Raw genomic sequence first — 72089 nt, forward strand, 5'->3', positions numbered from 1 at the left:
TCCTTTTTGAGATCAAGAGAAAGAAACCGATGCACACATCTTTGTCTACCCATTTGCAAGAGATGTATGGCATACCTCTTCAACTGAGTTTACGCCTGCTCCTACTTCCTCCTCCACCTCCCTCTCGGCCTGGTGGGATGCAATTTGGAACCTGAACAGATTCAAGGAGCTGCGTTGCAAGGCTTTGGCTGGCATATATTTTGTGTAATTCTTAAAAAAATGTTTGTGTAGTGGTGAGGATGCTCCTCGGCAATACCCACCTTTTGGGGCTTACGATTGACGGAATCTTGCAGGCTGACACGAGACATCGGATACCAAATAGACAGGGAGAGAGATTTACCCAGGTTCGGGGCCCTCGATGAGGTAAAAAACCCTTACTTTCTGCTTGTCTGATCTTGATTATCGAATATATCGGGTTACAATGGGGTAGCCGAAGGCTATGACTAAGATCTCGTCGAGAGGCTAAGATTCTAATGACCTAGCTCTAGACTTGCGATGAATCTATCTGTTGTGATTGTGTGTCCCACGGCAGACCCTCTCCTGGCCCTTATATTGTAGGCCAGGTCCCGAGAGTTTTGTCCGGGTTCGACTAAGTTACAAAAAGTTCTATTTCTAATCTTTTTTTGTTTAAAGTCTTCTTGCTTTGTTCATCAAGAACCCTTCTCCAGAACCGACGTATTGATCCACCTTGGTCGGTAGATGATCTTCATGGACCCCCGGTTGAGCCATAGGAAGTAACATAATACTAGTTACCCGAAGAGTAATGCCCATATCATGTAGAATCTGTGAAACACAATAGGCGTACCTTTGAGTCTAAAAGTGCAAGTGCAAGTATCGTCTCTGGTTTTGCTCTAGAGGTGTACATACTTTTCTTTTTGTCGAGCAAGGTTTAGGCATGATGTCTTGCTTTGTGTTCTCCTGCAGCTGTACTGTAAAGTTTCCCCTGCTTTAATGAATCGGCAGAGCTCCTGCCTTTAGCCCATCAAAAAATAAATATACTTCATGCATCTAAAAGTAGGTGTCTCAACTTTATCTAGATTCGAATGTATCTATAACTAAAACATATCGTATCTAGAAAAAAGTGAAATAATTTCTAAACGGAGAAAGTAGAAGTACTGTAATTTGTTGTAGGTTGCTGAAATACTGCATAAGTGCTTGCAGAAAGGGAGACAGATGCCAACGGAGGGCGTGCGTGTGCGGCACCTCGATCAGTTGCGCACCTATCTGGCTATCTTGAAGCTTAGATTGCTATCGGCACGTCCCGCCGTGATAACCGGGACAGCCGAGTCCACACCGAGCCCGATCCAAGTGCATTGTGGAACCTCTGATAAATAGTTCCGTCCTCCCTCTGCGTCCGTCCGTCTCTTCTCCCCGATCCCCCACGTCGCCGCCAACAGCACGTACAAGAGTTACATCCATGTCTAGCTCGGCGCCGCTTGCCCTGTTACGCAGCGTGTGCACGGACGAGCTGGACTACTACGCCGTCCGCCCACACGACGTACCACATCCCTCGCAGCCACCGCCCTGGTGCCCCCTTCCCTGCGTAAGCAGGCGGGCCGTCGGGTTCGACTCCGACTCCTCCACGACCGCGATCGGCGCCGCCGCTGACAACGTGCTCAACGCCCTGCACCTCGAGGCACATCTCACCGGCGTTGCCCCGGCTCTGTCCTACCTCAAGATCCGTCTCGAAGGAGGAGCCCCCTTAGGGCCGCGTCCCAGAATCCTTGCCGCGGACGACAACCTCATCATTCTCGAATCGAGCCTCGCCGATCCGTCCCGTCTCACCATCTACCTCGTCTACGACGCCGCCGCCAAGTCCATCACCATGATCCCGTCCCACCCTTGGTCCCAGCATTGCCACCCCCTGTCCCCAGCCTGGCAGGAGCTCCCCTCGGCCCTCGCCAGCAGCGTCCTTGTCGCGCGCGACCCACTCGACGGCGACGACACCAGCTACGCTCTCGTAAGCATGGGGGAGAGGACAATCTGCTCCGGCCGGGACTACGACGAGTGCGAGGTTCAGGACCTTCTCTACCTCTGGCGATCCACCTCCCCGCGGTGGGATCTGGTGAACGTAACGGCCGGGTTCCCGGCCGAGTTCAAGGGTGGCAACGCCGGCCACGCCTACGTAGCCGTCGTCGCCTTCTGCTGCGCCGGCCGCGCCTTCTGGGCCAACCTCGTGCGCGGCGTCATGCACTGCAGCTGCGACGACCTGCTGCTCTCCGCCTCGAACGGCGGCGCCGACCTCGAGTTCGGCTTCATCGGGCTGCCGGTCGACCTCCCGCGAAACCTCCCCTGCCACGTCCTAGTCGGGATGGAGCTGCGTGCCAACATGTACCGGGCCATGGGCCGCGTCGGATACTCGGCCATCAAGTTCGCCGCCATCCATGGCTTCTTCGAGATGCTCGACTTCCTTGACTGCACGCTCACAGCCTGGACCCTCTCACCAGACGGCGACATGACGACCAACTGGACCGATCGCTTCCAGCTCTCCATGAGCAGCCTCGCCGAGCAAGACGAGTTCAAGAACGCAGGCCTGCCGACCAACATGGTGCCCATGTACCCGAGCCTCAGCGCGGAGGAAGACGACGTCATCTACTTCATTCTCGGTGAGTACTCCCCGTGCTGCTACAGGCACGACAAGGGCTCCAAGGTCAAGTACTGCGACGAGTACATCCCCGCCGCCGAGGACACCATGTACCTCCTCCGTGTTGACATGCGCCGGGGCCTTCTCCTCGGCTCTGCCCCGCTCCCTCACCGCTTCGTCGATATATCGCTGATGCCTCCGTCAGTGATTCAGTGAGTGATGATCAACAGCGCGCGAGGTGCTCTGCATTCTGCAACGGTTCACGCGCACGCGCGTGCAGGGAAATGCTGCAGTATTTTTCGTCTTTTTTTTCACAGTAATTTGTCGAGATGAATTGTGGGTAATGTTTTCAGTCGATACTAATCTTCATCTTCCATAATCGTTTCTTGCCAATGGCTCACGATCAACTCTTACGTGCCCACAAATAAACATTCACTGCAGCATCATTTCTAGCAAGTACTACTTTTTTTCCCCATGAATTACTGAAAAACATACTCAAACATTTATCGTCCATCCTGTCAAATTACTACCGAATTCTTTTATGACATCCTCGGAAAATTATACTTACTTGACCGGAAATAACATTGCCTACTTTCACTGCCAGGAAAGTACACATACTCCGCCCCTCGCCGACAAAACTAATCGTTGTCTTTCTTTTGTAGCAATACCGGAAAAAAAATACTCTAACGTTCGTGCAGAGAAAAATACTACTACCTTCTTCTGCAGTAATTTTGGACACAAAAATACTCCACCGCTGCCACTTTAGACGGGAAAAAACAACGGCCCTTTCTACCGTATCTATTGAAAAACTGTAGGAGTTCGTAGAAGAATTTTTTTTCTAGCTAGCGTACTCCAGATTTATTTAAGAATAATCGTGTAACAAAGATGATTTCGCTGACGTACCCTCGTAGAACGAAAGCGGTTAACGTTTTACTAGAATGTGGATAATGTAGTCGTACTCGTCGCCGACCTCAGGGTCGTGTTCAATCCTCCTCGTACGACGTCGAGTGCCGCAAGTGTTGCACCTCATAGGTTTCGCACACGTACGGTTTTGGCGACGCCTCCCGAACCTCTTGATCCAGCTGAGATTACGGAAGTAAATATTCTAGATTGGAATCCTAGCAGCGCTCTCGCGTACTGGGTGGGGTTGACGCCCCACGAAAGAAGAAATAACCCCACCGTCCATATGAAGGAGCTTTAGGGAGGCCGGGGAGGCACGACACACGTAGCCACGAGCTTGGGGCATCCACATGGCAACCGATGATTGGGTCAACCGTGAACGCGAGGCGTAGGGAACAAATAAAAGAAAATATAAATAGAAAATTGTGGCCATCTTATCCACCTATTTTTCTTCACATAGACCGGCCATGTGGGCCCATCTTATCCACCTATTTTTCGTCACATAGACCGGCCACGTGGGTTCATGAAATGGTTTAAGACGGGAATCAGTGCGATGTGCCGCACATATGCCCTAAAATGAATATTTTCTGAGGCCTAACCCTGAGATGGCGGTTATGTGACACCACCTTCCCAAATGTAATGGTTGTTTTTGTCGTTTTCGAACAAAACACGCAAGCACACTACCGATGCATTACGTGTGGGACCGAGTGGCAAGCCAATATTGGTGAAAACGTCAGTATTATCAGTTTTGCTCAAAAAATAAAAAATTGGCTGGCTGGCTTCCATGTCAAGTCATTTCGGGTGTGGGACGGCTCCGATCTCGAGTTTGCTTCGAAAAAAAAGAACGAAACGGGTCCATTTTATGTTCGTGTTCGGTTCTGAAATCGCACATAGGAATGAAATAGCCTAAACATGATTTTGTTGTCTAAATCAAAATTAACACTGGGCAAAAAAAACCCTTCCCTGCTTGATCTCCATCCCTGACCTCCATCCCACTGGCGACGATGCCCTTGGCCTGTCGTGCCAAAATCAGAGGCAAAATCGGTGGAGCATGGCCTGGCCGCGGCCGCACGTGCTTGACCGCCGCGCTTGCCTAGCCACCTACGGGTGTGCTTGGCTGGACGTCACCACGCTTGCCTGGCCGCTTGCGAGCGTGCTTGCCTTGACGCCGCTGCGCGTGCTGGCCGCTGTTATGTTCCTGGACGCCGCTGCTCGTGCCTAGACGCCACCGCAGCCAGGTCCTTGGCATGCGTGGAGCAAGATTAGCGAGAACGTCAGACTTTTTTTCGCATGCGTGGAGCAATGCTTAGCGAGCCGTTCCTCCAGATTCCACCAATTTGGCCGGATGAGTCCATTCTGCATCTTAAGGGTATATTATGTTCCTAGGAACTACTCGGTTCCACTTCTTCTTTGCGGAACGAGCGCTAGGTGCGGAACCGTCCCATCTCATTGCTCATAATTCCAGAACCGAACACACCCTTATTCTCCTTCTTTCTTGTCGGACATGTAGACGGTGCACCTGATCTAGGGCGAAGGTGATATCACAACTACTCTTTCTATTTAGGTTTTCTCGAGGTTCGGGTCTATAGTCCTCATGTGAAAAAGGAATAATACAGCTGTCATGTGTGTAAAAATAGAAATACTTTTGACAGTAGTGCATGCACTATTCAAACAAATTTGAAAGGACTTTATAAAACCAGTACGACACATCGCGGGATTATATGGACATAGTGTCCGGACTACATGTCCAAATAATAAAGAATTATGTAGAAGCATTTTACGAAATAACTTTTAAAATATTGAATACCAGACTCATTTTGAAGAGCTCGTCACGAGGAAGTTAAATATGAAAACAAAAGGTTATTTGCATTTGTAAGTTATGCTAGTTTTTAAATTATTAGTTCATTTGGGGAAGGAATCTTCTTAAAGAAGTACCAATATGCCATGTATCAGATGCATTTCCACTTCTTGTCTCGCAAATAATCCCAATCGCCAATCGGACGCTGCCGCTGTTTAGCTCCGCCAAGGCCAAGAGCAGCAGCGATGTCGCCGCCCCCGCTCCCTCCTCTGCCGCCGCGGCCGAGCCGCCTGGCCCTCGATCCCAGGTGACCTATTCCTCCCGGTGACCACTCCCGCGCCGTCCAGCAACCGCCACCCTGGCGGCGCCGGCCGCGTCACCATGGAGCACATCATGGAGGTCATCGGCAGCATCCGGAGCGTCGTCCGCGGCGAGGCCGACGCGACGGAGACGGACGCTCGGGCGCGCGCTCCCTTCAAGCGCCGCCTCGACATCCCGACCCCGTGCACCACCGCTCCAAATACCAAGCGCCGCCTCGACGTCACCCCGTACACCTCCTCCACCCCGAAGAGCAGGCGCCGCCTCGCCGACTCCCCGTACACCTCCTCCACCCCGAAGACCAGCCGCCGACTCGCCGAATCCCCGCACACATTCAACCCCAAGAGCAGGCGCCGACTCGCCGACTCGTCCCCGTACAGCTTCACCCCGCGCCGCCGCGCCGCGGAGGAGCACCCGGTCGAGGTGATCGGCCGCATCCGGAACCTCACCGCCGACGCATCTGCCCTGGAGATCGGCGCGACGTCCGTGCGCGTGCGCGTGCCCTCCCACGACGCGGGGGGCGGCCGCGACTTCACCCTCGACGGCGTGTCGGCGTCGGAGGAGGAGGGCCTCGAGGGGTTCTACGGACGGTTCGTGCGGTCCAGGGTGGAGGGCGTGCGTGCGGGCGCCAAGTGCACGGTCATGGTCTACGGCGCCACGGGGTCCGGGAAGAGCCACACCATGTTCGGCTGCGCCGACCAGCCCGGCATCGTCTTCCGGGCGCTCTGGGACGTACTGGGAGGAGGCGGCGGCAACGGCTGCGAGCCCGTCCAGGTGTCCTTCCTGGAGATTTACAACGAGGAGGTCTACGATCTGCTCGCCGGAACCGGAGGAGCGAACGCCAAAGGACTCAAGCCCAAGGTGATACACTTACTACGCTTGTTCGTATGTTTTCACATTCCATGCTAGCATCTATTTGCAGTTGCAGCTATGAGTGTTCACAAGCTTCAGTGTGCTTGCCATACTGATTATCAAATGATGGAACAATCCTTTTACCCCTTCCAGCCCCTGGAACAAAATAGGTATAGTACTTACAAAATACAGTGAGGTGGATGGAATTAGGAATTTAGTATGCGTTGGGTATTTTCTCCTCTCAAGAATAGTGTCACTGAAGGCTAATAGCTGTCAGGCCCAAGGGCTGACATACATTTGAATTGGTTAGAGTATATGAATTTTCAGAAGCAAAAGTGCAAAACTTAAGCTGGAAACACATGTTGTCCAAGAAGTTGAAAAAATCGTGCTGACAGCTATCTGGCAGCAATTCCGGCCTGAATTTTGTGAGTAATGGGAGTGTAAATTTCTGTTGGGAATGTGTGAGTTTATTTAATCCAGCCAGTCATTTTGTTGCCCCCATGCGGCGATGCCCAAGGTGATAAACTCTTGTTTCTACCTTTTGATTTACATGCCATGCTAAACCTATTTGCAGCCTTGCCAGATGTCCAGATGTAAGCTCTTATGTTCAGGAAGTTTGTCGTTTGATCTATTGTGACTGTTTTTAGTAGTTATTGTGATAATTTCAGATCATAGGATCACAATGAGTCTTTTTTAGATGATAAACAATCCATTGATCCCTTCTGGCCTCTCCACCAACATACATTGAGGTTGGTGGTAATTAGGAGTTTAGGATGCATTGGGGATCCCCTTCTCACAGATGATCTATCCATTGTGACTGTTTGGATGATTGGATCATCAATGGCAAAGATGCTTATGGGCATGCTAAAAATGGTGGGTACTTTCTTAGGAATTCGCTGTGTAGGTACGAGGCCTTGCTTTCTATGAACACCTCACCACTGAATGAGAAACTTAGCCTCTGAATCGACCATTGTTGGACTGTAATCAACCCAGTGGAAAAAATCGCTATTTGGTACTAGTTAAGTTGTCATTAGATTATTTAGCGATTGATTGATAATACCATTCTAGGCTGTTAGCTGTTAGTCCCCAGGGATTGACATATATTTGAATTAGTTAGTCCTTAATTGCAACATGAATTTTAAGAAGCACAACTTAATCTGAAAAAACATCTTGACACTTTGTCGCTATGTGTCAATGTTTGAGTTCCGTTAGCCATTGAGTGTGAATCTGGAATCAGAATTTGTGAATTTGTGTCATCTGGAATCAGAATTTGCTGAAGCTTCCAATACGCAATGTACAGGTGAGGCTAGAAGTAATGGGAACCAAAGCCAGGAATGCCACATACATTTCTGAAAATGAAGCTGGGAAGATAGCAAGAGAAGTTGCCAAAGTGGAGAAGCGACGTGCTGTGAAGAGCACAAATTGCAATGCAAGGAGTTCCCGGAGCCACTGCATGGTTGGTTGCAATCAGTTCTTCTTCTTCTTCTTACTTGTAGGTTGTAACCATTAACCATGATGTTTCTATAAGATCATACTCCTCATTGCGTTTGCTTTTGTCTTACTTGTCTAGATAATCGTGGATGTGCCGTCAGTGGGAGGAAGGCTCATGCTTGTTGACATGGCTGGCTGTGAGAACATAGAAGCTGTAGGCCAAACTGGCCATGAAGCCAAATCTGAGGTGCGCAATGTTACAGCTTATTATTAATTAAGTAGTACCCAATGATTTTCAGTTTCTCTTTGAAATACTGATTGACAATCTGCAGTCAAGTCATTATTATGTACTCCCATATACACTAGAACAATTAACTACTGTGTAAACATGTCATAATATATTTTTAGCAGCTAACTAATGAACTACAACTTGCAGTGCAATTTATAATATTGTTTGCATATCGAGTTTGTAACACTTGTTTATGATCTTCCACAGACCGGAACTATCAACCAAGGAAACACCACATTGAAACGGGTGGTTGAGTCGATTGCCAACGGCGACTCTCATATACCATTTCGGGACAGCAAGCTCACAATGCTGTTACGGGTACCGGAGAACCACATGCCATTCATATTTATCTTCCCCATATGGATAATTTATAGCTTACATGTTTCTTCATGGAATTACAGGATTCATTTGAGAACGAGAGATCAAAAATCCTTATGATCCTGTGTGCAAGTCCTGACCCAAAGGAACTTCACAAGACGATATCCACCCTGGAGTATGGGTCTAGAGCGAAATGCATCACCCGGGCTGCTCATGCATCAATACCAAGGGACAAGGTGAGCTCCAAAGAGGCCCACAATGTGATAAGAGCATCTCCACTCGTCCACCCGACGAGGCCCCCGGCGAGCGTTTTTTCCATCCGGACGGCGTAATTCGGCCCAGTCGCGCCCCCGGTTCCTCGTTTTCGTCCGGATTTGGGCCTAAATCCATCCGGCGATCCCACGCCATCCCCGGCCCCCCGGGGAGCGCTCGGGGACTCCGGACGAGTGAAAAGCGGGCGTGGCCCCAACTTGTCGGCGACAATGGCCTCCGATCTACGGCAAAACCCTCGTCTTCCCGATCTACGGCAAAACCCTCGTCTTCCCGATCTACGGCAATACCCTCGTCGAACGAAAGCTTTGAACTCTCAAGTGGTGCAACATAGATAGATTATATATATATTTCGAATATAATTCGAATAAACATAAAAATTACATATAAAAACTTTAAAACTAAACTACTTCTTCTTCTTCTTAGAAGGCCCCGCCTCATCGTCGTCGCGGCGACGCTTCCGGCTCGTCACCTCCTCGTCGGAGGAAGTTGAGTCCTCCTCGTCGTCGTCCTCATCAGCCTCTTCGTCCTCCTCCTCCTGCTCCTCCTCCTGCTCCTGCTCCTCCTCCTCTTCCTCGGCCTCTTCCTCGGCCTGCTCCACGGCCTCTTCGTCCTCCTCCTCGTCGTCCCACTCGTCCTCGCTGGCCGGCGGGGGGGAATCGTCGCTGCTGGACGATGCAGCTGGATCCCACCAATGGCGCCATCCAGGCGGCTTCCCCTCGCTGTCGGTGTCCGATGGCCAAGAGATATCGCTCATGGTTGACGGAGGATGGTGACGAGAGAACAGATGAATGGCTCAGCCCGTCGAAAACCGTTTATGTAGGTCTCTCGACGAAAGAGAGCGCCGGTTGCTCTTCCGCGGAGTTCGTGCTCCATTACGGCGGTTCTCGCATCGAGGCCACTTCGACCGTTCCCGACGAGTCGTTTCGGCTCTCCAGTCCACTTCGCGACGGTTCAATGCGGCGAGGGAACTCCGACGATTGCCCTTCCCGGTGACTGCGCCGTCGCTATGCACGCGGTGGGTGCGCGTCCATGGGCTCGCGGCTGGAAAAATGGGCCTCCCCAGGCCAAAAACTACATCCATCCGGCGCTAAATTTCGCCGGATTTGGGCGTGGGGAGCCCAAACGAGTGGGGATGCTCTAAGGTTGAAAGATGAGGAGCTGGCGCGGCTGAGGACGAAGCTCAGTCTGGTGGAAGCACGGGAGGCAACTGCGCAGGAGGAAGTGATCAGAGTTGCCGAGGAGACTCAGTTCCTGTGGGGTGAGCTAAGGACAACAGAAGACAAGCTCCTTATGCAGCAGCAAGAACTCATTGCCATGAAGCAGCGGCTGCAAGAGGTCGAGCGTGAGAAGCTATGCATGGATGAATAGTCTCCCTTTCCTGGAGGTTCCTGATTAGACTTACCATCTCTTTGCAAAACTTGGGCTGGAGGTGGACTACCCATGAGTAGAGGTATATTTCTTTTGGGTGGTGCTTCACCAAAAATGGGAAGAAATATGCAAGTAGTTGACTGGCTACATCTAGATTGCATATCCTTGTGCTATCTGTTTTGAATATATTTTGACACTGCTTAAGTTGACGATCTCTGCTCTAAGTTCATGATTTAGTTAAAACATGTTCTGTTCAACGTCCTCTCTGTTGCTATGTTTGTAGGAGTTCATGTTAAATTGTTCCTAAATTTCCATATATTTTTACATTGTCTCATCCTGCCTGCTCACATTTCAATCATTTACATTTTGGGGAATCAAAATATTATAAGAGTATTTGTTTAACTCTCATCCTAATAAAACGCTGTATGCATGCAGAGACTGGGGGTTATCCTCATCCTTTTCGGAAAAAAAATCTGGCGCTCTAGTTATGAAAACACTGAGTGCAATTTTTCCATAAAGAAAATACTAAATGCATGCCCTACTGCACCCTGTAATCTATATCTTGCTCTAACAAGGACACAGTCCTAAGATGTGGTCTTTCACCATCTGCCTGCTCTGCTAGAGCATATGGTCGTAGCTGAGCTGTATTGTTTTTCACAATGTCAAGGAAGAACTTAAGCAAACAATTTCTTCGAAGTCAGTGTTTGTTTGCCATATCTTCTCTGTTTTGTTAAAATCAACTTTTAATCCTTGGACAATGCATAGTGAGTTGCTAAGACAGTTCAGTCATGTCGCAAGTTTCGGAAACTTCTAAAAGTATCTGTTTTTTGGTTGAATAATTAAAACAAGCTTATATTGCACTACCACTAACTGACTTAGTGTATTGAAACAATATCTGTCACAATTGCTATAGTCTCCTCAACTATTCTCCTTGTTCCTAACACTTCTAGACATGCACCCCATCAGTTAATTTTGTTGAATATTGTTTCTCGCTAGAGCACTAGTGGGAATTAATATTTGTGTCAATGCAAGAGGTTTACATTGCGATCTCATCACTCTTCGTATAAGCCTGATCATATTTTATTAAAATAAGACTTGAACTGATTGCAACAGCTAACTAGCATCTGAACAAGTATCTGAACAAAGCAGGACTGGATGCCAAAAGGTGTAGTGCTATTGGGCCATTGGATTATTTCCACACACATTATGTATTTATCCTGGCCTTCTGACCCAGATTGAGTAACATTCCCCTAACTACATGAATTTTGAGTATTTGATCCCATTTGTTTTTGTCTGAAGCTGGATTTGGTAGTCTGGAAAGGCTAGTAAATTTTACTAATACATATGAAAGGATACACATGCTTGATTCATGATTGATTAAGCAAAGGATTAGTGGACATAATTGTTTGTTTATCTTCAAATTTTTCATCAAAGGATGATTGGTTTGTAGTTTTCATCAAAGGATGATTGCTTTGTAGTTTTCATCAAAGGCCCCTGCTCTTGTTTAAGAGATGTGTTTCATTGGTTGAGGGCCCTGTAGTGTCGCATCCCTACTACTGTATGGACACTTGGAATATGCAGTCATTTCTCATGCTTGTTTCTACAGGAGCAAGTTAAGTGAGAAGTAACACCACTTGGAACAAATTTATCAGCAAGCACCATTATAACACCAGCATAGAAACTACGGATTCACCAGTTCCAGCATAACAATGTAAATACAATGGGGAGGATTCACCAGTTCCAGCATAACAATGTAAATACAATGGGGAATACGCTGCTTCCAGCAAACCGAAGAAAATCGCTCAAACTGAGTTCAAATGGGCTCAGGCACTGGTTGCTTCCCTTCTAGAGATAGACATACCGCAGGCAAGCAGCAGTCAATGGCGACAGAAAAGGGACCAGGCAACAGTTGCCTCCATACGACATGAGCCAATCTTAAGCTCAACACCTGAAACACCGGCTTTCTCAGGTACGAAAGACGCTTCACAGTGCTCTTCATCACCAGCAGCAGAACACGCGGAGACGAATACTTTCAGCATCCCGTCCAGCTCAACAGAAACGACGCAGCGTGAAAGCCTGACCGTGCCATCGGCACCATCAACTGGCAACCCATCGTCTCCAACATCAAGTAGCTTGACTTTCAAGCTCTCTGATCTAGCGGTAGCAGCACTAAACACGCCCTTGAAACCATCTGGCCATGACCCTCCAATGACCTTTACATGGACCGTGGCTTCCACAGAACTATATTCTTGGGTAAATATCAACTCCAACGTGCTAAGCTCACTAGGGTAAAGACCATTTACCAAGGAGGAGAGACGGTATGTCAAAGCAAGACGGCTTAACTCTTTATCCTCTGATTCAGTAGCCCCCTTCACCTTCAGCACGATCTCAATGTAAGAAGGATCAATGCACACCACAACTGCACGGCTAGGACCAGTCAATGTTAAGTATGGATCCTGCGTGCATGTAACAATTAATAAATTAGTTAAACAATAATGGTTTGTCCAAAATTGGTCAAGTGGAGAATAACTAATCTATTTTATTCAATGATATAATGGAAAAAAGCCAGAAGCATAACTCAACTTAAATATCTGAGCAAATATAGCAAAGTATAAGTGATGCACAGAGTTTGGCCGATAGCGAAAACGATTATAGATATGAGTTCGGTCAGCAGGCATGTCTAAAAATACAAAACTGTCTATATGAAGGAGCCTAGTAAGAAAAATGTAAGAAGCAAACTAAAATACAGATAACAAAAAGATGTGTTGAATCAATGTGCTTGAGATAAATGATGTGAGGTGCATAACACAAATGATGGAAGGGAAACCTAATCCTTTACTGACAACCAAAGATAAGGTGCACATATACTTGAAGGCATTAAATCGTCATGTCTTAAAACTGCCTTAAAGAACTCTGATATATTTTCCACAGACCGCAATTACAACCAACCTAGCAAACTTATTAAAAATACAGTTTTGATTCTTTGTTAGACATGTTATCCGTGAAAATTGGGCAAAAGCTACTAGCTAGAAGCTAAAGTTTCATGTTTATTGCAGTTTCTTCACAAGCACCTATTAATATCCATGAACTTGCAGCAGAAAGACTTGTTATAACTTTAGTTGCCTAGTTGGACAAACTACAAGTCAGACTCTAATACGAGTAGTTAATGGGGCCCAGGAAAAACGAACGATATACGGACCTTTTCAGTGATAGTTTGACAGTTATCTCTTTCGCGGTGAAAGATAATGTTGCGCTTGCGATCCAACACATCGCGTGCAGAGACCATACCGAACACTTGCAGCGGCCAGTGTAAACCCTCTTCAATCGATGCAACTTTTACAGAAACAACCTGCAGAGTGTCCATTGCTCTGACGTTGTCGGCATTTCTATTGTCGTGCGTGTAACACATGGCGGGGATAGTTGCTGCATAGATCAGTCACGTATATGTAATTAGCTGTGAGAAGATTCTTTTGAGTTATCTAGCGTCATTGAAGGAAGAATCTAGTGATATCAGAAAACTCAGTAGGATATACTATCCTAGCAGCGCAGGCTGAAGAACGAAATTAAGCGAGGAGGAGGAGGTAGCGGGAGCGAGCGAACTCACTGGTTTCATCGTAGGCCGAGTAGTTGCTAAAAAGCCTGTTCCAGAAACTCTCAAACTCGGCGCCAAAATATTCTGCATCTTCAAACACTATCACGTCCTGAAGCGCGCTACCAGCATCACTCGTCTCGGCAGCATCTTCATCAGCGTTACTAGCTACTGTCGTCACGGATTCTTCAGCATTCCCAACTTGTGTCGCGGATTCTTCAGCTCCTGTCACGTGAGCTTCAGCTTCCGATCCTTCCATAGTCTATGCGACAACTTGCGTGAGTCACCTCGGCGGCGGCGTGAAGCACCGTGCCCACGGCGTTGGTGGAGGCTGCTGCTGCTCGGTGGATCGATGTTGGCTTGTGCTCGCGGCCTGCTGGGCAGGGACATACAAATAGTACGAGCCGCGAGCCGATCGCTGGCGACTCTGATTCGTGTTGGAATCGGATTTGATACCAAATTACTCGAGTATGGAATTTCTCTACTTGCGAAACACCTGTCGGCCGGACCATGGAACGATGGCCTCAACTGGAATTTAGCCGATTCAAACGTGCGAGGCTTGGAGCCGATTCAAGACGGGCCTTGGGGGTCCAACCAAGGACATGGAGCGGAGGGGCTGGAGGGAGGATGCGCCGGAGGAGCTGGCGCTCGCAGGCGGCGCGAGAGGGGGAGGGGAAGGGGTCAAGCAGACGAGGACAGATCTTCCATATCGGCAAATTCCAGTCGAGGCGATCCTTGCCTAGTCCGGCCGGCAGTGTCTCTCGCGTAACGGAGCCCGATACCAACTCGATTCAGCTTCGTCAGCGATCGGCTCCGGCTGGTACTATTTATACGCCGCTGCCCCGACCGACCAAGATCCATCGAGCAGCAGCAGCCTCCACCAACGCCGTGGGCACGGTGCTTCACGCCGCCGCCGAGGTGACACAAGTCGTCGCAGAGGCTATGGAAGGATCCGAAGCTGAAGCTTATGCGACAGGAGCTAAAGAATCTGCGACACAGGTTGGCAACGCTGAAGAATCTGTGACAGTAGCTAGTAAAGCTGCTGCAGATGATGCCAAGAAGAGCGATGCTAGTAACGCGCTTCAGGCCGTGAGGGTGTTTGAAGATGCAGAATATCATGGCGCTAAATTTGAGGATTTGTGGAACAGACTTTTTAGCAGCTACTGTGCCTACGATGATAACAGTAAGTTGGCGCGCGCTGCCTCTGAAAGTTGTCTGAAATTTATATAGATTCGGATGTATTTGGCCACTAAATAGCATCTAGATAGATCTAAATTTTGATGGATTAATCTTAGACAAGTTCCACAATTGTCGAATGATGTCATTAGTTTCTTCTTTCACCAATGCTACGACTAGCTAGTTAACTAGAAATAATCCTCCTCCTCCTCCTCCTCCTCCTCATAGCTAATCACATCTATGTTTGCAGCAACCATCCCCGCCATGCGCTACACGCACGGTAGCGACTGCGACGTGGCCAGGATGGACACTCTGCAGGTTTTCTCGGTCAAGGTTGCATCAATCGAAAAGGGTCTACGCTGGCCGCTGCAAGTGTATGGTATGATCTCCGCCCGCGACGTGGTGGATCGCAAGCGCAACATTATCTTCCACCGCGAGAGAGACGACTGTCAAACCATCACCAAGCAGGATCGGTACTTAACATTGACCGGTCCGAGCCGTGCGGTCGTGGTGTCGACCGATCCTTCCTACATCGAGGTCGTGCTGAAAGTGAAGGGCTCTACTAAACCATCAAAGGATAAGGAGTTGAGCCGCGTAGTTGCGAGATACCGTGTCGGATGCATAGTTACCGGACTCTACCCTTCCGAGCATAGCACGCTGGAGCTGAGGTTCGGTCTGGTGGCTAATTCCATCGAAGCCACGGTCCACGTAAGAGTCACCGGAGGATCATGGCCGGATGGTTTCAAGGGCGTGTTTAGCGCCGCCGGCGCTGGAAAAGAGGGCGCGAGTGTGAAGCTGCTTGATGTCGGCGGCAATGGGTTTCCGGTTGATGCTGCCGATGGCATGATCAGGCTCTCGCGCCGCGTCGTCTCTGTTCAGAAGGGTGGGATGCTCAAGGTTTTCGTCTCGGCGTGTTCTATCGCGGGTAATGAAAAGCATTGTGAAGCGTCTTTCGTGGCTGCGGACGCCGGTGTCAGCTCAGGTGTTGAGCTTAAGATTGGCGCCTGTCGTATGGAAGCAACTGTTGCCTGGTCCCTTTTCTCTGAGGATTACATTTGGAGTTTCTCTAGAGGCTAGTTTACTGAGAATTAGCTTAGTGCTCACCAAAATGATGTCATCATTATTCGTGGGTTGAAATTAAGCCCAATTGTATTATCGTTGCTTCATGGGCTGTATTGCCCGCCCCAAGTCCACTTGACTCTGCGGCGTGCGCACGCTCAAAACAAAAGACTCTCTCGGCGTGCGTGTGCTGATACGACTTCACATGCGTGTACTGATTAATTGGTCCATCTATCAATCGAGCTGGCTCTACCTAGCCATCTCGTTATTTTTCCCTCTTGAAACGAAACGTGTGTAATCACAGAAATAAAACTACTCGAAAATCACTACTCGCAAGATATTCCTTTGCGTTTTGGGTTGGCTACAATGGAATGTTAAGATTCCGCTTCAAGAAAAAGTCGAAGACTTGTCGATCTCATTATAAATCCATCAACTATTTATAGATACCCATATCTACGCTTAGACATACGCGTGAATGTTACCAATTCTTTTGACATAGCTAGAAGCTATTTAAAAAAAATTCATATAAAATACAATTATCACTAAAATAAATTGACGAAAAATACTATAAAATAATAATAATCTAGGATCATGGTTTAGCACAGATCCCGGAAGAGCTATCTCTAATCTACAAGCACACTTACATTTATCTTATACGAAAAATAAGACGTTCTCTTTAGAGCAAATACAACAAAGCCTAGTTAGCGAGCTGTAAGGATTTAAGTATAGCGTTTTTTTTGCTTTAAGATTCGTATTTGTGTGAGCTTTCCTATTTTTCGTACCAGAAAATAGCGGTTATTTCACAGGTTTGACGTTTTTTTTACGGAATCTCCTGGAGATTCTCCAACTTGGGGCATTCAAGGGCAAAGTGGCAGGAACCACTGAACCAGAGCCGATCACAAAGTTTAGGGAGAATTGGTTATTTACCCAAAAGTTGATCAGCCTTGGATCATCTACCCAAAGTTGATTGTATCTTGGTTAATTACCCAGCAAGGACTTGAAAGTAAAAATATAATTATAGCAGGACCCGAATTACAGTTTTCAGGGACAGGTCGTGGGTAAGCTCTGATCGATCAGATTGAAACCCTCCTCGATCAACATACGTGCGCCTCCAGTCAAGCCCGTTCCCGGCGGCTGATGAATCACCTGGGAGTCCACCATTGAGAGAAACGCCTTCACCATCCGACCTTCAATCAACATCATCCGTTTGTGATCTCTGCGGTTGCCGCCGTCCCTTGTGCCGTGCGCCTTGCCCCGGATCGCTGCCGTACGTCTGTATGTCTCTTGCATCTTACTTGTGCTATTTCTAATGTGGGATCCCTTCTAATGTTGTTGTACGGCCAGACCAGCGCCTCCAAAATTCGTTGGTCGATCAGTACAGGGTAAGCGGGCACTTGATTAGCAGGGGCGGAGCTACAGTATTTGGCCGGTGTCAATTGACACCGACGCCTCTGGCAAAATACCCGTGTAGAAACAAGCATCTGGCAAAGTAACACCATTAAAACAGCAAAATGACCCGTCCCACATATGATGCATCCAGTACAAAGTGTAAAGCCCCGCTTAGGATCTTCCAGGCCCAACGAGGCACAACAACAATGCAAGGATAGATTGATTGATCGCTCCAAAAATGGCGCTGCTCGATATAATTTTATTTATTTTTGTGGTTTCTTAGATGTCTTGAAATTTTATGATTTGAGTGGCATGAGTCAAGTAAGTATAAATTATCAATGTATGTAATCTATCTTAGTTTTCTAATCCGTAATTTATCTTCTAGATTAGGAGCTTTGGTTTCTAGATTGGTAATTATGCAAGAAGAAAAAAGCTTTGATTTTAAACGGATCATATGTACTATCAGCACATAAAACAACAATTAGTCTTTCTTTCTTTTGAAATCTTTTGTGTTGCTTAGGACATGTCGGACGCGAACGACAATGTTGGAGACAATGATGTTAATGGATCGACAACAGGCTTTGGAACCGTGGACTGGTCAAGTCTTGTCATTGAAGAAAATGATGATGCTGGATTTAATGTTCCAGTGGCCGAGGATCATCTGTTCGCCTTTCTTGGTATGAGGGACGAGGATGAGCGACCAATGGATACAACTGCTGATGGCACAAGTGCTCATGGCACAAATATTGATGTTACATGCAACACGAATTATGAAGATGTTGACACTGAAGGTGCGGCCATTCCAGTTGACGATCATGTATCCGATGAGGAGAACATCGATTATGACCTGGATAACCCAACTATGGAGGAAGGCAGCACCTTCCCTTCCATGGAGGTATTTAGAGTGGCACTAAAACAATATGCAATTACGGGGGAGTTTGACATAGGTACTGTAAGATCTGAACCGGGTAGGTTTGAGGGCATTTGTAAAGCTGAAGGATGCAAGTGGAAGATTAAGGCTAAAAAAGTGCAACACGAGGGTGCTATCATGGTACTAATCTAGTTTCCGAACTAAGTCGTTTTTAATTGATCTCTTTATTTATCATCTGTTATTTTTTGTACTTGTTGTCTATTATTATTTACATGTACTTCTATTTGCAGGTGACAAATGTAGGGCCTGATCACTATTGTCTTACTAGCAGCAGGAAACCATCTAGTATGGCATCTCAGAGTTGGATCGCTGATAGGGCACTACCTATATTGAGGAAGAAGCCTGAAACGAGTGCCGCTGAACTACAGGAGAAGTTGGAAGAGGATTTCGGTATCACACTTAAATATTGGACAGTATGGAAGGCCAGAGAAAGAGCAATGATTAACCTATATGGTACTTGGGAAGAAAGCTTTCAATCGCTTTATAGCTTCAAGGCTGAGATTGAGCTAAGGTCTCCAGGAAGTGCTGTTGAGATTGACACTAAAAGTGTCGATGGAGAAGTACACTTCAATAGATTCTTTGTTGCACTAAAGCCTTGCATTGATGGATTTTTGAGTGGTTGCAGACCATACATAAGTATAGATTCAACACATTTAAATGGCAAGTGGAATGGTCAACTAGCCGTGGCTACAGCTTTGGATGGACATAATTGGATGTTTCCAATAGCGTTCGGATTTTTTGATGCAGAAACTACAGAAAATTGGACATGGTTTATGAGTCAACTAAAAAGGGCAATAGGTGACCCCCTTTACTAGCTGTGTGCACAGATGCTTGCAAGGGTTTGGAGAATGCAGTGAAGGTCGTTTTCCCCAATGCCGAGAAAAGAGAATGTATTAAGCATCTTATGCAAAATTTGGTTAAGAAATTCCGTGGTAAAGTATATAGCCGCATGTGGCCAGCAGCTAGAGCATATGAAAGAGAGATATTTGACCACCACATGAGCAAGATATTTGCAGCAAGCATTAAGGTAGCACCATACCTACTGGAGTACCATAATTTGCTATGGATGAGGTGCAATTTTTATCTCATGTAAATAAAATGTTCATTCATTTACTCCTATAGTACACACTTAATTCATCTTGCTTTTTCAGGTGTGGATTCAATCCAGATATCAAGTGTGATTCCATAACTAACAATCTTGCTGAGACATTTAACTCTTGGATTAGGGATATAAAAGATTTACCTATTGCACAACTAGCTGACAAGTTGAGGGAGAAAATTATGGTGCTTTTTATGAAGAGGAGAGCAATGGGAGCAAGGTTGCAAGGTAAAATACTACCAGCTATCATACAAGAGTTGAATGTTCGTTCTAGAGGATTAAGCCATCTTAAGACACGTGCATCTAGCGAGTGGAGTGCCGAGGTCAAAGATACTACTAAAAATGACCTTCGACATGTTGTGAAGTGTCTTACACATGAGTGCACGTGTCTAGAATGGAAGCACACAGGCAAGCCATGTCGACATGCATTGGTTGTATTAGCTGCACAAAATATCAAATTGGAAGACTTTGTGCATAACTACTATTCGGTGGCGAGATTCAGAGCAGCATATCAAGGGGAAATAGAACCACTAACAAGCAAGTCTCAGTGGCCTACTGTTGATCCTGGATTTGTGTTGAAACCACCAATATCCAAAAGAGGGAGAGGGAGACCTAGAAAACTGAGGATCAAGGCATGTACAGAAAGTGGCTATCAAGGAAAGAAAAAGGTTCAAACAGGAGGAAAGAACAGATGCAAGAGATGCAATGAGTTAGGACATAGACAAGCTGGTTGTCCTGTGATTGGTACAAAGAAAAGGTACAACGCTCCAATTATGCAAATATTTATGCTTTACCCTTGTACAATTATATGTATGTGCTTTCAACTTACTATTTGCTTCTTCTGGTAGGAAAAGTAGAAGCAAGAGAAATACAGTACCGTGGGATCATGCAAGCACAAGTAAAGATGGAAATCCTTCAACACCTACGAGTCCTAGACCGAACACTAGGAGGTTAATATTTTCATGTCACTGTTTCATTTTTTAGCACATAACACTTCTGACATTTTTTCTCTTTTAATAGCCAATCTGCACGTAACAACACAACACCTACAAGGGCCGATGTCCTTGCCCAGCCATCGGCGAGTCCCAGACCATTCACAAGGAGGTGAATATATTTTACCAAATCGTGTCATTTTAAGCATGCATGAATTTTGTTACATCTTATCCTACTTTTATAGCCAAGCTGCACATAGTCCTTTTACACCTACGAGGACGTATACATCTGCTCAACCATCAATAAGCCCTGGACGTGTTACAAGAAGGTGATATATTGCATTGCCAACTCATCTTTTCGGTAGCCTTCATATTATTTGTGACATTTTCCTGCTTTTTGAAGCCAATCTGCTCTTTTTGGAGATGGAGAATCCCAGCTAGCGTCCACAACATCTCCAACGAGGACTCCGTCAAAAGCAAAGACGCAAACTGCCAAGAAGATTACTCCTAGGAAGAAGATGAGAACAGATTAAAACTTGTTGTTTTTCAGGCGTTTTGTGCCGTGTGAACTTGATTATATTTTAAATTTTCTTGCGATGTACACTTATCCCAGCACATGATTTCATTGCTTACTTGGATCAGCAGCTTAAGTTCATGTTGGCTCGCACCATAATGGAGTTAAAATTCATTTTCATGTGCAGTCGTGTGCATTCCTTCAGGTTTACAGTCAAACTCTGTCATGTGCATTGATTTAACCAGGTTTTGAGCTTCTGCTCGTGAGCTGATGTGTCGCTATGCTGCAATCGAGCGAACAAACAAAAAATGGCAAGATAAAGTTTATGCGATAAGACGTCTGTGGTTGAGAAATACTACCGCACATGGACCCAGACACTGCCTCATGTATTCCCCAGGCTGTAGTACAAACAGCGACTACATCAGACTAGACCCAAAGTAATCATGTTGATGACCAATTAAAGGGCAATTTGTTCAGTTTACACAAAACCCCTTCTGGATAGATCACAAACACAACAAAACCTTTTGCTGGGTAATTAACCAAGATGCAATCAACTTTGGGTAGATGATCCAAGGCTGATCAACTTTTGGGTAAATAACCAATTCTCCCCAAAGTTTATCTTCTTCGCCTGATTGAAAGCTTGTATTTTGAACATACATCTCCCGGGTGATACAAACATGGAAAAGCGCATTGTTTTTTTTTTTGGCAATATTTTCACACAGGTCCCGCTACGACCGCGTGGGCTGGGCCGGAAAGGCCCGAGTGGGCTTTGCTGCTGAACTTGTGCGATGGCACTAGAATGGAAAGCAAATGCTGTAGCTAACTGTCTTCGTTTAGTCCCACATCGTCTAGCTAATCGGGAGCAGACAGCGAGCTTGGCTACATAACAGAGCGGTGTGCGAGCTGTGAAAGGCACGCAGCTGCGTGGTGAGCACAAAGCGAACTATTCTTTCGCCTTTTACTAAAGAATACCGTGTGCACGCCACACTGAGCAGCATACGCTTATTTTTGAAGGGTCCTGCCTCTTTTGAGTTGGGTCCCACAGGTCGAAAAATTTCAAAGGTTTGGTTGCGATACTATGAATTTCCAAATTTAGCTCAATTTGGAAAGGGGCTTATCACCTAACATAGGCTGACGCTTGTTTTGCAGATGCTTGGTGCCCCCGTTACTGCAAGAAGCATTTGTTTTTTTGTCTCCCTGGCCGACTAGGCTCATCAGCGCCACCACTGCCATCAAGCTAGGTTGCTCGCTGTCGGTGTTGGAGACGATGGACTGCCTGTGGATGATGATGGCATGGTCAAGCTATCCCGTCGTGTTGTTTCCGCCGGGCTTACCGGGATGCTGAAAGTGTCTGTCTTGGCATGTTCAACTGACGAGGAACAAGTCATCCAGAGCTGCCAGGCAAATTTTGAACCTCACAAAGACAGTGTGAGCTGTGTTGAGCTATTCGCAAAAAAAAAAAAAGCTGTGTTGAGCTTAGAGTTGGTTCCTGCAGTATGTGGCAGCCAGTGTTGCCTGGTCCCTTTTCTTTGACGGCTATATCTGAACGGTTTTGCTTAGCTCTTGTTGCTGGTGATCCAGTGTTGCATTCTTGTTATGCCTAAGATGCTTATTGGCAGGTCTCACATATATACAAGCGAAAAAACAGGTTGTCAAGAAGAAAGTACGATGTTAACATGTCTCACAAGCAGCAGCAAAATCACCTTTCCGTAAATAGACACCTGATGTACAACTGTAAATCAACAGAATGAGCAGAAACAATAGGCAGAAAAAAAAACAAAGATACATTTGAAGGAACCACGAGTATCGAGCATTCACGTTGTATGAAAAATGACTGCATATTGTATTCACTAGAACCCTAAACCTGTCAGACACATCTTTTAAACAACAGCAGGGCCGTATCATCATCATCATCATCAAACATACATGAAGAAAAGGGGCTGGGACAAAAATAGAATTGAATTACAGACTAGCAGGGTATAATCCATCCTGTACTCCCTCTAGGAGATTCGGCTCGGAATCGATCACCGAACCACATGTGTTCACCTGGCACGTTGCCGATCTGTGCCAGGTGGGCAGCTATCATCGACACCTAAACATTGTATGGACGCAGGGGCAACTTAATGCCACGGTAGTGTTCTACTCAAAGCCATCCATCATAGGTCGTTGGCCCCCTTCTGAGGAAGTGCTTTTCGATGACTGTTTCCGAGCAGCACCACGCCTGTTCTTGGCTTTCTTTGCCTTCATCCTCCGTTTCTTCTCGTTGGCATCGACCCAGGTGTATTCAGAAGGTATGTGGAATGGATCGACCTCATCTTTAAAGTTCTTGCTATCGCCGCTGTCACTAGACTGTGCGCCGCGACCCCCTCTAACCCACGAATACCATGAGGCTGATCCTTCTGAATCTTTTGACTTGGCATCCTGGAATTGTGTAGGGCTCGTAGGTGGGGTGGCAAACTCATCTAAAGGCTGGAGTTCTTCAAACTTTGTGAATGTCACGATGACCCGTATTGTTGGGACAATAGGGATAGCAATCTGAAAATTAACAGGACAAGTATTAGAACTCACTATGACAAAACATTGCTTAATGGATGCACAGTTCTATAATCGTAAGAAATCACTATATCAAGTACAGCTTAATGGATGCTAGAATCTATCACCCATGCATATTCCCTCTTTTCACCTTTTGGTCATCAGAATAAAACAAGAATGCCCCTCGTGTAGAAAAACAAAACACGGGATATACATAAGAGAAAAGTTCCACAAAATGACCATGTGATCTAGAGTTGTACATAGCATACATTCCAGAAAGAAAATACAAAGTGAAAAGGAGCATCCGTGCAAAGCAAGCATCCTTCACGAAAACATTGAAGTTCAAGAAACAATTGTGTCCACTAATCCTTGCTTAATCATCCATGACACAGGCGCTCATATTGTTTCATATTATCAGTTAAATTGCTGGCATTTCCAGATCTGCTAGTGCATTCTCGAAAGGTCCATAATGGTGTTGGTTGAAAATAGATTCAAGTGCATAATTCTGGAAATTCTTCACATCAGACTACAAAAGTCCAGTATCAGACACAAGCGAATGGGATCAAATACTCAAATTTATTTAGATAGGGAAATGAAAATCAGACTGAGTCAAAATGCCAGGCTAAATTGATATTTAGTGTGGAAATAATTCAATGGCCAATAGCACCATCCTTTCGGGGATCAAGTCCTGCCTTTTTTCAGATACTAGTTAACTGTTGCCTCAATTAGCTAGCAGTACTAGTGTTATTTGATAAAATATGATCAGGCTTCAAACTATACTAAAAGTAGGTAGACCTCAACGTAGACCTCTCGTGTTGGATAAATATTAATCCCACTCCAATGCTCTAATGAGAACCAATATTCACCAAAATTCATTGATGGGGGCCATCTCTAGAAGTGTTAGGAACAAGGAGAATAGTTCAGGAAACTGTGCCCATTGAGAAAGATATTGTACTATTTGACCTTGAGAATGAGGGTAAGGAAGTGTTGACAAATGTCGATGGAGTAGGTTAAACGAAGGATGACAACAAAGTCAATTAGTGGCAGTGCAATATATGCAAGTTTTGATAATTCAAAAAAAAAATAGACTTTTAGCAGTTTTCCGAAATTTGCGACATGATTGAACTGTCTGTTGGAGTAGCAACACACAAGGTATTGTCAAAGAATCTAAAGTTGATTCAAAAAACAGAAAAGATGTGGCAAAAAAAAAACAGTGACTTGCTTGGAAGAAAAGGTTTGCTTGTTAAGTTCTTTGTTGATATGGTGAAAGTATAGACAATATGGTACAGCTACAATTATATTCTCTAGCAGAGCAGGCAGATGGTGAAGACCGCATCCTATGAATCTGTCCTTGTTAGAGCAACATATAGTTTACAAGGTGCAGGAGGGCATGCATTCAGTGTTTTGTCAACTTGAGCGGCAGATGCTCTTATAATATTCCAGTCCCCAAAATGTAAGCATGCATTCCAATTAGCCATACATCGTATATGCAGACCAGAGGCAGGAGCAAAGAAAGATAGGATCACAACAGATGTCCAAACAACACTATGTGTGACAGATAACAGTAATCCCATGGAGGGAAAACAAACACAACATGGAGTGGTGGTCAGACTGCATCAAACAAAATGACATTGCTTATAAAGTTCTACTGCCATGCAAACTTTGATTTGAAAGTGCAATCAATTGAGCTCACCTAATAACTGAAACAGAATGGGTTAATATAATCAGCTTCGACAGATGGTTGGTTACCTTGACCGGAAATGTGCCAGTGGGCAGCTTGGTTGTCAAGAGCTCCCTAAGCCTCCTGACAGCTTTAACTTTGTTTGCTAATACATCTAGCAACGGAATGAGCTCATCCGTCTTCAAAGGGAAATCGGGCGTGAGCCACAACACTGGTCTTAACCCCTTCTTGTACTCGCTTTCAAGCTTATTAGGGTCCCCAGAAGAGACGCCCTTCTTCTTCTTGCCGCTGCCCTTCTCCTTCCCCTTCCCTGGATCGCTCGACTCATCCTTACTCGCTGCCTTGGGTGGCTTCTCGTCGCTCTTGGCGCCGCCTTTCTTGCCGCCCCAAAACCAGCCCTTCTTGTCTTTCGCCCCGCCGTTCGCATCCGAATGATGATCAGCCGCTTCCTCGGCCCTATCCTCGGGCTCCTCGTCGTGGCTGTTCCCCCTCAACGCGGAATCAAGCTGCTTCCTCTCCTCGGCGGTCAACACATCGTCGAGCTCGGTCTCAAGCTCTGTGTTCCTACTGTTTTTTTCCTCGCCCTCCATGGCAAAGAGCTCCTCGTCGGTCATGGCCCCGGGGACCCGCCTGGACTTGACGGTGACGAGGACGTTGAGCATGTCGTAGACCTTGGCCTTCCACTGGCCGACGGCCTCGGTCCTCTCCTGGCGGCGCCAGTTGACGTGCGGCACGAGGTCCGCCTGCGTGACGTCTATCCCGGGCCGGTACATGTTGGTCTTGGACATGAGCGCCACCTCGTGAGCGACTTCTGATTCCGTGGGTTGTACTCCGGCGCCTTCGAGAGCGTCGGTTATCTCCTTATCCTTGTGAGAGAGAACTATGAGGGACCCCGGCAGCAGCTCCTTGCCCCCGGCGTCCTCGGGCCGCGCCCCGTCCCCGAGGAAGAGGAACGTCTGGTCGGACCGCTGGATGCGGAACCCGTCGAACCCCGCGAGCGTCATGTCGGCGCGGAGCGCGGCGCCGCGCTTCCAGATGCGGTAGGTGTCGGAGGGCGCGATGCGGCCGATGAAGGGGATGACGGAGGACTCGAAGTGGAAGGAGATCTCCATGTAGAAGTCGCGGATGCGGGACACGGAGGCGAGCACGCGCGGCAGGCGGCGGCACCACTTGGCCCACGCCAGCGGCTGGTAGTGGCGCGCGATGACGGTCGCGATGGCGTCCTCGCGCGTGCAGACCGCTTCTTGTAGGGCGGACCAGCCGTCCGCGTTCTGGAGCGACCAGTCCGCGCCGGCGGTCATGAGGATGTCGGCGGCGACCGGGTCGCGCAGGCGGACCGCGAGGTGGAGGGGCGTCTCGCGGCGCGGCACGTCGCGCCGGTCGATGGCGGCGGAGACGGCGTCGGCGAGGGACTCGGCGGCGATGGATTGGGCCTCGGTGGTGATTTCGCCCGCGCGTGGCAGGCGCGGGAGGGAGGCTACGAGGCTGCGGAGGGATGTGTGGTCCCGCCGCGCGACCGCGAGGTGGGCCGGGCTGTGCGCGTACCGGGATAGGTCGTCCATGGCGGGCGGTGGCCCGCGGGGCGGGCGTGTGGGGTGGTGGCTAGGCGATGCGGATCTGGCGAGGGGCAGGCGGCATGGGGGGTCAGATCTGGGGCGCGCGGCGCGGCGGGGCCGGTGTGGATCGGCGCAAGCGCGGCGCGGGGCCGGACGGCGGCAGCGGCGGCGAGGTGGAGGCGGGGAGGGTGGGGAAGCGGGGAGGGAGGGAGACCGGAGAGGGGGAAGTGGTCCTCCTATTTCGGCATGTAGAAGACGGGTCCGTCTGATGTTTTTTTTTCCTTTGCTGTGCGTGTGTGTGTGGATCGAGCCGGGGAGCGTGGAATGCTTCTTCTTCCTTGGCCGATCTGGTTTGGTGTCTGTGTGTGGTTCATCATCATCATCATCATCCTCATGATGCAATGGCGGACATCCATCAAGTGGTTTTTTACCGCTCTCTTGTGTGAGAACGATCGCGACCCAAGTTAAGCTGCTTGCTTAGCTGGTACTAGGTGCCATTGATCATGGATCTTGTAGATGATCACGACTAGTTCACTCATCAAAGCTACTCCATCCGTTCCATAATTATCGTCGTTCTAAATTTAAATTCAAATCAAAACCACAACAATCCTTCAAATAGGAGTTCGTCCTGCTTTATGAATAAAGCAACACCACCATACAACATTTAGGCAACAATACCGACGTGCCCAAGCTCGAAAGAATGAAAAAAAAAACAATACAACCATGTAAGGTAGGGCAACTCAGCGGTTGGACTGCGTACATAAACGGCGTGCCGCCGCTAGAATGTCCTCGAGCATGCCGTCAAATCAGTCCATGTCTCGTACCCTACTGAGCGATACCACTACTGCAAAACGCCAAGAATTTAAACATGGATTGAGAGGCCCGCTGTAGAAAGATGAGCTCAAAACCACAATAATAATGGTATGGTAAGAAGTGAGTGTTGTACTAGTGTGCAACGTGTAATGTTTGCATTTACCCCATACAAAGTGGTGATTTTTGTTTTATAGTCTAAGATGTCGGTTTTTATACCGGATATCTTTTAGTGTCTCTCGACTCGAAGCGGTTTTCTCGATCAAAAATGATGTTATTTTATCGTGTTAGTTCATATGGGCAAACTTAGCTTGCTACCTAGTTTGACTACTTTACAACTTTCTCTTTCTTTCACACCAAACGATATGAGAGGAAAAATAAGAGAAAAAAGAGGCGATCCCCCGAGCGGCTAGATTTTTCGTCCCCTTCGACGACGCTGCGGTCGGTCTACCCGCCTCTGTAGCCTACCAAGCCTTGGAAATATGGATGACCCCAACCTCTCGCCGACGGGAAGTTCCTGTTTCTTGTATAAGGTTTGTTCGGTGTCTTCTTCATGATGGTGAGGCGGCAGCGATATCCTGTAGTCATAATAAGGTCCTCCTTGCCCTATCAATGCTCCGATGGTGCGTCTAGAGCGGGGGAAGCTTGAGCAGAGTTGTGTGGATCTCCTAGAATACGTATGTTTTGTGTTCGCTGGTGTGATTTCAGTTCAATCTCTTCCGATCAACGGCTATCATCATTGTTGATCTGCTCTGCTAGTCCTTTTGGGGCTTAGCAAAACGACTTCCTGTCTAATTTCTAGAAAAATTTCTACTACGACGAGAACAAACCTGAGGTTGGGTGGTTAGGAGGGTGGTTGTACCCCGAGCCCACCAGAGTTCAAACCCCAGGTTTGACATATGAGTGTCTCATAAAGGTGAAATATTCATTCGGTGGGAGACGACATTCCCGTCGACAACGAGGCTCATGTGGTGACATTGTCAATTTCAAGAACCAATCTAGCTCAGTCTTCCGGAGGTGCTCATAGAGGTAGAGTATACGTGTGTGCGTTCATAGAGGTGAGTGTGTGCGCGTGTATGTGAGCGTCTATGTTTGTAGTGTGTTTCTAAAAAAACAATTTCTACTACGGCAAGCTTTTTTCTGGCTCCGGTGATTGAGGGGCTAGGATGGTAGCGCGCCTTCGATTCGCGCTAGTTTTTGTAGTTGTCACTAGGTGGTCCGGTGACTTATTTGTAATTTTTATTACTACTGCTCTTGATGATTATAATAATTTAGTGGAAACACTAGGAGGTTTTTTTTTTTTTTTTGCATACGTCTCTCTGAAGTCGGCAAGAAGTGTTTTTAACTGTTCACTGACTACATTTGCCGTGCCGCATATCTAAGTACTACCGCATTGCCTTGTATACCTCCTTTGACCAGTGTTCAGGTTTGGATATCTTAGGCCTATGTCCTTTGACCAACATTCAGGTTTGACGGTCTGTCTGAAGCAAGAAGAGAAAGAGAGCAAAGAGAAGAGCAACATGGCTGTCGCTGTTAGCATCGGCTAAACCGCACAAGTCACGCGGATAATCAACGATCAGAGCAGAGCTAACACGCCCCTAAACCTAACTGTACTGGCCTTAAAAGTCGTTGGCTGTTGGGCAATCCAGTGCCGTGTTGACGCAGACACGTACGTCCACACATTCATTCATGCTACCTCACAAATTCTGAACCTGAAACCGTGCGCGGTGTCAACGTAACAATGAGACAGTCACCAGACGAGCTTCATTACGAGCGGCACGGCAGGTGAGCGAACAAATATTAGGTAGCTGGATCGATGGCTTCAGGTGCATGCCAACTGCCGCTGGCGCTGGCTAGCTGCGAGTTTTTTCTTTTCCTTTTTGAAAAATCTGATCTTTAGGGGAAATAATCTTTCTTCCAATCCATTAGCTAAACTATTTTGCAATCTGAATCCTAAGTACGGCGCCATCAAGAATGAAGGTGAAATTGTACAAGGTCAACGCCAAAGCAGGTCGGCGCCAAGCCACATTGCCTCGAAGTGAGGTCGGCGCCAATGGCATGAACTGCGTGCTGCTTTTTCTTTGCGCCGATAATACCTGGCCATAGGCAGCCCGGTCCGAGGCCCGGCCCAAAAACTCGGGTCTGAGCCTAGAAATGTTGGCCCGATAGTTGGGCAGGCCTAGGTAGCTCGAAATTGCTATTTTACACTACGGCCCGACCCGCGGCCCGCCGGACTTGGTGTGTATTTGGTCAGGTTAGGCCGGGCTTGGGCCTGATTTTCTAGCGCCGGGCTTTCCTTGGCCCGGTCCGAGGCCTGACCTAGCCCTGGACAACTTCGGTTCTATTTTGGACATGAGCTCTTCTCGGGGACATGCCGCTCTGAACTCCCATCGACGCTGATGAAGCACCGCTCACACAGTCACACGAAAAAACCAACAGGGCTACGCCAAGGCGATCCCCTGTCCCCGTATCTCTACCTCGCCGTCGCCGACTTGCTCCCATGCCTCATCGCCATGGAGGGCCCCGAAGAGCGCCTCTTGCATCCTCTTGTGGACGACCTCCCCTGCCCCGTAATCCAATATGCTGACGACACCCTGCTGATTCTGCGAGCCGAACACTCGCAAATCCGCCGGCTTAAGGTGATCCTGGATCTCTTCTCTCAGGCGACTGGGCTACACATCAACTTTCACAAGAGCACCTTTGTCCCCGTGGGCGGAGTTCCTGTAGGCCTTGCCTCGGAGCTTGCCGGTATTCTCGGCTGCCCCGTCTCGTCCTTCCCCCAAACCTACTTGGGCCTGCCTCTGTCAGACCACAAATTACCTGCTGCGGCCCTGGAATTCCTGTCGGTCAAGATCTCTAAACGCATTCCGGGCTGGCGCACGTCCCTCCTCCCCATTGGGGGGCGTCTCACGCTCACCAATGCGATCTTGTCCGCCCTCCCGTCGTTCGCTATGTCCGTCCTCCCCATCCCGAAGGGTACTCTCGCAAAAATGGACAGGCCCCGTCGCGCGATGTTCTGGAAGGCGAAGGAAAAATGCTATGGGGGAGACTGCCAGGTCGCATGGGACTACGTCTGTCGGCTTCGGTCCGAGGGTGGCCTCGGCGTTACTGATCTGGGCCTGCAAAACAGGTGCCTCCTGCTGAAAGTTCTGCATGGCCTCTTCTCTGGGCGCGACTCCCCCTGGACCAGATGGGTGAAGCGCAGCTACCTTGGCGCCCACCCCCAGGCGACTACTCCTACCTGGAAGAGCTTTCAGGCGCTTATCCCCTGTATCGCTCTATTTCTCGGGTGGAGCCCCGGGACGGGCGCTCAACCTCCCTCTGGCACGATTCCTGGTGCCTCCTCGGTCCCCTCTCTGCGGCCCTCCCTGCAACTTACTCTCACTGCCGCCGTCCCCTTGCCACTGTTGCTGATGCCCTTGATGACGGAGAGGTCGACGTCCCCACCACGCACCGGCTGACCGCGGCTGCCGTCGGGGAACTGGACTTTCTGCGAGTTTGCCTCTCACGGATCTCCCTCAGCGAGACGCCCGACGTCCGTACCATCACCCTGGGCCCCTCTGCCAACTTCAACACCGGAGACGTTTATAGAGCCCTGCACTCCTCTGGGTGCATCGTCCCCGGCCAGGACATCAACTGGGCCTTCTTCGCACCTCTCAAGGTTCGCGTTTTCTTCCGGATTCTACGCCTCCGGAAAACCGGAACTTGCTCGCCGCTACACCGCCTCGACCGTGTGCCCTCTCCCGATCGTCCATTTTGCCCCGGCATACAGAGGACGTGTCGCACTTGTTCGTCTGCCGCCCCCGCCTCCGTCCCCTGTGGAGCATCATCTCCCCTCGGGGAGTCCGCATGCTCGGTTCCGACCTGCCATCTCTCCCGGATGGCCTCTCCGAAGACCTGCCACGGATGCACGTAAAAGCGCGGAATACCGCCATCCTTGCTCTCCTGTGGTCGGTGTGGAAATCCCGGAATAGGATGGTCTTCGATGCGGATCTCATGTCTACTACCCAGGTGGTTGCCATGGTCGTTGCCCACCTCCGCCTATGGATCGTCCGTGCCTCTACGAAAATCGACACGACCCCCCTTCTTGCTCGGGTGTCGGTCCATCTCCTAGCTTCCCCCTGCTGCCCCCTCTCTCCCTCTGTAATATCCCCATGTAATCCCCCCCCCTCTTCCCGTACCTCGTGCGCGGTATGCCGCCCCCAGACCCCCCAAGTGTACTGAGCCAGGATCTCGCACTACTGCGGGATCACCTTCCCTTGTAAAATGTAAAATGTAAAATGTTTGGTTCTATGGAATATATGAGTTCAGGTGGGCAATCGCCCCCGTTGTTTTCTCAAAAAAAATTTGTATCTATCTTCGAGTTCTCTCACGGAAGGGGAGGCATGAAGACATGGAAGGAAGGATGGATCCATGCAACTTGAACCAGAAGCAGATGTTTTCTGAAACGCAGATCAGATCTTGGCATTTCACCGATTCACTCCCAATCAGGCAGGGGCAAAGCAGCAGGAGCGGGATACTCCATAAATAAGATCGGTGACAGATAGGTGTGTGCATCGATGGACCCAACCCGATTGGGACTGGTCCCTCTTGCTACCCTGAAGCTCTCTATCAGCTCACGTGACCATGCCCCATCCCAAAGCCATACCTCTTTTCGCTCTCCCTCCATAGGCAGACAGCTACTTGGCGATGGCGGTTGCAATGCAAGGATTTGCCAAACAAAAACATAGCTGCAATGCAATAACATTCTGTTGGGTGCCAGGATTAGGACAGCAAACAAGGGAGTGAGGAGGGATCCAAAGCTTAGATATGCTAGCCTAGATTAGCTAGCTGGTCGTGCACTCATGCATACATGTGCAAGCAGTAATAGTTAAGCAAAGAAATGGGGATGACATGCTGTCTCGCTGCTTCTGCTTGGTTAATGATGATAGTAATCCCTCTGTCTCTCCCCCGCCTCTCCATCACTCCATGTAAGGCTGGTGCAGGCGGATCTGTAAGTTAGTTGCAAGGAAAGCTAAACTAGCGCCGCAGTCAAGCACAACAAAAGCTAAATAGTTGCCTAAAAAAGGCTCATATTGATCAACAACACTTGCTGATTTTTCTTGATCAATTTGACAAAACCATCAACAATTATTGGACTAATAGATGATATCAGCCAAAGATTTTATTTAACCATGCACGAGAACTCCATGTATTTAATTAAGGAGAAAGTACGTGTCAGGGGGCAAAGCACATTTCACAGCCGGAAAGCACATGTCCGATAAACAAATACTCCTACTACCTCCAGTCGTCTTTAATCGACGTGGAGGGTAGCCACACGAACATGCACTTAGGCATGGTTCTGCGTCGATGAAACATGATAGGAGGGAGTATCTATTCTAGTGGTTGTAGGTTTCAGATCAAAGGGGAGGTCAGGAGGGCACACTGGTAAAAGGCATTTGGATGTGCAATTAACTGTTAAAAAATCACATCATTCAATCTACATCGCGTAAATTACTCTTGGTCGATGTGCAATTAACTAAGCAAACAAGTAGATTAAGCCTACTTTTAAATGATCCATTTCTTTCCCCCTATTAATAGGCCACCCATAATTTCTGAATAAAAATTGGATACCCGTAATTTAAGTGCTGGAAAGAAGGCCCAATAAGCCGGTCTGCTTCCAGCATCGACTAGAGAGACCAGGAGAGCAAGCCCGCAGGTTCCTAAAAAAAAGGAGAGCAAGCCCGCACAGAAACTTTTTTAAACAGAAGGCCGTAGCCCTGCCTTAAATTAATAAGGCCGTTGCCGGCAAGAAGATACAAGATGCTGAAAACCAGCTAACAGGAACCGAAAATTACAAGCAAAACAAGAAAAAGGAGTGAAACACAGCTTGAGCTCCGAGACCATTGTCCAGTCTTGTGATCCGACTAGAGAGGCGTCGAAACTGGTGAAGAACGCCGCCATTGAGGGAAACACACCATCGTCAACCTCCGAGGCCAAGCAAAGCCCAGGCACCATCCGTTTCCATCTCCAAAGAAAGCTCCTCGCTTCTCGCCCGGATCGGAGGGCACCGTACCTATCGGAGGTAGATCGCTCTCCCTGAGCACGCATGGATAATGGGAGTTACCGCCATGAGGAAGACTCTGAGCACTCGCCTCGCCGCGCCGCCACCCACGAACATCACAGCCACCCGCAGCACAAACCACCAAACCGAACCAAGCTGCCAGGAGTAAGCGAAGACAATGCATACCAACCTCCGCCGAGCTCATCCACCCAAACCCACAATCTCAAAACGACGCCTCCAGCGAGGGAACGGCACCACCCGGGCGCCGCCACCGTCCAAGCTAAAGCTTTGGGTTTTCACCCGAGATAGATAGGCAGGGAGGGAGGGGGTTATCACCTCGATGTCTCCTTCAGGAAGGAGAACGGCGCCATCAGCGTCGTCGACGTCGCGGCCGCCACCGTCGGCCAAGGGTTTCCCCCGGTCCAGAGCCCACATCCGACCACACTCCGCAGCCACCGGAGGCCGTCCGGGGCCGGGGAGGTGCGACGAGCACCGCAAGGAGGGGAAGCCACCGTCTTCAGATCTGGCCAGAGGCCCAACGGGGCGACCTCCACACCACGCCCACACCCGCCGCCCCCTTCACCGCCCGCACGGCCGAAGGAAGCGGGCCGCAGCATCAGCACCGGCCGCCCGCCGACAGGGCCGGCGGTGCCCCACCCGGCCGCCCGTGGCCGCCGCCCTGGAGTCCTGGCCCCAACCCGGACGACGGAGGCCTTCAAGCCCCGGCCACCACCTCCCAGCGCCGGCGAGGCCACGCCGGAGAGGGGGACGGGGGGATCGGGCCGACCTCTCCCAGCGGTGGAGGCCACCCCCGCGCGGCCGTCGTCCTCCCTACAGCAGCGCACGGGGGGCCGGAGGAGAGATCCCCGCCACCCCCATCACCGGCGTCGCACGGCCTTGCCGGCGGCCGCCTCCGGGGGCGACGAGGGGAGAGGAGGGGGAGGGGGGACGCGGCGGCGGCGGGATTAGGGTTCCCCCCGGTCGCCTGGATGGGCGACGCGAGGGAGAGGACGGGGACGTCGCCAGAACTGGATACTGATTACTGCCCCGCACAGAAACTGGCGGCCGCCCGCCTTGGCTCCTCCCCTTGCCGCCCTGACTCCGGCCGGCGGTCGCCCCTGCCCCCTCTTCTCCGTCCGGCCGTTCAAGCAGAAGCAGCGGCGCCGTCCGCCAGTTCGTGCTTGACTCCTCAGTCTCGGCCTCTCGGGCTTGGCCGCCGGCGCGCCGCCCGCCGGTTCCGCCTTCACCGGTTTCTCCCGCTGGCCGCCGCTTCCTCCTTTAGGCCTTTATTACTCTGCAGTCAGAAGGTCTGCTACCAGGTACTTAGGTACCAGATACCGGCCATGAGTCGTGCTTATCAAATCCTTACAAGCACATAACATTAGATTTTTGGAGAGTGCCAAAATACCACATTCTCTGTGTTACGTGTAACTGTCATTGCGTCACAACAAATTGCTTATATGTGCTACTGTGAAAATGGTATTTACATTGATTCAATTGTTAGTTTGGCACTTGTAGAAAATTTCTATATGCCACTTATATATTTGTACAATTCTATTGTGCAGAAATGTAGAGGACTAGCCAAATTGCGTCACCTTTTGAGAAACATAAAGCAGAGAGGACTAGCCAAATTGCATCACATGTTGACAATCTATTTGTCTTATATATATTGTTCATTTGACAAAGGTTTTTCACAATTTGTAGGCGCATTATTTTTTGAAGGCGTGCCCCCTCCATTCTTTTCTTACGTCCGCCACTGATCCTATTAGCTTCACTTTAGACAACATATAATGATTTTTTTTTGATAATGGGCTCTTTATTAACTGATAAGCAATACACAACAAGTAATGATATGCATGGCCAAACTGGCAAAGTCTAGGGCCCTGTACAAAACTCTAAAGTAGGGCCTACCTCAAGTAAAATTAAAAGACTCATATAAATCAAAGGTATTGGAATTACTCTCCTAGGCTAGGCGCCTAGACAGATGGAGAAACTCACATGGTCAAACTGCTGCTCCTAGGCGGGGGACGAAGGGAGAGGCGAGTCTAGTGATTGTGTGCCGCACGGAGACATGGACAAATTTTTTTTCGAAATGGACAAATATGTTTAATAAACAGACAGGTGACCAAACCGGTGAGCGTGTCGTACTCAGCGATCCACCGGTCAGACCAATGGTTAGAAAAATGTTCATTCACCGTTTCATAAATTTTTAAGTTCAACTAGCAAATTAGTAGATTTTTTACGGTACATGAAAAACTAGCAGATTTAAATGATTATTAGTCTACTAACAATGTAGCACTAGTGTGAGCTGAAACAACTGACTTCGTCAACAGTACTATTGCTACAATGATGTATTAGGTCGTGGGTTCAAAACTTGCCAGAAGCAAATTTAATTTTGCAGAGACAGTTTGTGCCTGATTATCTCGATGACTCTTAGGCGGAGCAATGGGCCCTCAGCCTGAGGCCTACACATTGTCACAGAACGTCAACTGTGAAGCCTCGGGCTGAGTCAAGACTCCTAAAATCATGTTCCTGCCCAACTCGGCAACTCGCAATGCGAAAACTCTAGAAAAAGGCCGACCTCTGGGAAGGGAAGAGACTCGCTCCGCGCGCGCCACGTGGTTGAACGTGGGACGCGGAATTTGCCGGTGGAGTGCCTCCGCGTTTGACACGTGTTGCTTTCTGGTGATTTTGCAAACCGTCCACTTCTCGTAACGGGTCCGCTTCGCACTTATCGGGTTTATGGAGACCCGTTTCGCGTGTGGCTTTATTTCCGTTTTTTCCCTTATTCTTCTTCTGTCGTTTGGGAGGTTCGTGGGTTCTGGTTCTTTCGGCTCGTCGTCTCGTCGGCGGCGCTGCTATTTTCCCTTCTCCTCCGTTGCTCGTCGAGAACCTCTCGCAACTCATCGTCGGCGGACGTTTTTCCTGCTCCAGAGGTAAGCGCCGTCGCGTTTTTCTGGCTACTTAGGTTTTCTAAGATCTTGGTTTTTCCCTTTGATTCGATTAGATCGAATCAGTTTTTTCCCTTTGTATTTCCGGGCGATGAGTTTTCCGGGGAATTAATGGGAGGGAGGTAGCACTTTCAAATGGAAAATATGCGGAAGGCGGATGCGGATGCGTTTTCCTCAGTAAAGTCGTGCTTTTTTCATCTATTTCTTCCGCTGCTTCTTGGTTACACACCTTCTGAGGAACATTAGTTAGGGTTTCCCTTTATCGTAGTAGCCGCATGATTCCACAATTCGTGATGACATGCATGTTATTATTTAGGGTTTTTTGGTCTTTTTTCTTGTCGATTTACCCGCCCTGGAGGAGCCGCTGAGTTTCCCGTGTCGTGTTGACATGCGCATGCGACGACTCGGTGGTTCTTGTGGTTTCTATCTGTGTATTCTGCTGTATTGTTTGGTCTAGTTTTATCACACATCGTACCTGAACTAGTTCTAGGGTTTGTCCAGTGCTTGTTCATAAGATGGTTTTGTACTCCTGTGTGTCCAGCCATTTCTGTCGTGTACTTGCTGTCCTTTGTGTATGGTACTTGTTCGTGTTTGTCCTTGGTACTCGTGTGACAATTTGTTCTGTACTTGTTCTCCTATATTTCTTGTACTTGTGCACCTGTATCTCTTGTAGTTGTGCACCTATAACTCTTGTACTTGTGCACCTACAACTCTTGTACTTGTGCACCTATATCTCTCGTACTTGTGCACCTATATCTCTTGTACTTGTGCACCTATATCTCTTGAACTTGTGCTCCTATATAACTTGTACTTGTGCACCTATATCTCTTGAACTTGTGCACCTATATAACTTGTACTTGTACTTGAGCACCGACTTGTATTGTAATTGTGCACTGATAAATTCATATTGGTCGGCGCCGTGCAGTATAGACTTGTACAATTTGTTTCTTTTCTAGAGTTTTCGTTTGTGCTAGTGTTTATTTGGTTGTTTTTTTGTCTAGTTTCCCTTGGTCTATTTGTTGTATAGTTTAGCGGCACCAAAGTTGCTGCTCGGTTACACGTCTTTGCCAGTGCATGCGTGTAAATTATGTTGGTCTCCTTTGGTTTGTTTGGTTGTCGATGTATCTGCGCCAGAGGCGCGTATTGTTTTAGATGTGTAGTGAGGATATGCAATTGCTACGACATAGGTGGTTTGTGTGGTTTCTCTTGTAATCTTTTTTTGTTGTCCTGTTTTTTATAGTTTCGAAAGTGATAAGCTGCACACATCGTACCTGAACTAATTTTAGTGTTCTCCAGTGCTTATTCAGGTTGGAACAGATGGCAGATCCAGGTTTTCACTCTCGTGCGGATATTCCTGACCATCTTCGTGAAGCAGTCGATCGTCACATCTCAGATATGTTTCCTGGTGAAATGCATAATGATGTAAGGTTTTTTATTATGTCTTTTGATTTTTAATTATTGTGTTATTGTAAATTGCATTCTTAATTGTGTTTTTTATTTACAGTTACGTTGTAAGCTAAGAGAAATGTGGAAGACTTTCTTCACTTCCTCGATGATAAGAACGGGACGTGTTCTTGTTGATCAGATGCGTGATATGGTTTCTCTTTTGTCAATTGAGTTGAAGAAGCAGCCATGTACCTGCAAGGGAAAGGAGCCTGACACTAAAAATGATGGTACTAACGAGCCTTTCATGGACAAAGATCCTGAACCTGATGATTATTGTATTGAGGAATGTTGTCTTGATCGTGGGGGGCCATGTACTCGTAAGCGAAAGGAGCCTGGAACTGAAAATGTTGTTGGAAGTAGTTCTATGGCACGGGGAGGATGATGCTTATGCAGACACCGATTCTGATGATTGTCTTGAGCTTAAGGAGCTAGATGGGGAAGAGGATGTTCCTGTAACTGCTTTGCATATAATGTTGTTTGCAGATGTACTTCAGGCTCCTATGAATTACATTGAAGGGTAAGCGTTGGAATTCAATTTTCCATTTATTTTTCATTTTTTTTCTGTATAGACGGATGTTTATTCCTGTTGTTTTTAACAATTGTAGTAGCGAGAAAATACTTGAAGGTGGTGGAAAGTCTGTCAGCTGGCATAATTTCTACGTTGCTATGAAGGGTGGTGGTTTCATGGATCCTTCTGTTATGGATGTCTTTCTTAAGTGCGTTGACGATGGTCTTGATTTCTTATTTATTCCAAGCTCTTTGGCGGTACGTCATGTGTATATGTTTTAGATTTATCTATTTTTTAACTAAATGTTTTTAGCATTTATTTTTTTAAACATTTTCTTGTTGTTTCTTCCAGCATATTCTTGATGTGGACGAGGCGGACCCTATTCATCTTGCTGCAAGTTTTGCAGAACATGATCTAAAGTACTATGTTTTGGATAGGGAAGAGGCATGTTTGTCATGTTTTGTTTGGCGCTTATATTTTTTCTATTACAAGTATTGTGAATGCTTTCTTATTTCTCGTGGGATTGTTTATTTTCAAACAGGTCTACATTGCTTGTTGCGATTACAGCCATTGGTGGGTTATCTTTGTCGACATCCATTTCAGGAAATTTGGAGTGTCTAGCTCACTGAAGTTGACTGAATCTCAGATGGCTTCTACTGAAAGAATTGTATGGTTTTCGTTGCAATCTAGCTACTTAAATAATTATTTGCACATGACAACAATAACTTTTATTTTTTAATCTTTCAAGTGCAAATCATTCAAGAAACTTTACAGATCATCTTCATGGTGTCGAGGGATTAAATATCTCATCGTTCAAGATAAAAGTTTGCGGCACCCCTTCTTGTTCAGAGTAATCATCTTTTCTTAATGTGAACTATGATTTTATATTGTTTACTGTGTTTGGATTTAGTTGTTTCTTTCTTTCTGACCATTAGGAAAAGCGCGATGCGTGACTGTGGTATCTATGCAATGAGGTTCATTTGGATATTCAAGGCTAATTTTTACCCAAATGTATTCAAGGTAGGTAATGTATTGTGTTCATACTTTTATTCAATAGTATATAAGGCAGGTTTTTAGTTATCGTTCACTGTATAATAGTACATGTCAATGGTTCTTTTTAGTACTTGTGCATCATTTTTTTAGTAGTTGTGAACTTTTTCGTTCGGCGCTCGTGCATTCTGAATTTTTGTGCATTTTTCGTTTAAGATAACTAATCATTGTGTTGTTTTGTGTTTTTCAGGCTGACATCGAAAGTTTTCGACAGCTTCTTCACCGGAATGATGCTCACTTATGATTCTCCTGATTATTTGGCAAGTTTCGTACGCGAACAGATCGAAGAATTCAAAAGTAAGTACTCGTTTTTTAATGGTTAACCTTTATTCACCAAGTGAAGTCAATGAAGTGAACTTGATTGTACAAAAATAAGTAGATAAGAACATTACATATCCATTTCCATTTTCTGTATCATATATTCTAAATATTCCTGTGGCCTCCTCCTTGATTTATTCTTACTTTTGTTGCTCTCCTTTTGATATCCTTTGTTCATTGTTGACCTCTGCAAAATAAATAGATTTTAAATTTATGTTTAGCCTGTCGGAAAAAAGCAGATTATTTGCATCAGTAGGTTTTCATCACTGACAAAGTAACTTCATGGGCACACTTACCTTGTTAATATGTTTCTTGTACCAAAAACTAGATATTCCATGTTGCATCTTATTCTTCCGTTGTGGTAGTACATACCGTACGTGTTTCCTGGTTGTGTTGTTCTTTCTGTTGTGTTACTATCGTTATTTCTGTGTGTGTTGCTTGATTGATCATGTGCTGTATTGTTTGTATATCTCTGTTGTGATGCTGCTGCTTCTGTTGCTGCTGCTGCATGTGCTAGTGCCTGTGCTGTCTCTGCTGCAATTTGTGCTTTCAGTGCTTCACATCCTGTTCTGTTGTGTCCTGATTTTTTGCAGTGTCCGCATTTTATTTGTCTTGTTTTCTGTCTTTTTTCTGAACCTGGCATCATTCTGTCTCCTCTTTTTGTTCCTCTTCTGTCGGACATTGGTGGGTCACGTAATGTTTCGTTGCTACCTGTTTCTTCATCGTGTAGTTTTTTAGCTCCTTCATCTTCTCTTATTGCTGCCAGCACTTTTGTTTCCATATCACGCATACACTGAATCATGACATTATATGCTTTGTCATTTGGGCACGCTTTGTTGCAAAGTTCTGCCATATGGATCATCACACCGGCAAACTTTAGTGTTTCGTCTCCGCAAGAAGCATCTGCGACATTTCCTAATGTTGCGAGTTCCATGTCTATGTCTTTTCTCCATCTTTTAATCACAAAACTCTCTGGCAAATCATTGATCTCCATGTGAACCATTGCTTTTATTACATGGCAGCAATGTATACCATCCCTCTGCATCTTTTTGCAGGAACACATGAAGTTCTTTTTTTCATCGTCAAATGTGACGTCAAACAACTCCCTTTTGAATTCCATGTGGTTGTAGAATTTCACTATTCTTTTCAGCCGCAGGTGGCGACCAGGTTCAAGTGATCCATCTACCTTGAATGCCGTGTTGTTTGTGATCTCGATCTGGAACTTCTCGAATATTTCATGCGTGAATTGTTCAAGAGCTTGCTTCTCAAACGGATGTCTTGTTACTAGTTTTGCTGTTTTCAGTGTTGATGTGAGCTTCTTCTTGTCCAGGACAGATAAGCACTTGTCTTGTATGACCTCATATTGCTCAAGGAACATTGTTATTGTGTCCGTGTGCTGGCTATAGCATTTCCACATGTTATTTGTGCTCTCGCTCCTTCCCGTGCTTGATGAGAATGGGTAAAATTTATCCATGAAGTACGCCGGTACCCACCTGTGTCTTATCCCGAATAACTTGCTTAGGTGTTCTTCTCCGCCGACATTGTAATCCTTTATCACTTTATTCCATCCCATTTCGAACTCATCTGGTGTGAATGCGTTCTTCGCAATGTACATTAGCATTTCCGACAGTCCTGAGTTTTTTGCAAAGAAGGTGCTCTCTTTCTGACTCATCTTGGTCACGATGTGGTAGTAGCAGTTCTCGTGGGTTGTAGACTTTAGAACTCGTTTGTATTGCTTTCTTCATTGCTTTGACCTCGGTCTCGTTATTATTGTCTTTGGTTCTTTTCCACCCATGGCCTAAACAAATGTTTCCAGAACCCATATAAATGTTTCTGTTGTTTGATCCTTCAGCAGAGCAACGGCAAACAGTACTGTGGAGCCGTGATTATTGACCCCAACTATAGGAACAAATGGTAATCCATACTTATTTGTGCTGAAAGTTGTGTCGAAAGATATGTAGTCACCGAACAGCTTGTAGTTCATTACGCACATTGCGTCCATCCAAAACAGGCTGCGAACTCTTTTTTCGCAGTCTATTTCCATGTCATGATAGAAGCCAAGTACTGTTTTCTGGAGTGTCTTGAAGCGTTCCAGGCACTTCTGGATGTCATGGTCCTTCTCTATTTGTTGTTGTTTACTCTTTATGTTGCTTAGATCAACAACATCGAAGGGTATTCCACGGAATTTCCCTCTGATCGACCGAAAGATTAACATCATCTTCCTTGGTGGCAGACGTCCCATCTGTAGTAGATGAATTAATCTCCCGTCGAGATCGACCATCCTTTTGTGACAAGTGTGCAAACCTAATTAGATAGTCTCGTTGGTTCCAGCTGGGTGGTTGTGTTCTAAGTGAACCTTCTTGATGTACCAGTATCCATCAAATTGTCTTACAATTATGTGTGCTTTACAGCCAGTCTTCAGTAGTACATTTGTTCTCCTATGCGACGATGGTTCGGCATCTGTGTTTGTGCATCCTTCTTTGTTACATGCGAACATTTGCAAGTACATTTCTCTGTTTTTTCCTGATCTCTTGCTGCTGAACTTCTTCACTGCAAATCCTTCCTTTCTTGCATACAGAGCGTATCTATAGAATGCATCGTCTCTTGTTTTGAAACGGGCACCTTCCTTTGGTATAGTTGCACTCATAATCTCTTCAACTGCTGGGTAGTCATCTGTGCTGAACATATTGTCCATTTCCTCTTCCATCTTTGTTGGAGGATCTGGATTTATTTCCGGATCATCATCCTTCAGCTTCTTCTTTAGTTTCTTGCTTAGAAGCTTGTTCCTCCGAGGGCGAGTTTGATTCTCCCGTGCTGTGGTTCTGCGATGATGAATAAGCTTCCTTTTGATTTGTTTCCTTTGAGGCACTTGTTTCTTCGTCGGTACTTCCCATTCCTCTGGATTCCTGAAATCATAACATTCATATTGTGCATGAGTTTGGGAAGGTGGTGTTCAGATGTTTAGATATTTTAATGTTTATTTCCACAAATAACAAAGTGTGCACTGTTTTTTATATCGAAAGTAATTACCTGATGATCGATGATTTTGTTTCCCGATGTTTCTGTACATGTGTATGCTTCATATGTTTCCTGTAAATTAAAGGCATACAATTAATTTTTTTAATTCATTAATTTAAATGTAATTGGTAATTATAATACATACATGTAGCTACTACCTTTGTATTGCTTGTTGTGCTATCACTGGAGTTGTTGTTGGCTGTAGCAAACTTCATTTCCCGCAAATAAGTAAATCAAGTAAACTTTGTGTTAGATTACTCGGTTTATCGATGTCTCTCCAAATTGCATAATCATCATTTATCTTGTATATAATTCTTGAATTGTACCTTGATAATTTTTTCTCGGTATTGGTTGCATGTGTGTTTTCCTCGTCATTCCGTTTGTCTCGGTATACCATAGCCGCTTCTTGGTCCCGTATGTTGTTTCATTCTTGACTCGGTCGTCGTATACCTCATGTGAATTGGATATAAATTTAATTTTGTCGGCTATTTTTTAACCACGTATACTTTTCTCGGCCATTGCGAGAATTGTTGATTAACTGTAATATACATGCCTTCTTGATGTCTTCTTTGTTTTGTTGAGATTGTTGTCGGGAGGCTTTGTGCTTGTCTACTAGCTTGATCTGTGTGTGGTTGTTGTCGTCAGACATATCATCGTCCTCGATTTCTTTGAATAAACCCTGAAAAATGGATAAATAATTACGAGGATTTATCCTAACAGTTTTTTTGATTTTGTACTTAGCTTCTATAAGCTTTGTTACGTACCTCATAACTTGATGAGTTTCTTTGCATGTATTTTTCCGCTGGTGCAGCTGAGCTGCTCGTGCTGCTTGTTGCCGACACATAATTATGCTTTCCCGATTCTTCGTGATGCTTTTGTTTCACATTGTTGCCATCGGCACCTCGTAAGACGATTGACAGTCAATAATACTACTATCTCATAAAATAATCAATTTTAATTATATTTGTTAAATTGATTCAATAAAATCTAGTTGTGAATTTTCATTGCCATGTCTAGTAATTAATTTTACCCACCTTCGTTGTGAACTTTTGCGATTGATTTGATTTGATGTTGCTTGCAAGCAGGGAAGGATGCTCTCTTGGACAAGCGTAGGAGGGCGCATACTGATTGATTTTCTCAGAGGTTAGCAGATTTTTTTCCTTCGTCTCTCTATCCATTTCCATTGTTGAGCTGTTGCTGGAAGCTTCTTCCTTCTTTACTTCTATCAGAGATCGTTTGAGGTGAGCACACTGCACTCTGCACTGTGACTCAGCTTGTTTGAGTTTATTTTGTTGCATTTTTGTGGTGACCCGGCATACCACTGCATGGTGTAGTATGCAAGTCTGATATAACACCAATGAAACACCGTTCCACTAGTATTATATCGCTCAGAGTGGTACAACAGAAACATATGCGGGTCCAAGGCATGTCTATAGAATTACAACATTGACTCTGTTATATAAGATCATCACAGCCTCCAACTTTACAATGAGGTAAAACTGCAAATAAACTCCAGAAGAACGACTCGTAGTCTAATCCTATCACGAACTCTATTTGTAGAATATTTGACTAGCTATAGGGCTATGAATAGATTCTAGCTAAATAGGAGCTAGGTTTAGGAAGCTAGTTCCCTTCTATGGCTAAACTAGGTTTGATCCTTGTTGGAGGTAGTGTTTGACTCTTCTGTCAGGTTCCTGTCCCTTGAAGTATTTGTTGATCCCTCGGTCTTCGAGTTGCACTATAGATCCTCCTTCGATGCCTCCATATCTAAGCAGGGGATTTAAGAGTGGGATGAGTACGAGCGTACTCAACAAGTTCATTATAGGAAAGAGGTGTTTAATGCACTAGCTACGGCATTAGACCGTAAAGTCTAATACCAATGCAAGTTTTCATAACCATTTCTTCAAAAGGTTGCTTTTATTCGGAAGAACTATGTCCGTCGGCCTTCACCGGTTTACTAGAACTTCATGGAGCTCCTTTCCGGCCGCGTTCGCAGCTTCCATATCCCGGAACGAGGAGTGACAGGTCACGGTTCTTTACACTCGCAGAGGTGTGTTGCTTTACCCATAAGAGATCTTAACCTTGGTGCCAACCGAGCCGCGAGCTCGTCCACACTTCCTATGGTGTGAGGCCCGGTATAAGGTCATAGCCAATAATATTCCTCCGCTACCTCGCACACCCACCCTTTGTTGCAAACCCCGACCCTGGGTCCTCGTCGGTCCACTTACACCATTTAAGGACGGACCCCGACCACGACAACAGTCTGGGATCGAACCAAACTCCTTCGCCGGTAGCTGCAACCCATCATAGACCACATTACCGTGGGGACTTAGAATGGGTTCCCCACCCACAAGTTGTTCCGCAAGCCGCAACCGCTACGGTATGCACAGCATAACCGTGGGGACTTAGAATGGGTTCCCCACCCACAAGTTGCTCCGCAAGATACAACTGCTACGGTAAGCGCATCCGTTGATGTACAAGAGGTGGAAATACAATTGACTATTCCGTCCCACTCCAGATCTTATGGTTAACACGGGTATTACGGCACAAGAATCACTGGACGACATTTGTTGTTAATCCTAGATGGATATAAACCCTTGCAATGGAACCTCCACCATATCAACACAATCCATGGTTCCATTGCCCACCACATAGTCATATTCATAGTTATGAAAGTAGTGGTTTTTGTTTTTATGCAATAGTGATAATCATAGTACTTTGCAAGTAATTTGATAAAGATATTCAAATGACATGAGCAAGTGATGAACTTGCCTTTCTTGACTCGCAAGATTATGCAGGCAAGGTCTTCGATACGCAATAACTCCAAATTCTGAAATAGCATCATCGTCCGGTAAGGACGATGTTTAAAAGATTGGCAAGGATGCAATAATGCATAAGTATGAGATGCAATCGCTCTAAGCGTGACCAAACCCCGATGATTTAGGATTAGTGAGTTGAAATGATTTGTTTAGGGTGTGTTGCACTTTTACAGTGGTTCACAAACAAGGTTCTTATTAGGGTTGTGTTGTTTTAGAATCATAAGCAAGTGGTAAAATGCATAGTAACAATCATACACACTAAATGATAGTAGTTGTATAATAAGTGGAAGACAACTGTCAATTTTAAGTCCTATAGTGTATGGTTGATGATTATTTGTTATATACTTCAAAAGAATAACTTTTGAAAAACATGTTCTTTAATAAAGAACAAGTATGATAATTATGGTTGTGGTTTCTATGGTTTAGTATGGTTTCAAAATTAGCTTCTTGAGTAAGTATTAGATGGATCCTAACAAGGTTGGAAGCACATCTTAGGCGATTGATTAAACTTGGGTGCTATCAAGGTTGGTATACCTTGCTGGTGATAGCTGGCTAGGGTTTATAGATCCTATTAAGAAGGTTTGATGGCTACTTCTTATTTACTTCAAAAGAATAACTTTTGAAGAACATACTTCTTAAGTAATAAGAAGTATATCAATTAGGGTTGAGGTTGTCTAGGTTTTATTATTGGATTCACTAAGTTAGGAATAATTGGTTCCTAAATAGGATGGTTCATAATTCTTTGGTACTTGTAGGGTTTAGTGGAGTATGGGTATGTATTGCAAATTATTGGATATAGTTGTTGTTAGGGTTCATCATAAGGTGTGATACTAAATAAGGATAACTAAGGTTGGTATCTCTAAGAATAGGAACTAGGGTTTAGACTGGGTTGATCCTACTTGATCAACTAGGTTTTGATTAGGATGAAATACTAATTTATTAGTGACAGGCTCCTATATTTTATGTAGATATGAACATGTATTTAGTTGATAATTATGGATCTATGAATAATAATGAAGTAACATGATCACTTGTTTAATCTAGGGTTTAGGTTATAATCAAGTTAGGGTTCATATGAATTAATGGAGTTAGGGTTCCTAATGGCATTAGGGTTTTAGGAATCCACATAAAATTATGAAGTTATAACTTTTACTATTCATAATGGAACTAGGTTTTCCTAATTACCATATAGTTCTTAGGTTAATAACTTCATCAAAAAGTTGAAGTTATTAGTAACTTTGAAATAAAAATAATATTGGATTTGACATTTGATTATTTTTTAAAATAATTAATAATTAAGATAACTATTATTCAGGGTTTAAATAATAGTTGAAATAAGGGTATATCTTTTAATTCTTTTATAGGTTTTGGGATTATATTTTGAAGTAATGTTGAATTAGGGTTTCCATATGATTAAGCACGATCAACAACTTTTGTATTATATGAAATTTTAATACAAAGTGCTATTTACTATTTTCTTGATGGAAAAAAATAGAAACAAGAAAATTATATTTTTAGTATTTAAGTCTTAACAATTTAAGATTTAAAATTGGTCTTCTAAAATTTAGAGGAAAATTCATATTATTGTTATTTTAATTTTAAAGTATTTGTTGCTGTTTTTGTTTTATTTATAATTTTCCTCTTGTTCAGAAGTTATTTTTTTATTTGCCTTTTTGTATCACTTTATTTATTTAAAGAATTATTCTAAAAAGAAAAATAGCCAAATAGCTAGGGCTTAATTGGTCCAACCGGACCAAGTTGGTCTGGCCCAAATGGCCCGCTCGGTCGGTTGGGCTCGAGTCAAACTCGACCCGACCCAACCCCTCTCCCTCACGCTCTCGTCGTCACACGCACGGGCACGCCCTCGTTCCCCACTCACACGCGCCCGTCGCTCTGCTGCTGCCCGGCGCTGCTCCGGCCGATGTCGGCCGCCCCCGACGCCGCCGCTCGCTGGCGCTGCTCCGCCACCAGCTCGTCTTTCTACTCCACCAAATCTCCCTCGCCGAGACGCCCCTTACCCGAGGTTTGTGCCCCAGACTAACCCTAGCCGCCTCCTATTCTGGCCGTCGACGGCCGATTCCGGCGCCGTCTCTCACTGGCGTGGCGCCGCCACGGTAACCACCGCCAGATCCCGCTGCTTCGACGCCGACCGGCGCTCACGCGCGGCCCTGCCCTCGGCTAACCCTAGCCCCTGCTGTTTCGGCGGTCGCCGGACGACACCGACGCTGCCACGTCCACACGACACAGGTCAACCACCGCCTTCTCCTCACTGCCGTGCCGCCGCCACTAGCATTGACGCCGGCAGGACGGCATCCTCTGCAACCCCGGCGTCATCGCCCCGTAGCTGTTGCGTTGCTGTACTGGTTGTTGGGGATGGTTTGTGGTGCTGGGACTGGCGTGATGGAGCTGCTGCTGCTGCGACGCCTACATCTCCTTCGGCGCCGGCGGGACGGTGCTGCGATGCAACCCCGGCGTCGGCCTCTTCCTCTACTCGTATGCACTACTGTGAGCCATTCCTCTACTCTCCACTCTGCCTATGACCATGTCCTGGCGTCTTGTGCTTGTGTGTGGTATATATTCGGGTTATAGTGGAGCTAATTAAAGATTGGTTTCAGTTGATCATGTTCTAGTAATTATATGTGCTGATTATTGTGCTCTATGACATGAGCTAGTCAAGTAATAAATTCACTGATAGGTGAAATATGCTTAATTAGGTGCTCCATTTGAATGAGTACTCATCCCAGCACATGTAATTTCAGTGGTACCTTAACTCTGCCAAAACTAAATGTTTGCATTCAGTTGACTATTCTTAGTGGGTTTAATTATGTAAGGAGCAAGTCTTGTTTCTTACAGGTGTATGGTTTACTTGAGATTGACAAGTACTAATTCAATAGCTAGGCAATGCTACAGGGAGATGCTTGAATTTGAATGGGTTGCTCATTCCTGGAAGATATAGCTTACTTGGTTTGCTTCTACTCGTCCAAATAGAACATTCATTATACTGAAATTCCAGCTTACACACCCGTGTAACTTATTGATGGGTGTATACATATAAGATGCAAATATGGTTGCTAGAAGAGGATAGTTTACATGATGATTATCCTAGTGGCTTATCTGCTTGATTGATGTGGATTTGCTGTAGCTATGTACTACTTGATTGGCCTGGGGTGATTTCCTGGACCTTAAGTGGGTTCCTACAGTATATTCATTAATAACTGGCTGCTCTACAGGTTTGCTATATATTGATGATGCCCCTATTTGGATGATTCCTTCATCCAGGCATATATTTTACTATAAGATGTACCTTTGATAAGAACGGATACTTGTGCTTTATTTGTTGCCTAGCCGTTGATGCATAAGTTGAGGCACGGATGGAAATAAGAACGAGATACTATGGTGCCTAAAATTCTCTATGATGAATCTTGCATAGCACTTATGTGCGGATCTGAGAGAATCACTTCTCATGACTTAAACTGATGGTTTATAGTTTGATCTTTGTCTAGTTCATTGCTTGCAAATACTACCCATATGCTATCTACTAGGGTTTAATACTTTCTGTGGTGCCTCCTAGGAGTGTGCACAGGGATGTTTATTACTTAGTAAGATTGGTGTTGTTGGTAGTTATGCAGGGTGATTTATTAGACTTGGATCATAACTATGATCAGATGATGTTGAAAATCATCACAAACAACTCATGTTTGATAAACTATTTGATCTGGATGATATGATGCCTTTTTGGGAATAAATCCAAGTACTAGGCTCAATGAGTTTGGTATACCTATTTCCCTCTGCTAGGCTTAACTTTGTTGGTTGATGGTGATCTTGTCATGCTTCTGGATTGTTGAATCATCACCCCCTCGACTTGAGCCTGCTCCTCCCGATCTTGATACTTGCTCTGATTTGAATTGGTGATACTACTATTTTCCTGATTCATTTCATGATGGTTGCTGGAGGTTTGGATGGAGAAAAGTTGATGTTCTTGGGCTACCCTTATCCTGTTGATGGACGTGATCAGAGAGTGTGGTTCATAGGCAGCTACAAGTAACATGCCTTTATACCCGGCCCCCTTACTGTCTTTGGTCGACAGCAAGACATGCATGCAATGTGTAAGCTGTGTGCTTGCATGGCTGCTGGATATGACTGTGTGCATCTCCCCTTATGGATCAGCTCGGCAGATGAAAATATCTGCCTTCTCCATCTCTCTTTATTTTTGACATAACCACTTTGCTTTACTTTTCTTTTTTCTTTGTTTGTTTTGCAGGTGCACATTTGAACAAGAGATGATGATCTTCAAGTTTAGTTTAGAATTTGATTTTCTTTTCTTATACTAGTAATTGTAACTATATTCTTATTCTTTATTATTTTTGTAAAGACTTTGTATTATTGTGTTGATATTAATAAAGAAATGTTTTCCTTTAATGTCTTATTATGTGAATTGCCTGACTTGTTCTATATTTCAATTTCATTTGTAAGTTCATTTTCTATTTATGAGAATTGTAAATGATTGGTCGTTTATTATTGTAATAAAGTGCAAATGATTTTTCTCTTATGGATTCTCAGTTATGTTGGTCACTCATATAGTGTTATATATATTTGTTTGGAATTCAAACTTCAATTCAATTTCTCATTTGAATTCATATTATCCATTTTTATTTGAATTTAAATTGGTTCTACCCAAAACACATAAGTTCACAATGGTCATGTCGAAATTTGTCGCACCCACATCGATGACTAACTCAATTCCATCGATGTAAGAGAAACCTCGATCCCTTTGACAATTTTATACAAAAGCGCGAAAATTCCCCGGATTTTCTATGCATGAATGCAATGCACACATCTATTTCCTCTATTTTTGTAACCCCAAATCCTGGGATATTACAATTTTCTCCCTTTTATTCCTCCACGTGTGTATTCTTGCCTGAAAAAACAATGAATATAAATTTTTTTGTACATGCATGTCAAAAACAAAGAAAAATAGTTTATGTTGTGTACATTTTAAATAAAAGATGTATGATAACATTACAAAATAAACCACAAAAAAGTCATATTATAGTTAGTGTTTCCTGATCATTATAGGCACAAGACTGGTAGTTCTGTACTTGCTGGACTCGTTAGTCTGTTTTCACCATGCATTGTTACTAGTACTTGTTAGTATGGTGATTTAGTACTTCCCGATATCACAAAGTTTAGCACTATAGCGTAACGGGGAGGTGCTTGTAAGTACGATGAGATTTCGGTAAGTTTTACCATTTTTGCAACTTTTGCCATCTGTTCTGCAGTTAGTGGTATCTTTACTCCAGGTGGCAGCTTGTTCAACCACATTATTGGTTGTTCTTCATCCTTGTTCTGTTGTGCCCATGCTTCGTCCATCTTCTCCGATGTGTCTCTCTCTCTTTTTTTTTCTCCAGCTCTGCACGAGTATGAAGTGTTGAAGTCCATAACTATGAAGAGCAAGCGTGGAAGGTTGAGAAGTTTGACTGCTACTTTTGAAAAAGTATTCAGAAGCAAATGTGCAAGCTTGAATTTAAGACTACTTTTGATGAGTACCCAGTATTTGAACTTATTTAGTGCCACCTGTTTGAGTGGTTAGTCTGTGACTGTTTAGATTCCAGAACCAATGAAAAGGAAACCTTGTGAATTTACCTATGTGGATACTCCTGTCTGATGTACTGTGCATGTTGCCTAATTCTCCCACCCCTTGTTTGTTCCCTTGCGTTGTTGTTGTTCGTCCTGCACGTTCGAATTTTGAATCGTTGGAAAAAAAATAGATCGAAAAATTGCGATTGACTGAAGTACATGTTAGTAGTTGATGGGGTTTCAGATGTCGAACGAGAAAAATCGGGATAGGGAATATTACGTTTGAAATCTTCGAATCTGGAATCTAGATGTTTACCTTGAGCTTGTGATCGTTCGTCTTCCTTCGTCTTCCTTGGTGGCTCCGTCGTTCCTCTCGTCTGGATCTTGATTTGAATTTTGAATCTGTTGGAGAGAGAGAAAGGGATAGAAAGCGTGATCTCGATGGGTCCACCAAAAGTGGAGGATTAGTTAAGATATCTACCTCCGATATATTTTCTTTACTTGTATGCGTGGGCCAGCTTATGTCATTAAATGGGATTTGATGTTTCAGTATGACATGTGGGTCCTTCTTCTGTCTGGTGATTCCTTTTCTGCGTGGATGACATGTGGGACTGTGGATGGGAGGACTGATTCTATTTCACTTTTCCCAATTTTTCTTCTGTGTCGTCCCCGTAATTCTTGCTGTGATCCGGCACTCACTGATCCGTGAGTTATCTTCTTTCTCTCTCTTGCCCTACTCGTACGCTTGCGCCAACATCTCCAGATCTGTTTTCTGAAACCTCTCGTTTGATTTTTCTCCAGATCTGTTGTCGTATGATTTTTTTCTTCAAGTGTTGAGTGTGGGCGGCGGGTTCTCAATAAAGTACGCCGTTGATTTTTCGGCTTGTTTTTTGTGTTCTCGTTGTTTTCTCCTATTTACGTTTTTCAATGAGTGACGAAGTTGCTGTTCCTCGTGATGGTGAAGATGGGGACACCCCTGAATTGTCTGAGACGCAATCTGTTTCGATTGATGGTACCGAATTGGTGACTCAGGAATTCATGGTGCGTGACCAGCTTGAGCAGGAGAGGATAAGGATGGAGAATAAAGTATCTGCAGCTAATGAAAAAATTGAAGAGCACCGATTGAGGAAATCTTGGTTAGTTTAGTTTTTTTTTATTCCTATTTGTTTGTTCTTGCTTCTGTTTTTTTTTGATGTCATGATCATGTGTTTATGTGTTACTGTTTTCTGTTTTCCAGTTCTATGCTTGTTGGTTCATCGGAATTCAGTACAAAATTTAGCCTTCCAAAATTCAATGCTGTTTGCAAGTCCCTTAGCCCCAAACAAAGGGGTTATGTTGCTGATATAGGTCAAGAATCTCTCCTTGACCTTCGTCTTGAAGAGTTACCAAGGGCATTTGTTGCCCGGATTGTCGCAACTACAATGCATCACAGAGGATGTTTGTGTTCAAGAGTGGGTTTGAGTTTCCTTTCAATGCATTGTGTGTCCACAAAGTGTTGGGAATACCTATTGGTGGATGGCGCATCCCTGTCAAGTGTAGTGATGAATTCAGAAATGTTGTTAGGAGTCGGTCGTGTTGTGAAGGTACTACCCCAACTATTAATGAGCTGATGAATTTGTTGTCTGCTGACTTGGAAGAGAATGAGTTCAAAACATATTGGATGATGTTCTGTGTTAGTGCATTCCTCTGTCCAACGACGTATGAGTGTGCCAGTCCTGACTATCTTTCAGCACTTGAGGTCCGTCTGAGGAAATCCGTTCGTATGATTGGTCTTCAGCAGTGTTTCATAAACTTTCAGTTTCGATGAAAACATTTGTTGATTGTGGTCTACGAGGTGCCCTTTGTGGTTGCTTGGTAGTTCCTTTGGTCGATAACGCCTTTAGTTTCTCATCAGTCTCGTTGTTATATTATTGATTAATTTTATTTGAGTGCCCGATTTTTTTAATTGTTGTTCTCTCGTAGATGACTTACTTAGAATATCTTGATATACAAGTCAAGGAGCTTGCTAGTGTTGTTCCAAGAATTAGTGTGTGGGATTCGTAAACGGTTAGTCAATTTGAAAAGCTTGACTTGGTTTGTGTGGAGGATGGAACCTATGGCAATATACCGGTTAGTGTGTTTCTTTATATTATGATGAGCAATACCTGATTTAAAATTTTATGTTTATGTGCTTGTCTCTAAACTCGTGTTTTTTTATTTTTCTTTGTGTGTGTTATAATTAGTTGAAGGATGTGAGACGAACTCCGTTTCATCGAGTGTTTCTTCAGCTTTTCGCATTGGAGATCCGCATCCCGGTCTTGAGACGTTTCTTTGCTCCTTTGTGAAGCCTCGCATTGCATCCGTTGGTACGTTTATTGTGATGTTTTGTTTTAATTGACATTTATGTGCACTCGTAGTGCAATGTTTTATAGTTTGAACCAGTCTGTCCGCAATTAGTATCTTCTTGTTATATGATTTTGTTTTTTGATTTTGCAACAGTCTGTTGATGACCTGAAAGAAATTCAGCGAGGCTTGTACAATGAAATATTCTCTCGCAATCCGACCAATCATCGACAATAAGATTGCTAATGTTTTGCAGCTTGCAAGCCACTATAATGAACGGAGATTTTGCGCATCTGAAGACAAACAGGGTGGTTCTTCTTCAAGGCCATGGTTCAGTAATATGGCCAATTGTCTGGGTATACTCAATGATTTTGACCATATATACCGGTCGAACGGAATTGGTGATAGCCCATCTGTTGTTAGATCTGAATCAAAACAGGAAGGCTCCATATTGAAGGACCAAACGTACAGCTTGCCAGAAAGCCAGAACAGGAATCAGGGCATTGCTACTAATGCTGGTATGTGCAATGACATGTGGCGTGAGCAAATTATGCCGATTAGTCAGAATGTTTATAAACAGATTAGGTTGCTTCAATAGCTTATACCTATTAATTGCAAATACACACCTAATGCATTGTATAAGGAGTATCTGTTGAATCTTGAAGCGTATCTTGATCGCGTCGTGGAGGATCTTCCATCAATACTCCCATCCGAAGGAGCATTGGACTTGCTTGTCCGGAAAGGAGTTGTTTGCGACTTGTTGTGGACTTTTGAATAGTCCTCTTGCTTGTGAAACTTGTAAATGCTCGCTTGTCGGAGATACCGATAAGAGCTTACCCGGTGAGAGGTTAAACATGCCATCCGGGACCACGATGAAGGTGAATGACAATGTCGATCAAGCCGATGAAGCTGTCCTTGGTAAGATTGAGGTTGCTTTTCCCGATTCCACTAGCAAAGGCAAGTGGCTCGCTCGCGTGTTGTTCGGGTTCTACTACGAAACCTCCAAGGTAGACTCTTTGGCTTGTGTTACAGCGGATGGAGTAGAATGCAAAGATGGCTCATCTGGTAATTCTAACGATCCAACAGTTGAAGTTAAAGAAACTGGCAATAAACTGGGAGTCGGAACTCATTCTCATTGCACCACAGGTGCAGAACCTCCAATCAATCCCACTCGCTTTTGCCGATGAGCATGCTAAGGTTTCCACTTCTAATAATACGCTTATCGGTCGTGAAGACTCTCTTCCACTCCCTTCCTCGAAGAGAAATTCTTCTCGATCCCTTGGCTTCCGAAGCATGAGTCGTCCGCGAAGAAACAAAAGATGTCCGTGGCCGGAGGAAAGTAGCTCAAAGGTGGCAAGTGAAGCGGACTGCGACAAGTTATAGGGTTCCATGTGACCCGTTGGATGAACCTTCAGCTTGGGAAGAAATAGAAAGGATTGAGATGGCGAAAAAGCTTTCAATGAAGAAATTTTCATATTCCTCGTCCTCAGATGTCTTGTTGCCTGAACATTTGGTCCCCGTTGGAAGTGTTTGTGTGCCATCCGGTACTCAACGCCGCATATCTAGACGGAGGCCCCGGTATGTCGCAACCCCGTCAACCGGGATTGTCATCGGGTTATCGGGGCATTCTCCATGATCGAACCGCAAAAACATTCCATGGAGGGCCAAGGATCGTTAATTTCGCGGACCCTCCCGCCTCCCAAGTTATTAACATTGATGGTTTGCACTCGTCAAATTATTCTTCTATGCAAGGAGTAAACACTCGGGTTTGCTGGTTATAGACATGGGAGATCTATTCCTTATGAAGGGTCTTCTCTTCGGAGCTCTTACAAAGATCTGGTCATAACAGCTCTTACAACATGCTTGGGCAGCAAACTTTTCAGAGCTCTCAAAGTGCAGGACTGTATAATAGTAGCCAACATGATGATGAGGACGTGGGTGGGAACGCTGATTATGTGGCTCCTCCCTTTCCAGAATTCATGATTCGATCCCCACATGTTCGTGCTACACCGCAGTATCATCAAAGCAATTATGGTCAACAAGCGAGTACGATTTAACACGAGCATGTCACAAGGCACTGGATAATAGAGGATCAACAACGGTGGCTTTCACAAAGTCAAACTTTGCATCATGGAAATCATCGCCCCTTTCTCGTCAATTAGAGATTCCACACGAGCTGAGATTGATATGATGGAGTGGGTTCGAAAGTATTTACCAGCACAATTCGGAAGAAGGTATCCTACTATTTTATGTTACTTGTTTTTCCATTTTATTTTATCATTTTAAATAAACTTTTGCTGTGTTGTGGTTTTGTTTCGTTGTGCAGCCCAAGGATTGTTGAAACAAGGGGAAGATGGGCTACTCACAGAAATTTTGGTTTATCAATGCAACCTGGTGGTTACGTTCATGATTATGTTATGAATGTATTTGCTGCCACTGTAATGGAAGAGCAGTATGAGAACAGTGTCTTCCTTAATCAACGGCGTCCCTAGTGCCTAAAGTACATAATGTACAGTGAGAGTGTAGTAAGTTTCTTCTATTTCTTTTTTGCTTATTAAATATGGAATTTTTTTGTATTTTTTTCATTGGTAATTGTTTGGCAGAATGATAAAATGTGATTTTTTTTCCTCTCTACTTTGCTAGAGGGCTTTCAGGGAATTGGGTGCTGATCCAAATGCACTGAAGAATTACATTATGGAGCCTAATTTACCCTGCAGGATATATAACTTTGATGTTGTGAGTATTTTGTTTTCTTTAAGATATACATTGTCAAGTATGCCAAAGTTTTCCTTTGATGTTTTATAATTGAATTTGTGTTCGACTGCTATTTCAACTCTTTTGCAACTATTTTACTTTCTTGTTATTTTTTAAACTACCTTTGTGTTTTCAAGTTTTATTTTTGGTCTACTTGTAAGATTTGGTTGTTTTTCAGGTAATTCTTCCTGTTAGGGACCATCACTTTTGGATTATGGTTGTCGCTAATTTCATCCGACAGCGGTTTGAGACATATTGTCCTTATTATGATGCTACTGTAGCAGAAAGTAATGCAAATACTGTTATTGATAACTTCAGGAAGGCTTATAGAGCAGCATACTACTATGAGCGTTATGATATTTATAACTTTGAGGTGGTGCCTGCCCAAATCGTTTCTGAAAACCTCAATGAGTGAGTAAATTTTTAATATATTACATTTATTAGTGTGTTTCAATGTGTGTTTGTTTTGTTTTCTGGTAATCCATATAGTCACATTTTATTGTTATTACTCATACTGTTTTTAGGAATGACTCTGGACCTCAAGCCATGAAAATAATTCTTCAGCATTGCGGTGGTTTCCAGCATAAAATAAGAGAAGTAAGTCTTTGTCTATGTTTTTGCTGGCATATGTAATCGTAGGTTAGTATATAATTTTCATTTGTTAAATGCAGAATGATGTTATCAAGCTGCGTGAGCAACTGGCGTTCTATATGCTAGCTTTCCAAGGTAATACAAAGAAAATGCCTGCAGTCGTTGATATCATGAGAAAACATTCGAGACGGTGAATGTTGTTTGACAGGGAGGTACAAAACCGTTCGGAAAGAAACATGTCTCTTTGTTTGTATACCGATATTACCATTGATTCTCCGTTATGGTTGTATCTATATTTTAGTTGGTGCTTTAACTATTTGTAACTGGAACCCAAGAATCTCGTGTTTTGTACTCGTCGGCTTGTATTGAATACCCGTGGCTTCCCTTTTCTCGGCATATATTTGTATGTACTCGTACTCTTATGCCTTACGTACTTGATATTTTAGTCCTGATGTACTTATACGTTTATTGTGTATGTGAGACAGTCACTATTCCTTTGTATGTAACCTCAATTTATGTAGATGTTATTGTCTCGTGTTTGCAGCTGGAATCCTTGGACCATGCATGGTTTCGTTTTCTTGCTTTTATTTTGGTTGTATTTGTACTCTTGGATAATATGTACTTAGGACCTTCTTGTTGTTGTACTTACGCCTGTACCTTCATGCACCCATCACCGCTGTACGCGACACGCCTTGCACCTCTACCTTTTTGCAGAACCCACAGTTTGCAGATAAAAATAGAGAAACAGTCATGTACTGCACTTGCTGCCTAAGCTGTACTCGTGCGCCTTTCACCACTGTAGTCGACCCAGCTGGTATATGTCCATTTACATAGAAAAGAAAACACGCATAAAACATATGGAAACACTACTTGCTAACGTAACTATACTCGTGCACCCATCACCGCTGTACTCGATAAACCTTGCACCTGTACCTACCTGTAGAATTCACAATTTACAAAAAAAATATAGAAAAACAGTCATGTACTGCTCTTGCTGCCTAAGCTGTACTCGTGCGCCTTTCACCTCTGTTCTCGACCGTGTTGGCATATGTCCATCCCCAAATAACAGAAAACATGCGGAGAACATATGGAAACACTTCTGTACTTCCCTTGCTAACTAAGCGGTACTTGCGCATCCATCACTCTGTACTCGACAGATCTTACACTTGTACCTACCTGCATAACCGATAGTTGGCAGGTAAATATAGAGAAACAGTCATGTACTCCTCTTTCTGCCTAAGATGTACTTGTGCGCCTTTAACTGCTGTACTCGACCCTGCTGGCACATGTCCTTTCCCAAAGAACAAACAACATGCAGAAAATACAGGGAAACACAACTGTACTTCTTTTGCCTTCGAAGATGTACTCGTGAACCCATTACCGCTGTATTCGACACGCCTTGCACCTGTACCTTTTTGCAGAAACCCACAACTTACAGACATAAAAAGAGAAACAGTCATTTATTCCTCTTGCTGCCTGTCTGTACTCGTGCGCCTTTCACCGTTGTAGTCGACCCTGTTGGCACATGTCCATTCCCCAGAGAACCAAAAAACACGCATAAAACATAGGGAAACACTACTGTACTCCTCTTGCTAATGTAACTGTACTCGTGTGCCCATAACCGCTGTACTCGACAAACCTTGCACCTGTACCTACCTGCAGAATCCATAATTTACAATAGAAATATAGAGAATCAATCATGAGTTCTTCTTGTTGCCTAAAGCAGTACTCGTGCGCCCTTCACCTCTGTACTTCATCCTGCTGACACATGTCCATTCCCAGATAACAAGCAACGTGCAGAAAACACAATGAAGCACTATTCTACTTCTCTTACTAGGGAAGATGTACTCGTGCACCCATCACCGCTGTACTCGACACACCTTGCACCTTTACCTTTTTGCAGAACCCACAATTTGCAGACATAAATAGATAAACAGACATTTATTCCTCTTGCTGCCTAAGCTGTCCTCGTGCGCCTTTCACCTCTGTTCTCAACACTGTTGGCATATGTCCATTCCCAAATAACATAAAACATGCGGAGAACATATGGAAACACTCCTGTACTTCTCTTGCTAACTAAGCTGTACTTGCGCATCCATCACTCTGTACTCGACAGATCTTACACTTGTACCTGCCTGCATAACCGATGGTTCGCAGGTAAATATGGATAAACAGTCATGTACTCCTCTTGCTGCCTAAAATGTACTCGTACGCCTTTAACTGCTGTACTCGACCCTGCTGGCGCATGTCCTTTGCCAAAGAAAAGAAACAGCGTGCAGAAAACACAGGGAAATAATCCTGTACTTCTCTTGCTAGCGAAGATGTACTCGTGAACCCATCACCACTGTATTCGACACACCTTGCAGTCTAATGTACCATGTACGTGGTACTTGACTTTAATTATCTTCTGTTTGTTGTTTTCTTGTCATGTTTTCTGCTGTATGTCATAGGTAAAGATGCTTATGTTATAGAGTACAGTTGTTTTAATGAGACGAGTACGTCTCCAGCACGAGTAGGAGTACTGGATTATCCCTGGTTGTTTTCGTTAATACTTTCGATTCTGCGGGGCACGTACTGGTTCCAAGAGTGTCGAGTACATTTTTGCAGCATAGACGGGTTCAGCTGTACCATTAATAGGAGTGCCAGATAATTTCTGTTGTTCTATTATCAAGATCTCCTCAGTATGTCGTAGGTACAGGTGCTTATGTTATATAGTACAGTTGTTTCAATGAGACGGGTACATCTGCAGCACGAGTAGGAGTACCAGATTATAAGTGGTGGTTTTCGTTATTATTTTAAATTTTGCGGGGTAGGTACTGGTGCTATGAGTGTCGAGTACATCTTTGCAGCAGAGACGAGTGCAGCTGTACCATGAATAGAAGTGCCAGATAATTTCTGTTGTTTTCCTGTCAGGATTACTGCTGTGTGTCGTAGGTACAGATGCATATGGTTTAGAGTACAGTTGTTCTAGTGGGTCGAGTACATCTGCAGCACGAATAGGAGTACCAGACTTTATACTAGGGAGGTATATTTTCTAAGTGTGTCGAGTACATCTTTGCAGCAGAGACGAGTGCATCTGTACCATGAACAAGAGTGGCAGATAATTTATGTTTTGTTATTTTTGTGGTGTTTTCTCTTTTTTTGTTGTAGGTACGGATGGTAATGGTGTAGAATACAGTAATTCTATTGAGACGAGTACATTTGCAGCACAAGTAGTAGTACCAGATTATATGTGGTGGTTTTCGTTATTATTTTCCATCCTGCGGTGTAGGTACTGGTGTTAAGTGTATCGAGTACATTTCTTACATTTCTGAAGTATATACAAATACATTTGTGCCATTAATAAGAGTGCCAGATAATTTCTGTTATTTTCTTGTTAGGTTTTCTCTTCCATTTCGTAGGTACAGATGCTAATGGTATAGAGTACGGTTGTTCCACTCAGAGGAGTACATCTGAAGGACGGGTATGAGTACCAGATTATATCTGCGGCATGAGTGTCTAGTCTTGTCTAATGGTAGGTAAAGGTGCTAAGGTTGCAGAATACAGTGGTTATATGGAGACGATTACACCTTTTGGCACAAGGAGGATTACTAAAATGTATATGTTGATTTCCATTAATATTCCCGCTTTCCATTTTGGTTTAGTACTGTTAGCTTGGTTCTAGGTTAATTTATGCAACCCGCACAGTAGCTATAGATGAGAGAGCAAAATTGTATTGCACACACAAACACACATAATAGCTGCATAATTTAAGGCAATCGGTGAACACAAGTAAATATGTCCAACATATTCGGCAAATATAACAAGCACATAACTTAATCTACCAGGTTATAAATAAAGCTCCTTCCTTCTGTAATCTTCCACATTCATCGTCGGAAACTACAATCACTTCTTTGCAGCCTTCACCTGGCGTGTCACACATGCATGTCCTTGCACGTCCACTGTCCCTGTTGATTTGATCATTGATTGCTTGCTTTTTGGATTGTGCAACTCCCATCAACATATCAATGGTGAAGACAACATCATCTTTCCTCTGTTGTATTGCACCTGGAGTTGCTTCAGGGTATTTTAGGCTGTCCAATGACTCTAGGCTGGTGATACGTCTCCGACGTATCGATAATTTCTTGTGTTCCATGCCACATTATTGATGTTATCTACATGTTTTATGCACACTTTATGTCATATTCATGCATTTTCTGGAACTAACCTATTAACAAGATGCCGAAGTGCCGCTTCTCGTTTTCTGCTGTTTTTGGTTTCGTAAATCCTAGTAACGAAATATTCTCGGAATCGGACGAAATCAACGCCCAAGTTCCTATTTTCACCGGAAGCATCCAGAACACCCGGGAAGGACCAGAGGGGGGGCACTGGGTCCCCAGACCATAGCCGGCGCGGCCCAGGCCCTGGCCGCGCCACCCTATGGTGTCGTCTCCCCTTCGACCCTCCTGCGCCGCCTCTTCGCCTATTTAAAGCCCCTGGATCGAAAACCCTGATACGTTGGACGAAACCCACAGAAACCTTCCAGAGCCGCCGCCATCGCGACGCCAAGATCTGGGGGACAGGAGTCTCTGTTCCGGCACGCTGCCGGAACGGGGAAGTGCCCCCGGAAGGCTTCTCCATCGACACCGCTGCCATCTCCACCGCCATCTTCATCACCGCTGCTGCTCCCATGAGGAGGGAGTAGTTCTCCATCGAGGCTCGGGGCTGTACCGGTAGCTATGTGGTTCATCTCTCTCCTATGTGCTTCAATACAATAATCTCATGAGCTGCCTTACATGATTGAGATTCATATGATGATGCTTGTAATCTAGATGTCATTATGCTAGTCAAGTGAGTTTTACTTATGTGATCTCCGGAGACTCCTTGTCCCACGTGTGTAAAGGTGACGAGTGTGTGCACCGTGTGGGTCTCTTAGGCTATATTTCACAGAATACTTATTCACTGATGAATGGCATAGTGAGGTGCTTATTTATATCTCTTTATGATTGCAATATATTTGTATCACAATTTATCTATGTGCTATTCTAGCAATGTTATTAAAGTAGTTCTATTCCTCCTGCACGATGTAATGGTGACAGTGTGTGCATCCGTGTTAGTACTTGGTTTATGCTATGATCATGATCTCTCGTAGATTATGAAGTTAACTATTGCTATGATAGTATTGATGTGATCTATTCCTCCTACATATGCATGAAGGTGACAGTGTGCATGCTATGTTAGTACTTGGTTTAGTCTTTTGATCTATCTTACACTATAAGGTTACTAAAATATGAACATTAATTGTGGAGCTTGTTAACTCCGGCATTGAGGGTTCGTGTAATCCTACGCAATGTGTTCATCATCCAACAAGAGTGTAGAGTATGCATTTATCTGTTCGTTATGTGATCAATGTTGAGAGTGTCCACTAGTGAAAGTCTAATCCCTAGGCCTTGTTCCTAAATACCGCTGTGTTACTACTGCTTGTTTACTCGTTTTATCGTGTTACTACTGCTCGCAATACCACCACCATCAACTACACGCCAGACAAGCTATTTTCCGGCATCGTTGCTACTCGCTCATATATATTCATACCACTCCGTATTTCACTATCTCTTCGCCGAACTAGTGCACCTATTAGGTGTGTTGGGGACACAAGAGACTTCTTGCTTTGTGGTTGCGGGGTTGCATGAGAGGGATATCTTTGACCTCTTCCTCCCCGAGTTCGATAAACCTTGGGTGATCCACTTAAGGGAAAACTTGCTGCTGTTCTACAAACCTCTGCTCTTGGAGGCCCAACACCGTCTACAGGAAAAGGAGGGGGAAGTAGACATCAAGCTATTTTCTGGCGCCGTTGCCGGGGAGGAAAGGTAAAAGGTACTCACACTCCGGATCTCGGCTACTAAGCTATTTTCCGGCGCCGTAAGTACTCAAAGCTATTTCCTTTAGATCCTGCAATTGCATCTTTTTGTTTCTTGTTTACACTAGTTTGGCATAATGGACAAGAATGAGCTTCTTATGCTATTTCCTGATTTAAAACATGGATTGTTTGATGCGAAAATTAAAAAACCTATAGAATCTTATTTGCATGCTGGTAGTAATATTAGTATGAACGCTTTGAACACCATTGTTGCTAATAATATGGAAAATTCTAAGCTCGGGGAAGCTGGTTTGCATGATATTTTTAGTCCCCCAAGAATTGAGGAGAAAATTTTCTTTGATGATACTTTGCCTCCAATTTATGATGATTATAATGATAGTAGTCTTTTGTTACCACCTGTTATGGAGGATGAATTTGATTATGATTACAATATGCCTCCTATATTTGATGATGAGAATAATAATGATAGCTACTTTGTTGAATTTGCTCCCACTACAACTAATAAAATTGACTATGCCTATGTGGAGAGTAATAATTTTATGCATGAGACTCATGATAAGAATGCTTTATGTGATAGTTATATTGTTAAGTTTGCTCATGATGCTACTGAAAGTTATTATGAGAGAGGAAAATATGGTTGTAGAAATTTTCATGTTACTAAAATGCCTCTCTATGTGCTGAAATTTTTGAAGCTATACTTATTTTATCTTCCTATGCTTGTTACTTTGCTCTTCATGAACTTGTTTATTTACAAGATTCCTTTTCATAGGAAGCATGTTAGACTTAAATGTGTTTTGAATTTGCCTCTTGATGCTCTCTTTTGCTTCAAATATTATTTCTTGCGAGTGCATCATTAAAACCGCTGAGCCCATCTTAATGGCTATAAAGAAAAGAACTTCTTGGGAGATAACCCATGTGTTATTTTGCTACAGTACTTTGTTTTATATTTGTGTCTTGGAAGTTGTTTACTACTGTAGCAACCTCTCCTTATCTTAGTTTTGTGTTTTGTTGTGCCAAGTGAAGCCTCTAATCGAAGGTTGATACTAGATTTGGATTTCTGCGCATAAACAGATTTCTATCTGTCACGAATCTGGGCTGTTTTCTCTGTAGAAAAATCAGAAAAATATGCCAATTTACGTGCGTGTTTCTCAGATATGTACGCAACTTTCATTAGTTTTGAGTTTTCTGATTTGAGCAACGGAAGTATTTATTAGAAATTCGTCTTTACGGACTGTTCTGTTTTGACAGATTCTGCCTTTTATTTCGCATTGCTTCTTTCGCTGTGTTGGGTGGATTTCTTTGTTCCATTACCTTCCCAGTAGCTTTGAGAAATGTCCAGAAGTGTTAAGAATAATTGTGTCACCTCTGAACATGTGAGTTTTTGATTATGTACTAACCCCTCTAATGAAGTTTATGAGAAGTTTGGTGTGAAGGAAGTTTTCAAGGGTCAAGAGAGGAGGATGATATACTATGATCAAGAAGAGTGAAAGCTCTAAGCTTGGGGATGCCCCGGTGGTTCACCCCTGCATATATCAAGAAGACTCAAGCATCTAAGCTTGGGGATGCCCAAGGCATCCCCTTCTTCATCGACAACATTATCAGGTTCCTTCTCTTGAAACTATATTTTTATTCGGTCACATCTTATGTGCTTTACTTGGAGCGTCTGTATGCTTTTATTTTTGTTGTGTTTGAATAAATTGGATTACATCATGCTCGTGTGGGAGAGAGACACGCTCCGCTGTTGCATATGAACACATGTGTTCTTAGCTTTTAGTATTCATGGCGAAGTTTTCTTCTTCGTTAAATTGTTATATGGTTGGAATTGGAAAATGATACATGTAGTAATTGCTATAATGTCTTGGGTAATGTGATACTTGGCAATTGTTGTGCTCATGTTTAAGCTCTTGCATCATATGCTTTGCACCTATTAATGAAGAAATACATAGAGCATGCTAAAATTTGGTTTGCATATTTGGTTTCTCTAAGGTCTAGATAATTTCTAGTATTGAGTTTGAACAACAAGGAAGACGGTGTAGAGTCTTATAATGTTTACAATATGTCTTTTATGTGAGTTTTGCTGCACCGGTTCATCCTTGTGTTTGTTTCAAAATAACCTTGCTAGCCTAAACCTTGTATCGAGAGGGAATACTTCTCATGCATCCAAATCCTTGAGCCAAACAACACTATGCCATTTGTGTCCACCATACCTACCTACTACATGGTATTTCCTACCATTCCAAAGTAAATTGCTTGAGTGCTACCTTTAAACAATTCAAAACTTATCACCTCTGATTTGTGTCAATGTTTTATAGCTCATGAGGAAGTATGTGGTGTTTATCTTTCAACCTTGTTGGGCAACTTTCACCAATGGACTAGTGGCTTCATCCGCTTATCCAATAATTTTGCAAAAAGAGCTGGCAATGGGATTCCCAGTCCCAAATTAATTAACAAAAATAGACACTCCTCCATGGTATGTGATTGTTGGACGGCACCCGAAGGATTCGGTTAGCCATGGCTTGTGTAAGCAAAGGTTGGGAGGAGTGTCATCATAATAAAACTAAAATAAAAAGGCACTCCTTCATGGTATGAGATTGTTGGCAGGCACCCGAGGATTCGGTTAGCCATGGTTTGTGAAAGAAAGGTTGGAAGGAGTGCCACCCAAAAATAAAATAAAATGGGAGCCGCTCTTTGAAGGTTTGTCTGGCAAGGGGGTTAGAGTACCCGCTACCATTCGTTGACAACAACATACACCTCTCAAAACTTTATTTTTATGCTCTCTTTATGTTTTCAAAATAGAAGCTCTAGCACAAATATAGCAATCGATGCTTTCCTCTTTGAAGGACCATTCTTTTACTTTTATTGTTGAGTCAGTTCACCTATTTCTCTCCATCCCAAGAAGCAAACACTTGTGTGAACTGTGCATTGATTCCTACATATTTGCATATTGCACTTGTTATATTACTCTATGTTGACAATATCCATGAGATACACATGTTATAAGTTGAAAGCAACCGCTGAAACTTAATCTTCCATTATGTTGCTTCAATGCCTTTACTTTGAATTATTGCTTTTTGAGTTAACTCTTATGCAAGACTTATTGATGCTTGTCTTGAAGTACTATTCATGAAAAGTCTTTGCTATATGATTCACTTGTTTACTCATGTCATATACATTGTTTTGATCGCTGCATTCACTACATATGCTTTACAAATAGTATGATCAAGGTTATGATGGCCACTCCAGAAATTATCTTTGTTATCGTTTTACCTGCTCGGGATGAGCAGAACTAAGCTTGGGGATGCTGATACGTCTCCGACGTATCGATAATTTCTTGTGTTCCATGCCACATTATTGATGTTATCTACATGTTTTATGCACACTTTATGTCATATTCATGCATTTTCTGGAACTAACCTATTAACAAGATGCCGAAGTGCCAGCTCTCGTTTTCTCGCTGTTTTTGGTTTCGTAAATCCTAGTAACGAAATATTCTCGGAATCGGACGAAATCAACGCCCAAGTTCCTATTTTCACCGGAAGCATCCGGAACACCCGGGAAGGACCGGAGGGGGCACCGGGCCCCCGCACCATAGGCCGGCGCGGCCCAGGCCCCGGCCGCGCCGCCCTATGGTGTCGTCGCCCTTCGACCCTCCCGCGCCGCCTCTTCGCCTATTTAAAGCCCCCGGATCGAAAACCCCGATACGTTGGACGAAACCCACGAAACCTTCCGCAGCCACCGCCATCGCGACGCCAAGATCCGGGGGACAGAGTCTCCGTTCCGGCACGCCGCCGAACGGGGAAGTGCCCCCGAAGGCTTCTCCATCGACACCGCTGCCATCTCCACCGCCATCTTCATCACCGCCGCTGCTCCCATGAGGAGGGAGTAGTTCTCCATCGAGGCTCGGGGCTGTACCGGTAGCTATGTGGTTCATCTCTCTCCTATGTGCTTCAATACAATAATCTCATGAGCTGCCTTACATGATTGAGATTCATATGATGATGCTTGTAATCTAGATGTCATTATGCTAGTCAAGTGAGTTTTACTTATGTGATCTCCTGGAGACTCCTTGTCCCACGTGTGTAAAGGTGACAAGTGTGTGCACCGTGTGGGTCTCTTAGGCTATATTTCACAGAATACTTATTCACTGATGAATGGCATAGTGAGGTGCTTATTTATATCTCTTTATGATTGCAATGTATTTGTATCACAATTTATCTATGTGCTACTCTAGCAATGTTATTAAAGTAGTTCTATTCCTCCTGCACGATGTAATGGTGACAGTGTGTGCATCCGTGTTAGTACTTGGTTTATGCTATGATCATGATCTCTCGTAGATTATGAAGTTAACTATTGCTATGATAGTATTGATGTGATCTATTCCTCCTACATATGCATGAAGGTGACAGAGTGTGCATGCTATGTTAGTACTTGGTTTAGTCTTTTGATCTATCTTACACTATAAGGTTACTAAAATATGAACATTAATTGTGGAGCTTGTTAACTCCGGCATTGAGGGTTCGTGTAATCCTACGCAATGTGTTCATCATCCAACAAGAGTGTAGAGTATGCATTTATCTCGTTCGTTATGTGATCAATGTTGAGAGTGTCCACTAGTGAAAGTCTAATCCCTAGGCCTTGTTCCTAAATATCGCTATGCACTACGCTTGTTTACTCGTTTTATCGTGTTACTACCGCTGCAATACCACCACCATCAACTACACGCCAAGCAAGCTATTTTCCGGCATCGTTGCTACCGCTCATATATATTCATACCACCCGTATTTCACTATCTCTTCGCCGAACTAGTGCACCTATTAGGTGTGTTGGGGACACAAGAGACTTCTTGCTTTGTGGTTGCAGGGTTGCATGAGAGGGATATCTTTGACCTCTTCCTCCCTGAGTTCGATAAACCTTGGGTGATCCACTTAAGGGAAAACTTGCTGCTGTTCTACAAACCTCTGCTCTTGGAGGCCCAACACTGTCTACAGGAAAAGGAGGGGGAAGTAGACATCAGCTGGCATAGTAGAGGTTCCTCTCATCCTCATCCACTGGAATTAGATCCTCCATGTGCATGAAGTCTCTGTATTTTCCATCATCGTCAGATTCTGATTCACTGTCCCTTGGTAGCATTGCTTCATCACCATCTTCATCATCACCATCATCACCATCATCACCATCTTCATCATCACCATCATCACCATCATCATCGTCATCAGCATTGTCTCCTTGCTCAACATTACCTGAGTGATATTCCTGTTCTTCATCACTTATGACAATCAGTTCAAGCTCCTCATGTTCATGATGGGTGCTCATGATTTCCTCATCTTTATCAACCTCTTTCTTTTTATCCATGGCGTACGGATCCTTGTTGAAGCTTGATTTAATTGCCTGCATTTATTGAATAACAGTCATAGTTTATATAAATTATTTGAGTTTGTCTTAGTAGGCACTTGTACTACTGTAGATAGTGAACCCACACATCTGATTCAACTGGGTTGTGATGTACATTGATTTCAAGACAGGTAGATTAAATTCAAAACAACACAATGTAATATATTTATCATGATAGAACAATTATACATAGCATTTTATTTTTTGGAGAAAACAACTCATATAATATATGCTCTAGACGTACAATAAAATCACTTACTCATAAATTTATCATGTGTAAATGTAATAATATTATCTGAAATTATAACTAATCAACATAGCAGTTTTTGTTTTAAAAGGTCAACAAGAACATATAATACTGAGCCGTCGTTTTCGATTTACCTCGTGAGCTGTCTCCTGGGCACATGACTGTTTGGGAAGAACCACAGTAGGAACGCGTCTGGAAGTTCTTCTAATTGGCGAACAGGAGGAGAGGGATGCCATCCTTAGGAAGGGAGAAAAGCCGATGAACCATGCAGATCTTACTTTGATTGTTCTGGGTGGGTCAGGGTATGCTCGTGTGGAGACTCCCGTTCTTGAGCGGCGGTATGGCAAGACATGGGTGGAGATTTGCGCGCGGGAGCGGGGGCATGGATTCATTCGGCGAGGGATCTGTATGATTGATGGGAGGTACGGAATATGGCGCGGAGGGATCGGTGTGGTAGATCGCCTCCTCCATCGGCCATCCATAGCTACCCGCGACATCGATTTTGCTCACGGATTTGCGATGATATGATGAGTTTTGTGTCGAATATGGAGATGAAACTAGGGTTTGGTAAGAGTTGTCTTCCTTCACGCTTGGGCGTGTGTCGTAGCGACATGTGGCATAAATAGAAGTCCACAACGTTTGGCGGGAAAATATTAGTGGACTCTCCTTTTTCCCGCCAATAAATAATGGGATGTAGATCCCACATCCTGGAGTTGTTTTCCGTTTTATCTAGCGTGGGTACACTTTCAAAAGGGTGACGAGTACGGCGATGACGGCTAGTCGAGTACAGTTTAAACTAGGACTTGGTTTGGTAAGATTTGTTTCTCTGGAAATATTTCTGTTTTTTCTAGCGCAGGTATAGGTGCAACGCTTGTGAAGTACAGGCTTGGCGTAGAAACGACTACAATATCCGCACCAATAGGGGCACGGTATTGTGTTTCTTTTTTGATTTATCTGAAAGATTTCCATTTTCGCCAACACAGGTACATGTTCGGTGTGGTGTTGAGTACGGCGTGACGGCTAGTCGAGTACAGGTTCCGCACCAAGAGGAGTACAGGTCTGTGTTTCTCTATCGCAGGTACAGGTTCATATGCGTGTCAAGTGCACCGGTGATGTAGAACCGAGTACATGTTTCGCACCGAGTGGAGTAGTTGATTTTGTAACTTTCCGTTTTCTCTAGCGCAGGTACAAGTGTAAAAGCGTGTCGAATACAGCAGTGACGGGGAGTCGAGTACAATCTAGGTAGGAAAAGGAGTACAGGACTGTGTCTCTCCTTTTTCTCTAGCGTAGTTACAGGAAGAAATGGACGACCAAGATGGGCAGTCCGATGAGATAGATTTTGTGAATGATCGTATATTAGGAAACATTATACTACTATAATAACTGTATAGTGTTGTAACTACGGTGTTCCTTTATTGCAAAAATAAATAACGCACGTTCGTTTAATTAACTATTATGTTTAATTAACTAAAACATGGTTAATAAAATCTGTTTCTTATCCGGGACCCACGTGTCAGTCTTACTCTGCCGTTTCGTCGCCTCCGTCTTTACGCCCACCGTCTTCCTCCCCCACCCGCACAACTTCCCAGTTTTGAAAGCAGACTAGAATTTGGGAAAACCGCAAGAGCGTCGCCGGAGAAGCCGCCGCCCCGAGGAGGAGGATCCTTTGCCTCCCATAACTGTTGCGCAGGGTATCAGCTGAATCGCCCGTACCTACTCTGCTGCTCTGCTCCGTTCGCGTCGGCCCTTATCGTGCTGGAATTGTTTTGTGGGTCCCGCCGCTGCTGGTCTAGGGTTTCACAGTCGCCGCCTGAGCCCAAGCTCTGCACCTGCAACGAGATGTCGTCATTTTCGTGATCATCCCCGCCGTTAAATCCTGGTACACTGCTCCGTTGTATAATTTTAAGAAACCCTAGGGCGTAATAGTTTTTGGATTGTTGAATATTCCAAATTCTTCTTTATTGTTTCCTTATTACTACGGTGCTTCAAATTCGCGTGATCGGCAATTTGATTTTGGATGTATGTTGTGTTCTGGTTTGTTAATACTTAGGCCCGCCTTGATTTGTACTTCAGCCTCCTTGGACTCTGTACTTGTGCTTATCCCCGTATTCAAACTTTAGTCCTGGGACAAAACAGTCCGGTAGTAGTTAATTTGTTCCTGTTCATTCTTCTGTTGTTGTGTTTTCATTGCTTCTTGCAGTGCAGCGGATTGATTGCGTTTGTGCCTGTACTCGTCAAATATTTAGAATTAATAGTTAAGGCTACTTTAGTCAGTGCTTGCTTGTAATCTGTTTATGATAAATCATTGGTTTCTTCATGATGTAGTGTATATATGCTTTGATGCAAGAACCTAACACAATTTTTTGTGGATATTTTATTTTTGTTACGCAGATAATTTCTCAAGATCTCCAACAAGCAGGACCATTGGTGACACATTGCTCCTTTTAAGCACGCCAGAGGCAGACACGGAATACCCACTCGCAGACAGTCTTCCATATGAAGGTAGAGCTGGTCCTGCAGATATTCCAGGTGTGAACCCGAAGAGGAAGGAAAAAACTTTCACCTCTGTTTTCTCAAGGAGGCCGAAAAGGAAGGCTGGACACGACGACAATATGCATTATAGCAACACCAAGTGTGCAGATGATGAAGCAGCTGCGCGGCCTGTTGGAAATGCAGAGGAGTGTGCCACTTCACTGACTGCTAATTATATCAAGAAGGGCAGTCAGCTGCCCAAGCCGTTTAGCACAAAAAAAAGAGACATATCAGTTGCTTGTGAGAAGAAGGCAAGTGGTAGTAAGAAGAAGGGAATTAAAAGGGCCAAGCATTCTAGAGATTCTGCAGTTCTTCATGCAGAGGTTAGAGGAGATGAAGGAACAAACGACGGAGCTAATCTGGCATCTTCATCCCAGGTTGTATTATATGATCCTCGTGTTGAAAGGTGTGAAGTAGACGCTTCAATAAAGGAAACGGCTGAAAAAAGGACCAAAAGGTCCTTACCAAGCAAAGACAGTGGAAAGAAAGTTTTGCCTGCAAAAAGGATTAAGGTAAACAAGGATCTGTTGTCTAGCAAAGACAGTGAAGATCCTTCGGACAAGGACCATCTTATGAGTCAGATGTCAATCCAAACAATTATTGCTGCTGCAAACGAACTGGCGAGGATCCCACGACTTATAGAGAGTGTTAGAGATGCAGGGTTTGGTCCTTTCATAGACACTAAAATAAAGGGATCAGTCAACCGTAAGTGCATTTCCTTCATTCTAAAGAATATAGATATTCCTACAATGACGGTGACATTTTCTGAAGAGAAGAAGATAGAGATAAATCGCTACGCTATCCATCATTTATATGGCATACCAAATGGAAATGTGTCAGCTCCAAGGCCAAATCCCACCAAAGAATCCCTTGCAGAACTCAAGCAAGAACTTGGGTTCAAATCAGGTGATAATATCAATGCAAAGAAACTTCTTGATAAGCTAAGATCCATGGTCGATGATCATTGTAGTCCTGAGAATACAGTGGAAATCAATACAGACCTTGCACTGAAGATCTTCTATCTCATATTGTTTAATAAAGGTTTATGTGTTGGAGTTGGATCACGCATCACTGCAAAGGAAGCAAGCATGGTTAAGGGACTTGATTATGGCAAAATAAAATATATGGATTTTCTATCGCCTAGTGGTGGATGAGCTTCGATTTCAGCGTCTCATCGCGTAAACACAAGAAGTTACAAAATAAACACATGGAAGGATTAGCTGTAGCACCGCTAATAATGTACCTGGATTCTCTTATTTACAAAGA

At 44.7% G+C, this 72089-nt stretch overlaps 2 protein-coding genes and 1 non-coding gene across 3 annotated transcripts; 2 read left to right on the forward strand and 1 right to left on the reverse strand.

Moving 5' to 3' along the window:
- Nucleotides 1-4535: 4535 nt before the first annotated feature.
- Nucleotides 4536-10131, forward strand: LOC124690939 (kinesin-like protein KIN-10A). Its single transcript, XM_047224255.1, has 8 exons — nucleotides 4536-4698; nucleotides 5630-5908; nucleotides 5998-6461; nucleotides 7753-7908; nucleotides 8023-8130; nucleotides 8380-8490; nucleotides 8574-8750; nucleotides 9979-10131. The coding sequence occupies exons 1-8, from the start codon at nucleotides 4536-4538 to the stop codon at nucleotides 10129-10131; spliced, it is 1611 nt and encodes a 536-aa protein (XP_047080211.1).
- An 11607-nt stretch (nucleotides 10132-21738) lies between these two features.
- LOC124693678 lies at nucleotides 21739-21854 on the forward strand. Its single transcript, XR_007000145.1, has one exon. It is a non-coding gene; the product is annotated as a U5 spliceosomal RNA (small nuclear RNA).
- A 790-nt stretch (nucleotides 21855-22644) lies between these two features.
- Nucleotides 22645-26610, reverse strand: LOC124693450 (ankyrin repeat domain-containing protein 13C-A-like). Its single transcript, XM_047226925.1, has 2 exons — nucleotides 25102-26610; nucleotides 22645-23355 (listed from the first exon to the last, which is right to left on the reverse strand). Exons 1-2 carry the CDS (start codon nucleotides 26593-26595, stop codon nucleotides 22960-22962), a joined length of 1890 nt encoding a protein of 629 aa, XP_047082881.1. The 5' UTR covers nucleotides 26596-26610; the 3' UTR covers nucleotides 22645-22959.
- Nucleotides 26611-72089: the final 45479 nt, after the last annotated feature.

The sequence above is a fragment of the Lolium rigidum genome, chromosome 2 (genome assembly GCF_022539505.1).
Source record: "Lolium rigidum isolate FL_2022 chromosome 2, APGP_CSIRO_Lrig_0.1, whole genome shotgun sequence".
NCBI classification, from domain to species: Eukaryota; Viridiplantae; Streptophyta; class Magnoliopsida; order Poales; family Poaceae; genus Lolium; species Lolium rigidum.

Excerpts from the sequence above, each read along its gene's own strand:
- LOC124693450 (XM_047226925.1), bottom strand. The coding sequence starts at position 26,595 with ATGGACGACCTATCCCGGTACGCGCACAGCCCGGCCCACCTCGCGGTC. Across the intron at positions 23,356-25,101 it reads CTGGCACATTTCCGGTCAAG|ATTGCTATCCCTATTGTCCC; the intron begins GTAACCAACCAT and ends GTTAATTTTCAG.
- LOC124690939 (XM_047224255.1), top strand. The coding sequence starts at position 4,536 with ATGGCCTGGCCGCGGCCGCACGTGCTTGACCGCCGCGCTTGCCTAGCC. Across the intron at positions 4,699-5,629 it reads GTTCCTGGACGCCGCTGCTC|CAACCGCCACCCTGGCGGCG; the intron begins GTGCCTAGACGC and ends CGCGCCGTCCAG. Across the intron at positions 8,131-8,379 it reads GCCATGAAGCCAAATCTGAG|ACCGGAACTATCAACCAAGG; the intron begins GTGCGCAATGTT and ends GATCTTCCACAG.